The 72,089-nt window shown below is 38.2% G+C and overlaps 1 protein-coding gene and 1 long non-coding RNA gene across 2 annotated transcripts; one reads left to right on the forward strand and one right to left on the reverse strand.

Moving 5' to 3' along the window:
• Positions 1–14,711: 14,711 nt before the first annotated feature.
• On the reverse strand, positions 14,712–53,517 carry LOC126256539 (odorant receptor Or2-like). The gene is made up of 4 exons (XM_049955491.1): positions 53,364–53,517; positions 44,087–44,191; positions 24,901–25,056; positions 14,712–15,006 (listed from the first exon to the last, which is right to left on the reverse strand). Exons 2-4 carry the CDS (start codon positions 44,159–44,161, stop codon positions 14,953–14,955), a joined length of 285 nt encoding a protein of 94 aa, XP_049811448.1. The 5' UTR covers positions 44,162–44,191; positions 53,364–53,517; the 3' UTR covers positions 14,712–14,952.
• LOC126256555 (uncharacterized) lies at positions 38,343–41,863 on the forward strand. The gene is made up of 2 exons (XR_007546464.1): positions 38,343–40,457; positions 40,761–41,863. It is a non-coding gene; the product is annotated as an uncharacterized LOC126256555 (long non-coding RNA).
• Positions 53,518–72,089: the final 18,572 nt, after the last annotated feature.

Here is a 72,089-nt window from a genome sequence, read left to right on the forward strand (position 1 = left end):
CACAGCTACATGAGCTGCGTCAATAACATCATAAAGTTCATCAGCTGGAACAAAGTATTTTGTATTCCCTTCACACCTTGCAATGACTTTTTCACATGACCAATTTTCAAAACAGCAAATCATTTGTCTTCTCTTTTATAATGATGTTCTTTCTTCGACCTTCCCCATGTCCTCTACCTGTTTAACCAAATCTGCACATTCATCTACTGATAAAACATTATAATGAGAAGACTTTTAGTTTTCACTCTGTAAAAATTCCTCCGGAAATTTTTCTCTCCACAGCTTTTGATTGGCTTCACGAAGGCTCATCCATGATTAAACGCCTCACAATAATTATACCAGGATTATAATAAAATCTTTTAAATGCAACTATCAACTTAACCCACACATTCGCCGATGCAAAATATCATTCAAAAGAAAGAACTGTACGAGTGAAGAGTGTTGAGAGGTGCGAGGGGCGAACCAGAGATGATTCAGGAATTCCCCGTTCGTACAGGCAGCGACATGCATTCTAACTAGGCAAAATTAGTTCAGACTAGGACATACCAGTTTATCCTAAAGCATGTAAATTGTAACTAGGATAAACTGATTTGACCTAGGCTAAACTGTTTTATCCTATCGGTAACAGGATGAATGAGTCTGACCTAGGCGAAACCAGTTCATCCTAAAATCGTGTTTGGCAGGTAACATATATGTGGATGATGATAACCCCTTCAGCATTGAAGTGCCAAAACTGTTCACTACACAATAAGTAGGATCATAAGGATGGCTGTAGGCATTTCATTTTCTTACAAACTAAAACTGTTTGATCACAGTGTATCTAAATTATTCTGGATGAATCATAGTATCATTACTTTTGTAAAGTTACAGGTAATGCCTTCAGTCTTCATGCACACTTACATCTATCTGCATCTTTAATGACTTCACAGTTGGCCAAATTTTAAATCCTAATCAAAATTTAAACTGTATTGTACTCTTTGAATCACACCAGTCTAATATTTCTTGCTACTGTCTTACAACACCCTCCTTCCCACCACCCCCATCTTTTCCCTGCATTTTTATGTAGACAATAACATCCTTGAAACTTCCTGGCAGATTAAAACTGTGTGCCAGACCGAGACTTGCCTTTCGCAGGCAAGTGCTCTACCATCTGAGTTATCCAAGCACAACTCGTGACCCGTCCTCACAGCTTCAAGGTAGGAGACGAGGTACTGGCAGAATTGAAACTGTGTGGATGGGTCATGAGACGTGCTTGGGTAGCTGGCAAAGGTCCCTAGTTTGAGCCTCGGTCCGGCACACAATTTTAATCTGCCAGGAAGTTTCATATCAGCACACACTCTGCTGCAGAGTGAAAATCTCATTCTGGAATAACATCCTTGTTTATTAATGTGTCCAGTTGAATCAGATTTTATGTACCTTATGCTGTAGATGATATCATGATTTCAGTTTTTCATTTAATTTCTTCCTTTAAAAAAATATTTAAATATTTCCAGATTTAGAGTAAGCTGCACGTAAACAGCAAAATATAGCCTAGGCTAGAATGGCAAGTATTTGTACTGAAATAGTATAGTATCAGATATGAAAGTGGAGATATTCCTATTGAAACATTTGTGTGTGGAACAATTACAAAATAACAGCTTGAGTGAAAACACGTAGTACATAGAACATAGGCTAGAGGCTGCAAATTTTCTGCTTATTTCAAGTGGGGCACATTGTCATCCAAAGTCTATAAAGATGGAATTACACAAGCTGTAAGACAATGCATGATCAGATAACAGTATTCAATGTTGAAAGGTCCTGCATCCGACCATCTTCATTTACATTTTGCGTGATATCCCTAAATTGCTTCTGGCAAATGCCGGGATGCTTCCTTTGAAAGGGCATGGGCAGCTTCCTTCCCCATCCTTCCCTAATCCAATGGGACTGATGACCTCACTGTTTGGTCGCTGTCCTCAAATCATGCAACTAACCAGTATTATTAATACAACTTTTTAAAACTATTCTTAAAATATATTTCTCATGACAGAGCCAATGCATTTCGTGTAGTGTTTTATTTTCTATAAGTACACTAAGATGTAACGGAACAGCGTTTACTATCTTAGATACCTAACAGTCTGAATTACTGTATCAGTTTTATGCTGAGAATGTGAGTGAATAGATGTGGGTCCCAGATGAAAACTGAAATTTTGCTCCAGAATGAACGTTCCAATTCATCATGGTATTAATTAAAACATAGGCACCATTACACTTAATATTCCTAATGTGATTGCACAATTGGTTTGAAATATTTGTGCTATGATGGAGTATTAAAACTGTTTCTTGGAACACCATACACACTCTTCTTGGTACGCTAGAACTATTAATAATAATACTATAAACAAAAAAGGTAACACAACTCGGAGCAAGCAAACCATGTTGGCCAGAAGGGGGTAGTTTCATTTGCCTAGTTCAAAGATTTGTCTCCCTTGCACCCATGAGTATTTATCTTTCATTCAGGTGACTGTAGTGTTTCAAGCATAGCCGTTTCGTGTTAAGAATACATGTAGAGTGCAGTGTTGTTGTAGGGTTATTGATTTTGGGGCAGAAGGAAGACTGAGTCTCGGTGCCAGCACAAAGGTGAACTCTCCTCCATAGCTTTAATGAGACCAATAAGCTTTTAATGGTTCTGTCCCACAGACTGATCACCACCAATAGTGCCACAATCTCTCATTCTCACAAATTGCAGAAAGGCCTGCTTACATTCTGGTAATGATGAATTTATGCCCCCACATTTGCTTTACTGATGAAAAAAGTCTGTCGCGTTTCATTCATGCACACTCCTTGAAGCCAGTAACAAAAAAATCAGCACAATTGTTAATTATAAATTATAGACCATTTCATCACACAAGAAAAAAATTTCAAGATGTCAAATCCAATTTACCAAAATGTGGACCTGTTCACACAACTACTTTGAAATTTAAGAAAATCATCATACAAAGCTGCTCCCTTTTCATGTTCATGGGTTACAGTGACTGAATACCAGATGTAGCCTATAAGTGGAGATTCCACCAAACTTATCACTGAACTTTTAAAAATTGATTAGAATTGCTGCTGCTGTCAATAAATAATTGAATAAAATAGAAACAGAACCCAGTAATTCTCAAAAAAATTTGAGGTGACTATTGTACATGTTTTAACTCTTTAAGCATGAAGTCCATAACAAAATGGGGCAATGATAAGAGTGCACTAACCATGAGCCCCACCACAGGTCAGAAAATGATTGTCCCCCCCTTAGGTGATGGGGCAGTGAAGGCATTCTTTCCTACAAATGACACTCTTCACATTTGTGTGAACACCTGCATATATCTTGTAGATCATAATTGTATATTTTTCTTTTTGTGTTACATTCGGCTTGTTGTGTGCAGTCGATTGATGACAACTGTATATGTGCAGTTGTCAAGAGTATCAAAATTACTTCATACATCTAAACAATAATTGGTATATACAATTAAAAATTTGAGAGAGACCATGTCATCTCGGTTACCGGTATTAAGAGCTCTCTCAGAACTGCCATCTTACCTAATGCAGAAAATTATTGGTTCATATTCAACTAATAAGGAAATATTGTAGGCACTTGTGAGTTTGCCTCTGGATCAGAATCATTAGTTGTGTTGTCTTAGCTTGTAGGTGCTAGAGTAATACATACATGTTTGTGAAATGGTTTGAAAAGGCCTTATCTTTCAAACTCTATTACTGGAATAATTACTGAAACAGCATTCTCCAACAAAAGGAATCACATCTTAAATTGCAGGATAAGTATTTAGTGGAATCAGATCACTGGTTTACTTGGAAAATCAACACATGCAACATGATTCAGTTTGGCTGAGATGTTAATTTGCCATTCACCACTGCCGTCTTCTATTTTTATGCCCTTTTTAGTCAAGTTATGTAATAAATTTATTCACCTAGATTTAATAGCTTTCCATCTGTAGCACAACATGGCAAAAGTTTATCTTCTCCTGTTGTCTGTACTGTTAATTGTCAACATCTGACTTCCAGATAAATATTTTCAAAAAAGAAAAGATTCCCCAATACCTGAATTTAAGTTGGCATTTTATGTCCTCTTTACACTGAGGTGAAAAAAGTCGTGTGAGAGTGATATGGGCATATAAAGTTGGTGGTAGTACTGTGTACACAAAATATAAAAGTGCAGTGCATTGGTGGAGCTGTCATTTGTACTTGTGTGATTCATGTGAAAAGGTTTACGGTGAGATTCTGGCCTACCACATGAACTGATAGATTTTGAACATGAAAGGACAGTTGAAGCTAGACACCTGGGACATTCTATTTTGGAAATAATTGCAGAAACCACTGTGTGACGTAGGATGAACACATCCATTAGGACAGTGTGGGGAATTTGTGTTAATGGGCTATGGCATCAGACAACTGATGCAAATGCCTTTACTAACAGCATGTCACTGCCTGCAGCACCTCACTGCCTGCAGCACCTCTCCTGGGGTCATGATTCTATTGTTTGGACCTTAGATGAGTGGAAAACCACAGCCTGGTCAGGTGAGTCAAGATTTCATTTGTGGCAGGGTTCAGATGTGGTGCAGACCCCACGAAGCCATGGACCCGAGTTGCCAATAAGGCACTGTGCAAGCTGGTGGTGGTTCTACAATGGTATGGGCTGTGTTCACATGGGATAGGCTGGGTTCTCTGATCCAATTGTACCAATCAGTAGCTGGAAATGGTACTATTCAGCTATTTGGAGACCATTTGCAGCCATTCATGGACTTCATTTTCCATACAATGGAATTTTTGTGGATGACAATGTTTGCGATTGGTTTGAAAAACATTCTGGATAATTCGAGGGAATATCCATTGAACATTTATGCGATGTAATCGAGAGGTCAGTTGTGCACAAAATCCTGCACTGGCCAAATTTTTGCAATTGAGGATGGCTATAGAGGCAGTGTAGCTCAATATTTCTGCAGGGAACTTTCAAAAACTGGTAGAGACCATGTCATATCAAGTTGCTGCCTACATGGGGCAAAAGGAGGTCCTACACGATATCAGGAGGTATCCCATGACCTTTTTTTCACCTCAGTGCACTTCGTTCATCATCTGCAATTATGCTCCTCTAACATAAAAACTCGCTATTTCATCCAGTATAAATTGACTTACTCAGCTACATTACATTACCTTCATTTCTCTTTTACTGGTGTTCACCTTGTTAACCTATTTGCAGGACATCAGCCATTCGCTTCAAGCAATCTTCCAAGTCCATTATCGTCACTCACAGAATTATAGTGTTATCAACAAACCTTATTATCTCTTCTCCCTGAATTATAATTTCCAAATTTCCCCTTTGTTTCCATTATTTTCTGCAATATGTACACAATGAATAACATCAGAGATATGTTACATTATCTCCCCCCCCCCCCCTCCTCCCTTTTTTCAATTACAGTTTCCTTTCATATCCTTTGACTCTTACAACTGTAGTTTGTTTTCTGTACAAGCTGTACATAACCTTTCACACACTGTATTTTATTTTCAATAAATGTCACAGATTATCACAACAAAGTAAATCATTTTGGTCTCAATGAAAACTCTGAATAACTTACGATTTTTTTTTAAATTGCTATGAAAGATGTAGCAAATGCAATCCTAGCATTAAAAAACAAAAGCACTGCATGTTGGGATGGAATAGCACTAAAGTTATTAAATCATACACAATAGAATTGCAAACCCACTAGCTCCAATAATAAATCAATGTTTTGAGGGGCTGTTTTCCAGGGGTACTGAAATATGCCTACCACTTTTCAAAAAGGGATCAAGAGAGGTCATGGGAATCATCCTATCTCAATTCTCTAATTCATGTATAAAATATGTGAGAAAGTTGCTGTTGCCCAGATCAAATAGTTAGTTGCAAAATATTCTGTTATTCTAAACAAATGGTTCAAATGGCTCTGAGCACTATGCGACTTAACTTCTGAGGTTATTAGTCGCCTAGAACTTAGAACTAATTAAACCTAACTAACCTAAAGACATCACACACATCCATGCCCGATGCAGGATTCGAACCTGCGACCGTAGCGGTCGCTCGGTTCCAGACTGTTGCGCCTAGAACCGCACGGCCATATTCTAAACAACCAACTTGGTTTTCAGTAAGGGAAAACATCATGGATGCAGTGAATTATTTCACTGAGAAAATAAGTAAATCATTAGACAGAGCAATAAGGTGGCAGGAATTTTCTGCAACGTCAGAATGGCATTTCCTTCTGTAAACCGTGCATTGTTTATTTACAAACTTAAAAAGTATGGTATTGGAGCAGTGTGCTGCAATGGCTCAAAACTTTCTTCTCAAATAGAAAGCAATGAGTTAGCATTTCTTTAAATGAGGCAAATTACTATTCTACTGGCAAAAAAAAAAAAAAATAAAAATAAATAAAAACACAAACCATCAAGGTGTTTCAGAAGGTTCCCTATTAGGCCCAATCCTGTTTCTCTTGTATGTTAATAATTTACCATTGAATATCAGCTCCAAGTCAGTTCTGTTCACAGATGATACTTCTGTGTTAGCTGGAAATCAGGACACAAAAAAAATTCCCAAATCTTTGATCAGTGCCTTACAAACTTGGTTTCAGCTAAATGGACTGAATCCTGATTTACCAGATGCAATTCAAAACGAAACTGTGAAATATGAGCAGATTATGACTATTCACAATCACCAAGCTATAGAAGAAGTTATCTCAGTCAAATTCGTATGATTAGATCTGGATAAAAATTTGAGCTATTGGGCACACATTGAATATCTAGTAAACAAAACTGACCAGCTTTGCATTTTCAGTGCAAATATGATCTACTACATTTAACGCGGACATACAAAAAGTAGCATATACAAGCTACTTTGAATCCGCTATTAGATATCTTATTGTTTTTTTGGCAACTTGACATAGTGTGGATACCAAAAATACAGAAAAAAAGGGGCACCGCAAATAGTAAAGAACAATGTCATCTAATAGATGAATTTAGATCCAGTTAAAAGAAATCAATGTGAGGCACTGATACTGAAATATTATTACTCAGTGGATGAATCCATGCAGGACAAGTGAAAATTTGAGCTGGGTACAACATGTTACACATCCCATGAAATATCATTTTAGTGTTAGTGTCTATTTTACTACCCCAAACTGATATTCCCCCACATGGACTTCTACTAGTGATTCCATCCTTGGTAGGTAATTCATGCTAGTATTTTGTAACCATGATTTTTAAACTGATGATCTGGTAATATTCATAGTTGTCTGCACCACTGTCTTTCGAATTGGGATTATTAAATTATTCTTGAAACCTGAAAATATGTAGCCTGTCTCATTAGGTGGGATAGCTTTGTCATGCTTGGTTCTGCCAAAAATCTTAATAATTCTGAGAAACTGTCACCTGCTCAAGATGCCTTGTTTCAACTTAGATATTTCAGAACTATTGAAGTATTGTGCCTCCCAACTCATAATGCTCTCATTGAATTTCTTTTCTTTATATAGTGCTTTTGGATATACCTTCCATCTGTCAGCCTTTGCTCCTTCACTGTGCTTGTAGTGAAAAAATTGTGCACCATGTCAAATTCTACCAGGTGGCTTCATGTTTCATTAAGCCCCCTCCCCCAAATTCATGTTCATCTGCTATTTTTCCTTCTCTTCCTTTTCATACTATCAAAGCCGAGTCTCCCCCCCCCCCCCCAAAAAAAAAAAAAAAAAAAAAAAAAGAAATCACAATTAAAGGTTCGTCCCCCTTAACATATTTCACTGCTTTGTGTTAAAATAATCCACTACAAATTATAATAGAGCATCAAATAAAGTCCAAAAATAATTTGTATAACATTAATGTAAGCTCAAATCTCTCTAATGTATACCTTTGTGATCTTTTCGTAAGACATGCATAGGAGAAGCAATACATTGGTTGACTCGGGGAACAAGAAACTGAATTATACCTGATGTCTCTATTGGTAATCACATTAAACTGTTTGAAATAAAGTGAAAAATTTCACACACAAAATACTAAAAAAAATAATTTAATATAACATGTTTTTCATTTTGACTATAAAATATAAATTAATTTCTCCTAGCCCCATACAGATTCCTGACCTATTAGGAATAGTCCTGAAAATTTATGATGGTGAATTTTTAATAGCTACAAAAATACTTGTAAGATTATAATGACAAATGTGGGATGTATACAGTTGATATTTGATGCATGACTAATTCATCTCCCTACTGTTATCTATTGTACGCACACCACATTATTCATTATAAATCTCTATGAATTTTTAGCAGCTATGAAAATACTTCAATCACAAGTTTTCAGGACTATCTGTAATGGATTAAGAATCTATATGAGACTAGGAGAAATAGACTTTTTAGTCTGATAAAAAAACATGTATTAAAAACTGAGTTTTATTTAAGTAATTACTTCATTATTAGGCCTATTCCTGGATGAAATGTAACAGCACAGGCACATTAAAGTTTTTTTCTTCAGTTTAAGTACTCACCGGGGCTGTCTGGAAAAAAGGGTGCAGCAAAGGCATGGGGCTGTCTGGAAAAAAGGGTGCAGCAAAGGCACATGGCAACAGGACAAGGATGAGATGTACAGCACAGGTGGGGGTGAAAACGTTTTGGGATGTGTGATAGAGGAGATAACCCACAATTCTCAATGACAGTAGCAAAATGAAGACTGAAGAAGGAAGCATTCGAAAAGCAGAGTTGGGAGAGGAGATACAGAAGATAGTTATGTACAAAGAGCAGGTTAGGGATCCAAAGGGCATGGGTACTTAAGCAGCTATTGAAGTAATTGGTCTATTGTGATGGGCAGTATCTTCAGCAACAGCTCAGTGGCGGCTATTCATGGTAGTAGGTTTTTTCACGAAATTTCAATCACCTGTTATCTCCTCCAAATGCAAAAATATCCTGTAGTCACCCATGTACATTGGGAGAATTTACCACCATAAGAGACATCTGAATGCCCTGCAAATATTAAAGTGTTTGTCTTTCCTGCACACTGTTCAAGAACGATATGGTAGAAAAATACTGGTTCGATAAATCCTCTGCCAGGCACTTAAGAGTGAATTTGAGCAGTTTTATAGATGTAGGTGTAGGTGGGTGTTTACTTGTCATCTTCACATAGAATTCTGCACAGTAATTGAAGGACAGCTGGTATAATGTGGCTGCTGTCACTTATGGTTCCACCATTTATACAGTGGTAAATTAATGACTGGGCTGTGAGATAAGACGATTGTTGGATGTATGTAACAAGTGTTGCACCTGTGTCTTCCATAAGGGAATAACCAGTGTGCAGCAGGATTGCCTGCAGAGCCAGGAGAAGAGTAAACTAGGATAATGCTTAGGTTTGGCAGTAATACAGTTATTTCAATAAAGATTGTAAAATTTCAGATAAGATATCTCTCATCTGGGGCACAGTGTGAGGTGGTCTTAATTCCTTGGTGAAGGATGTTGTAGAGTTTTTCCAGATCTCACTGAAATTAGTAGTGGTCAGTGGCTGGTTTAAATACCATCCACGGCTTGATTATTCTTAAACAGCTGGGGAACAGAGGGCTTGATCTGCAAAGAGTCAGTTAAGTCACTCTCATGCAGAGCAAAAAGGACAAAAATTAAACAGGATATGGAATCATCAACAGCAAAGAGTAGTGAGAGAATTCGTGGGAAGTTTGTGACAGTCTGTTCAGAGGATAACAACTAGTAAGTCAAAGAACACACATTAATGGTTCAGATATTCTTAGTAATGAGAAAATGGTATGTTAAATAGCAAAAATGTAACAGGAAAAAGACAAGATATAACAGACTGTTGGGTCAAAAGTGGTAACTTAGGTAGCTGAACCACTGAGACTACTATCATTACTGGTATTTGTTCATTTCGTAATTTCACTATTCATTAGTTTTTATGAGCCAATGATTATCTTATCTGCAACACAGTTTCATTACTCATTTATGGGTAATTAACTGAATGAAATTCTACAACAAAGCAATATTTTTGCCTTTCATGAGAAAGGCATACTTTCAGGCTAAAAAGATACACAATTAACATGAAATGGTAAAGTTAACAGAGATTTTAATTTTGGTCTTTTATTAAAAACTGAAGCAGCAAGTAGAAGAAAATCACTTCTGTTTAAATGGTTTCAAATTAATTTCAGATCTGCAAAGAAAGGAAAGTGGAAGAATAAAAATGCATGGACAACTTATAACAAGTTTCATTTATTTGTTTAATAATTTCAGGTATTACTGTACATATCATTGTGGTTTATTGTGGTTTTTTGCAAATAAAACCTGTGAACAGCAAAGAAAAGTTTTTCCCCCCTCTCAGGGTTTTTATTGATCACATATCATGTTTCTGTTTGGGTATGTTATTGACACTTAAATGCAAATACTTATTAAGTGGGTGAATAAATAAATGGGGCAAGCACAGGTTTTATATTAGAGCAACGCCATACCTCAACACACAGTCTACAGAAAAATTTACATTTCCAGATACTGAGAGATGATCTTTTCAACATGGAAGAGAACTGTACTGTGCTTAAAAAAACACATTACATGGAAGAGAACTGTACTGTGCTTAAAAAAACACATTACAATTGTTTAGCTTTCTATGTGCTACAGATAAAGGTACAGTTGCATTTATTTTCAAGTTCCATGGATCCTTGATGCAAGTGTATTGCTACAATATGGAATGTGTCAGATTATTAAAATAATAAACATATTTAAATGGTCAAGAGACTTACAATCTGTCTCATATGTAAGCAGATACATGACTATCAAGTGTTCAAATAAGAATGTAGATTATAGAAGTAATGATGGGTACACAAACAAATTATAACACTTACATTCTAATTCATGTAAAATGCATTGTCAACAACTGATGTACAGTGCTACATAGTCATTTCTTATAGGAATGCTTAATATTAAACACAAATGGTTCAAATGGCTCTGAGCACTATGGGACTTAACATCTATGGTCATCAGTCCCCGAGTACTTAGAACTACTTAAACCCAACTAACCTAAGGACATCACACAACACCCAGCCATCACGAGGCAGAGAAAATCCCTGACCCCGCCGGGAATCGAACCCGGGAATATTAAACACATTTCACCAATTATTACACACTGTCAAACAATTCCTTTAAAGAATAGAAAGAACTACCCAAAAGATAAAGTTTTAGTTGTTTTGTGAATTTAGTCTTATCCCCAATGATTGATCAAACATGAACTGGAAGTTTATTGTATAGTTTCATGCTTGAATAATGTACTACTTTCTGTACCATGCTGAGATTTTTATATCTTTGTGAAGATTATGTTTACTTCTTGTATCATGATCATGATATTCGCCGTTTGTCCTGTAGATTGTCTGATTATTGTTCACAAAGCACATTAGTGAAAAACTGTATTGCAATAGCACGGTAAGGGTCCCCATTCATTTGAATAAGTTTCTACAAGAGCATCTAGGGTGCACTCTACCCATAATTTGATGACTCTCTTCTGTCCAATAAAGACTATTTGGTTGTGACGGGTTTCCCAAGAATATAGTGCCATACATCACAAGTGAATGGGAATATCCAAACTATGCAGCTTTGATTGTTGCCATGTCACAAACAAACAAAACTGAGTGAATTGCAAATGCTGCTGAATTTAGTTGATAGGTTGATGCTGTGAACTGACTAAATTAAAGTGTTGTTAATGTGTAATCCCATGAATTTGGAAGACTCAGCTCTCAATATTTCTTTTTCGCCACTTTTTAGTTCAGTATTTTGCAGTTTTTTTGTTTCCTATTTGAAACTGAAGGAATTGGGTACTGCTAACATTGGGAGACAGACCAGTATAAGTGAACCAATCTAGACGTTCTTTGAATATAGTGGTCGCAGAGTTCTGTAGACTGCAGTTCGGTACTTCCTCTATCATAATGGTTGTGTCATCAGAAAATAGGGTGAAATCTGCTTTTTGTGTCATACAGTATGGCAGATCACTGATAAATATTAGGAAAAGTAAGGGACCAAGCATCGTGCCCTGTGGTACTCCATATTTCCCTGTGCCACAATCGAGGCAGGAGGGTGCCACTGCAGAATTATTCAGTATTAACTTCTGCCTTCTGTCCTCTAGATATGATTCGAGCTACATCCCTACTTTACTGTGTAAGTCATAGTGCTCAGCATTTATAAGTAGAATTTTGTGATCCATGCAGTTGAATGCTTAAGACAGATCACAAGAGATTCCAACTCGTGACATTTTATTGTTTACAGATTCGAGGACATGGTTGACAAATAAGAAAATGGTGTGTTCAGTTGAAATACCCTTGTGGAATCCAAACTGATTTTTATTGAGGATTTTATATTTATTAAGATGATCCATGACTCATTTTTATACAGTGATATGTTTACGAGAATCTCTGGGTAACATAAGACATACTCAAACAACATGTTAAATGTAATTTCAATAAGTTATCAAAATAAGTAATATTTTACAATGCAAATATTTTATGTGTAATACCTATTGTTACACGCTCTAACCAATATTTGAACTGATTGAACAGTGTTAAGAGTAAGTATTTTGCAAAGGCTTTTTGAGACTTTGGGGCAATTTGTGAACTCTGCCTTAACAGTTCAGAACAGCATCACAGCCATGGATTCCAAAATACAGCAAATCTTAAAATGTCTCCTTATGTCTGACACATTGCTATATATAATCAGAAAAATCAATTCAGTTTCTCAACAGCCATCGAGCTCTCTCAATAAAATAATAATCCGTAATTAGTTTTCATTTCCTGTAAGTATATAATTTACCCATACAGCTCAGTATTTCTGCTTTTGTTTATATAATACATCAGATAGAATTGAGTTTAATGTGATCTTGTAATGTTACACTGTATATAGCAAGAGTGTATGTAATATAGGATGCATCAAAAATGGAAAAAATTCAGTATCACTCATTTCCTAAGGAGAAACTGTTTTGATTATGCTAACACCACTGATTACAAAGAACAATGTATACAAATTAAATTTAATAGGTATGCTTTAAAATACCTTTTCCACTACATAGTTTATTTGGAAAATAAGTGTCATGTAGTTTTGGGCACAGTTCTTAGTGACTGGTAGTAGAGGACTGAGGTTCTTCGAGGACTATCAGTTGGAGCACATGCTTCGTAACTCATTCTTCCTGTGTGTGTTATGGGTATGTATTCTCGAATTTCAATCGACACTGAAGACTCTAAAAGTTAATAGCTTAAAATGACCCTAGTAACATTTTTTTACTGTATGAAAACTTTTTGTTTGCTATAGGTTTCCTCCCCCTCCACACTGCTGAAAAGCTCAGAATCTGTTTGCACATTGTGGCACCTGCTTCATTATGAACAGGATGGAACTGGATTTCTTACAGACAGTATTAATATAGTTTCCATTTCAGCTCATATCCACAGTAATATTCAAGAATCTAATTATTCTATTTATTCCAGCTTTGTTTCATCCACATCTAAAACCATATGTCTTCCTCTTTGTTTCTGAAAACTGCATACACAGAAGGTTTCAGGTCATAACCATTATATTTTCCATGATCCATTGGGCTGTGATGTTTGCAGAAATACCTACGCGGTCTTCTCTCACATTGTTCCAAATTTTGGTCACTTTCATTATTGTCATCTTATTCGCTTCATAAACAGATTAAACAGCAATTGCCCTATTTCCACCCCCATGACACCCCATATTTGATGGCTATGGTTGCTGACTGGTATGTGTTCCGTATTGCTCCACACCGTTTCCTGATACCGTATGAGTATGTACACTCCTTTGGTTGTGCTCAAATGTCAATTTCCATATCTGTATTTCATGGGCAATAGTGTTGAAAGCTTTGTAGAGGTCAGATTATGAAGATTCACTATATCTGAAACCATGCTGTGGTGACAAAAGAATGTGCTTTTTTTTTTCCTGCCAAATCAACAACTAATCTATTATACATTAGCATTTTCAGAATTTTTTTGAAACCTGATATTTGTGAAACTAGTTTCTAGTTCCTGGAAAAATCCATCTTTAATAGAGCTGTTTACTAGGTCCAGCAAAGATGTGTTTATTTCTTAACTTGATGTTCCATCTCCACCAGCTAATATCCTGACCTTTAGTTTCTGTACAGCTTTTCCTCATGTCATCTTTTGTGGGCTTGGTGCACTTATTTTTTGTGTTGTTTGGACTGGACAAACATGTTAAATATTTAGTAAATAAATTGTGTAGCTTTCTATTTGCAATGCAAGTATCAAGCAGTACTACTGGCAAGGACATGTATAAAGTAGCTTACCTTAGTTATTTTGAATCCGTCAAGAGAAATTCAATCTACGCACTGAAACTACAGAAAAAAAAACCTGTTAACAGTAACCTGCCTGAAGATTTATGACATTGTCATATTATATACACCAAATCACAGTAATCATTCTGACCAATAAATACAATAAATAAACAGTTTTATGCTTGCTACTTTTTGTTTCAAATTATATGCAAATGAAAATACACATGGTTATATACGTAGCAAAGTCCAATGGGAAAAAAGGTATCGCACTACAGAAACGTTACTTACTCATTGACATCTGAGCTAATAGTTTATTTGGCAGAGTTCATTCATTATTGGGTGAGTAATAATAAATAATAAAAAAAAGACTGTCTGTTGTCAGCTGTAGTTTTATATCAGTGAAGTTGTTATGAGGTTACAGGAATCAGAAGAAAAGAAAATTTTAAGGTGACTGTTTTCTCTCTCTTTCTTTCTTCATCTATAAGGAAAACAACTACCTGTACTGAGTCCTCTTGGTAAAATGAAACAGTGAAATGAATATTGTGTTAAGAAGTGGGTATCTCTAAACATTATAGAAACCATTCAGTCCGCTAGTGCAGGCACAGGATAGTGATTACTTTTCTACAGTCAACACTAACTTCATTCATTGAGTCTGGTGAGAAGAGTAAAATATGAATATGAAATCTGCAAAACCTGAAAAGAGAACAAAGACTGTTATTGTCTTATCAAGATACTATAAAAGATTTTCAGTTTATAAGGATGAGCGTACAAGCACACCGAATCACAGTAGTCATTCTGACCAAGAAATACAATAAATAAAAAGTTTTATGCTTCCTACTTTGTGTTTCAAATTATACACAAATGAAAATACACAGGGTTATGTACGTAGCAAAGTCCAATGGGAAAAAAGGTATCGCACTACAGAAATGCGCATGGGCGCGCGCGCGCTCACACACACAGTCATTTCATTGTTGTTGAGATTAGAACCAACAACATTATGTGACTTGTCCCATAAAACAATGTGGGGAGGTTTGAGGTTTATAATTTAGCACATGACACTGTGTGACATAGCACGGTGGATTCTTTCTATCTGTTATTGTTTTCCTACTCCCGAAAATGACCAGTTTTTGTACCTTATTTCCAACACATTTACCTACTGGCATGACTTACTTACCCAAAAATCTCAAGTCCTTATTTAATTTCACACGATTTTATTATTGTTCTGTTTACAGTGATGTGATTAGTTTTCATTGTGGTATTCGTAATTTGAAAATATAATTAATTGATTTCAGTCCTACAATTTGCAACATGCAGAAACCTATGGGCTAATCGGTAAAATCCAATGTAATGATCTACACCATTCAAAATCTAAGCATTCCGATTTTCCAGTAACATATTTTAAATGACCTAAAACTAATTATTTTATGATGTAATTAAACTTGAAGTTCTGAGCCACTACTAATATTCATTGCAAACTTTACCCTAACTACTGTTAAGATTCTGAATTTTGACTACTTACTGCTGTTACTTTTTCTGTGCAGAATGACACACATTAATTAATTAATGTACCAATTAATAATTTCATGTAATGTACCCTAATTTGCATTACGACGCAAGGTGATCCACATCACTTAAGAATAATGTTGTCTGTGAATTTTTCTAAATTTCTAATCAACAACATTTTCTGTATGCCAGAATCAAATTAGTAAAAATAGTAAAATCCAACCTAGCCACTTTTCAAACCATTACATAATTTTCAAAATTATTTTTTTCCAGTGTCAGTCTTTATAAGACTATCTCAATCCCAAAATTTCCAGTGTTCTGTCAGAAAGCTCACGAGTAAGACAAGTATCAGATGTACCCACAGTGTTGACTATTGCCACTACTTTATATGTTCTGTACATGAAAATGTAAGCAGCAACATCCACAAAACTCAAGAACTGTAATAACTTTTGTGTAATTACTGTAACATAAATTAAGGAATATTTTAACTGAGCTCTTTCAAGACTGATAGGAAGTGTGGAATGTCATTGTCATCAATAAGAGTGATTGTTGGACGTAGTGATCCTCGTTATGGACTGAATTAAATGAACTACTGAAGTGTAATCCACTATAATAAATTTTTACAGGATTTTGCAGGTGTGAATGACTTTTTCAAGAAGATGCGAACTGCTTTGTAGTTTCTTACATAATGTTTTGAAAAATGGCTAGGTTGGATTTTACTATTTTTAATGAACTGCAATAGAACAATTAGCTTCGACACAGTTATTGTAGGCATTGATCTGGTTCAGTTAGCTAGTAAATTTTTTGTAGTTGACAAACTGATCACCATTATTAACAATCAAATTTCGCAAGGAATAAATGTCTGTGTTAGTACAATCTAAATTACGGTGTCATGTACATCTTTGAGCAAACACCATACCACATGTTTACATATTTTCACCTTTGCGGTGGTCGAGAATGGCGCTACTGAGTAGTCACTATCAGTGAAACTGATGTAAAGTCTGGGAATCAGGAATGTTAAACTGCACCTCTCCTCCTTGTGCCCACTAAACAGTGGTCATATAAAACTGTTCAACCATCAGCCACCTCTTAAGTCACTATTGCCCAAACATAGTTCACAAACTTCTGCTAGGGTAGTGCACTAAAAAAAGTAGAGCAATGTGTGCTAATATTCGTCTTCAGAGTGATACTATGAGGTGCGCTAAGGCAAGGAAAGTAATATGATTGCCGAACAGTGGTGGGTTGAACACAGCAGGAAAAAGTAAGAATTTATTTACCGTTTTTTTGGGGGAGTTGAGGGGGTGGGGGAGGCAGAATATGCAGAACCAGATCTGTGTAGAAGACACAGGAAATGGAGATCTGCTGTATGTAACACTGAACTGCATGGTGGAAGCAATTGTAGCATTTGTGGGGTCACTAAAGTCATTCAAAGCAGGTTACGCATGCAAACAATAATTTAATTTGAGATTTCCATTTTTAATAGAATCGGTCTTACAAATTTAAGAAACTTTAGGACCAGACAGAAAATATAGTTTTAATTAAATGATCACAAATAAATAATGAATGCAAGAAACAAGGTAAACCTGGATGCCTAGCACCACCTAAAGGAATCTAAATTCTTATGTCATAAGTTTACATGCTTAATGCATACTTCAAGAATTAAAGAGTTCAGATATTTATTTGAAATGGATGATAGATATGCAAGAACAGGCTGAGAAAAATTATTTTTGTTACTTGTTTTTAAACTTAAGTTTCATCACTATGTCTGGCCAAAGATGGTATAATTTACACTAGGATCTCACTTGGTAGCAATGAGGCCACCCTGTATTGAAAAATACTGCTACTTAGTTCTTTTTACTATAGGTGAGCATCATGTTTGGACACATTATTAAATGATTAAAGATGCAGACTAGAAAGTAACATGAATACAACAAAGGACCAAGCAAGCTCTATAAGCACACATCTCACACCCCAGCATCCATAAGTTGGTCAATGGAGGAAGTCACCTGTGTCATGTTCCCCCACTACACTGTCAAAATTGTTCAAATGGCTCTGAGCACTATGGGACTTAACATCTGTGGTCATCAGTCCCCTAGAACTTAGGAACTACTTAAACCTAACTAACCTAAGGACATCACACACATCCATGACCTAGGCAGGATTCGAACCTGCGACCGTAGCGGTCACGCGGTTCCAGACTGAAGCGCCTAGAACCACACGGCCACACCGGCCGGCTACTAAACTGTCACCACCCCTGTCTTCTACCTACAGAAGTGGTGAGGACAGAACACAGCAATTGTTTATTTCACTAATAATGGATGTGAAACCGCATTTGCTCTCATTTTCTCTACACATCATGCTTGATAGTCAAGTGGCAAATACTGAGAACCCTCCATATGTTAAGTGGTGCATTATGACCAAGGCAAGCATTTTTTTTTTTTACATTTTTCCTAGATAGAACTTACAAATAAATACTTGTAGCAGCAACTCAGTGACATAATATATTGACAAAGTTGTAAGAATTCTCTTTCTTTCAAACCACAGATGGCATGAGCTCTCTCTTTTCAGTAACCTCTATATCAGTACTGGACAGGCCACCATTGAACTTATTGACGAAGCTCATTGTATAAGAAAGTACTGAATGGTTAATAAAGATTCTTATTCTTATTCATTTACTGTGACAGTCTCTGCTGGGATACTATTCTCAAGGTGAGATTTACTTTTAGGCAAGGATTCAGGTTTAAATCCAGGACCAGCACACTGTCGTAATATCAGGAGGTTTAAAACAATATCCTTTCCAGAATTTATAGTGTTGGGCTGTTATGTTATTGTGGGAAACTGCAAGGCAGTTTAGCATTTTCAATCTGTTTAACTTAAAGAAAGAAGAGATTCTTTGTGGGCTACCTAAATCCCTCTACATTAGTGGATGTTATTTTTCCTCATTGGTACACTCAACCTGTTTGGAGTATCAGAAGCTGTGAAGTAAGGACTACTGTATTCTCACAAGGAACTAGGGAAGTGCAAGTCAGCTAAGAGTGAGCTTCAAATGCCTAAGTAGGTCTAATGCAACTGATATGTGGCAGCAGCACCATAGGTGGTATGCTGCTGACAGTTTTGCCTCAACTGTCATCCACACTACTGAAGAAGAGTGCACATTAGGTTTTATGGGATTTAATATTCTATCATTTCGTGATACAGACAGTGAATCCTAGATGTTTGTCCTCTGCGACACATATAGCTTCACAGGTGCACCCAATAGTGGTTGCTCAGAATTTACGGTAATAGAAGTTGGGGTGTGGTAATGGAATTCATCTGAGGCAGAACCTCAAATATCTCAGCAACCCTAACACAAAAGGGTGAGTTCTGTCCATCAGAGGTTGTCTACTATGACTGTTTTTCCTCAATAGTCACCCACCCTGTCAGGACCAAGAGATCAGGAATCCTGGGTTCAACAAACCAAAACCTGGCATGAGACAGTAATAACTTATTGAATCTTCTGGGCACAGCAAGCATTAGTGCTCCCCCCCTCTCCCCTCAGTTTCATTTAAGGGTACTGAGACCATTATTATAAAGAATTCCCTCTGGATTCCAGACAATGGATAACCACCTCCAAGGAGATTATTTTTGTCTCTTGTAATATTACTGTGTTGCTTCTCATCTGGAACTGATTTGCATTATTAGCCAAATAAATACAACTAAAATGTAAATACACTAGGAATTGATTGTATAAATACCAAGGTCTCCAAAACATATATGCATAATAATCTTATTGCTCACTTTCACAGAAGAAATACATTATTTCAGCTGTATTGTCCAAGATAGCCTAAGTCATTGTTTGCAGGTCACCAAGAGAGAGGTATTTCTGGGTAAATAAACTTCGAACTCATGTTTTTGTTAGACTTTTGATTGTGCTGATTTATTTTGCTTGTAATCCATACATGCACTACGAAACTTTCCATTCTTTATGCTATTCTTAAATAAAAGTTAATTGTATTAAGAGTTCACTACTTTGTAAAAGGCACAATTAATGATGAATGTTTCGCAGAACTAACGGAGGTCCACTTGTTTTACAACTAGCCACTACATTATCAAATTTCCTTGCATACCGTATTTACTCGAATCTGAGCTGCACTTTTTTCCGATTTTTGTAATCCACAAAACCGCCTGCGGCTTAGAATCGAGTGCAAAGTAAGCGGAAGTTCTGAAAAATGGTGGTAGGTGCCGCCACAATTGACTTCTGCAGTCGAATATATGTAATGCTACACAGTCATGCTTTGCATGCACAAAGATAAATACTGGCGCCAAAACCTCAGCGTCAGTAAATAAATTAAAAGAAAAAAAAGGTAGAAGACGAGCTTTTTTCTCCGCCCCGAGTTTCGACCACTTCATTTTCTGACATTATCCAATAAAGTAAACAGAAATTCCGTATGCTTTATCTTCGAATATAGCAGCCTTTCAAATATTCGTACCAACAAAAATAAATTTCTTTACACTAAAGTACCAACAATGCACAAGGCTTTAGGATTGTTGCACGAGTTGATACGCTGGTGCTCATTAAGATTTCACGTAGCGGCACCTATTGCTTCGTGGAATTTTGTGAAGTGCTTGTTGGCGTTAGTGGACCATAATGAATCGCTTTCATTATAGTGCCAAATTCAAGAGGGGAGTTATTTCTTTTGCGGAACAAAGTTCTAATCGTGCTACAGGTCTAAGATACGGGGTTGACAGCAATGTCAGGCGATGGCGACTGTAGAGAGAGAAATTATTTGGATGTTCAAGTAGCAGGAAAGCATTTAGTGGGCCAAAGTGTGGCCGATATCATGCACTAGAAGTGATTTTAAATGAATTTGTTAAGGGACAGCGTCAGAAATTCCTGCCTGAGAACGCAGAAATTTAAAAAAATTAAAGCACTTGAAATTGCTAGAGAGCAAAAAATCGAAAATTTTAAGGCTAGTCGCAGCTGGATTGATCTGTTTATGAAGCGCTGGGGTTTTTCACTCCGAACGCGAACTTCAGTTGCACAGAAGCTGCCGAAAGATTATTAAGAAAAACTTGTGGAATTTCAGCGCTTCATAATTAGGCGGCGCACAGAAAAGCAATACCTTCTATGTCCGACAGGAAATGCTGCCCAAACTCCCGTATATTTTGACATGCCCGCAAATTATACGGTTGACGCCAAAGGAAAGAAAGACATAAATGTTCTTACATCAGGGGGTGAAAAACTCGGATGTCCGTCTTTCTTGCTTGCTTGCACAGCAGATGGACATAAATTACCCCCATTAACAGTTTTCAAGCGAAAGACTTTACCGAAATCGGAAGTGTTTCCAAAACTGTAATTGGACGAGCAAACGAAACTGGGTGGTTTTCGGAGGACATGGTGCTGGAATGGATTAGGCATGTGTGGAATCGTCGTCCTGGCGCAGTGCTTGGTTTATGCAAGTGATCTCTGGCTTGCGCAGTCTGTTGGTATTAGATGCGTACGCAGGCCATACAACACCTGCAGTAAAACGAGAATTAGAGGAAAGCAAACCGAACTTGGCAGTAATTCCAGCCGGGATGACGTCAATTCTGCAACCACTTGACGTCTGTTTGAATAAACCATTTAAGAACAAGCTTAAACGCATGTACATGGACTGGCTTTCGAAAAGCGACAGCCAACTGACACCAACAGGACGTGTAAGACGCGCAAGTTTGTCGCAAGTGTGCCAATGTATTTATGATGCATGGAAGTGTGTTCCGAATCAGATTGTGCAACACGCATTTAAAAAATGTTCGATATCCAATCCACTAGATGGTACGGAGGACGATGCTCTGCATGAAGAAATGAGCAAAAAAGAATCGAGTGATAGTGATTCAGAATCATGACATATTTTAAACATTTCTTATAAGATGTATTACAAACCTAATAAAATTTTGTTTTAAATTTCAGCGTTTAATTTTTAAGTTATTTTCATTCTCATTTTATAAGTGCTGCTACTCCGCATTGCACAGGTTAGAAAAGCGTGGAGAGCTGCATCAAACCAGTCTACGGACTGAGGACAACAACACACACTGCATTTGAAGTCATCACTACAAATCTACTACGAAAATCCAACTGGCAAGACTGTTTGGTATGTATGTCAATATGGCCAACTCTACGTTCTGAATTTTATCCTACTTGTGACAACAGATTGTTGCTAATAGGAAATTTTATGAGTCGTGAATCACATACAGCATTCTCTTCACCATAAGAATAATACGAATGTAAACATTATGCCATCTATTCTTTTGTGTTTGCTGCTATCTCATTTAAATCCTATCTGCCTAATAAACCAAAAATGGTCCAAATGGCTCTGAGCACTATGGGGCTTTACTTCTGACGTCATCAGTCCCCCCCGAACTTAGAACTACTTAAACCTAACTAACCTAAGGACATCATACACATGCATGCCCAGGGCAGGATTCGAACCTGCGACCGTAGCGGTCGCGCGGTTCCATACTGAAGCGCCTAGAGCCGCTCGGCCACCCCAGCCGGCGCCTAATAAACTACGAAACTAGAGTGAGAAAACAGCAAACGCTGAAGAATATACATGTCATGTTTATATTCGTATTATTCTTATGCTGATTAGTGATACCGTCAGAAATGAAGCACGGCAACTGACTAGATTTTTAAGTCTAAGACGACTCTAATTTTTGTGCAGAACGTAATGTACTAAAGAGGCGTCTGCAAAGATTTTCAAACGGTGAAAAATTTGCGCTAAACTCTCGTTCAGAACATCTATCATACGCAGTATATTATTTGGTTCCTGTTGATCATTATCAAAGAAAGCATCAGTGTAAGCAACAAGAAATAGCAGCCTCTTGCCTGTGTTTCGCTAATGAGACAATTTCTCTCTTTCTTTATATTGTAAGCGGCGGTAGCGCGCACAAAAGCAAGCCATGCCGCGAGCGGAGACAGGTCGTAAACACTCGTTATCAGAATGCGACAAACAATGCATGACACAGTACAATAATGCATTTTCAGCTTAGAGTAACATAAACACCTATAACAAAGAGAACGGCACTTATCAGATCAAAGCAATCGATTCAAACCAGACGAAGCACGTGAAAAAGGAAGGGTGCCCGTATAAATACAGACGGAGCAACTGACGCATAGCAATGGCTACCTGGTAAAGCTTAACTGCTAAGCTTACGACTCGAACCAAACTACTGTAGCTGTATCTTCATCCATTCGACCTAAATTGTGTCTCATGTTACAATGGACCAACTTTGTTTCGATTTGGAGGTGCAGTCTAAAACTTTTCTCTCCCCTTGAATTTCGTGTCTCAAATTTCAAGTGCGGCTTAGATTCGGGAATTTTTTTTCCCTTGCTTTCGAGTCTCGTTTTTCAGGTGCGGCTTAGATTCGTGTAAATACGGTATATATTCAACTTTTAGCAGCTTCTGACAGCAGTGTAACATGTATTTGAATTATTGGACACAAGTAAAAGAAGTTTGCATAAATAAATAAAACAATAATAATAAAATTAAAAAATAGCTTCATTACGTTCTTCTTTGAACTTATCCAGTATAAGTGAAATTTAAAACTTTCCTGGTGTACAGACTGTTCCTAAAATTTTCAGGCAAACTACAGGATGTCAGTAACTTAGTGACACAATGTTTCAACACAGTCTTCTGGCCATCTTCAGTTATATACTGGCTACCATACACTGAGCTGCCCCATTTAAAACCATGGTGGCACACGCATGGTGTATCCAATCACCACTGCGCATGCGTTACTCGAGCACGTGCCCTTCTGCTGCTAGTCTGTGCACTCATAAGAGCACCCTCCACAGGGCATAGACTTCCAGAAGACATGCATGTGCTCATGCAACATATGCACAGCAGCATCTGGGAACACCATGCATGTGGCAAAAGGGTTTTAAATAGGGGAGCTCAATGTACTGTAGTAAGTATGTACCTGAAGGTAGCTAGAACACTCTGTGCTGAAATACTGGGGCACACCACAATTATATGGAACATATGCAGCCATCATGTGCAATTGCTCTGCCATTTCTGGAGATATTTGCAATTTCGTTTTTGTAACTGGTAGCTGGAGTCAGCCCAAATGAATAAAGCTCATCATGTCCTTTATAGAATGGTCATTATCGATAGGTGACTGATGACCATAGATGTTAAGTCCCATAGTGCTTTGAACCATTTTTGAACCATTGTTGATAGAAAGGGTCTGTTTCCCGTTATAAACATAATGATTTTGAAAGCAGAATTACATCTCATTTGATACAGAGATCCCAGATTGATCTAGTGTGATATTTGTTTCATTGGTATAAATTAACAGGGCCAGTAAACCATGAAGAATATCCAGCACTCCAGGAGCGACTGAGCAGCAGCACTGCTGCCAGGCAGTAGCAGTCACCATGGCCTGGTTATTCTTTGTGTTTTACTGTCCCTGTTAACACATTTCAATGAAAGAAATATCACACTATTCTAATTTTGAACCACTTTAATGAATGAGCACATAAAATTACTTTTTTTTTCTTAACGGGAACAAAGGGGTGCTTTCCTAAGACAATAGGCCTCACATGGGGGATGCAGTGAGCAATATTTGTTTGGGTTGACTCCAGCTACACGTTGCAAAAACAAAACTGCAAATATCTGCCGAAGCACCAGGGAAAATATGTGTGATGACTCTTAGGAGAGACACTCCATATACTGCACAATCTGTGACACTATTTTCTTACATTATGTCCTCTCACAACATTTTAGTGAACTCAAAAACAGTCAACAGATGAACAGAATTTTCTGTGATTTGTCATAAACATCAGAATTATGCTATACACAAATCAGAGTTCTATGCTTCAGGCAAAATATATTTTCAGCATTAATTCATGTAATGTGGTTTATAACTCCCCTTCTACTGTCATTACTAACAGATAGTAAGTTCATAATTCACATACCTCTCCAAGAGACACAACGCCAAACATTTAGCTTAGCGTCACAACAAATGACACCTGACAATGAGATTAGTAACATGGAAATTCACTATCCATACTGTACAGATATTAAGTGACTTTATTTACTGAATTAAAAAGTTAATTACACTTACTGAAGCGAAGTTTTCCATAGTAAGATCTGCAAATTTTCCAAATGTTATTTTTGGTGGGCGGGTACAGCGAGCCATAATTATGCTTACTGATATTCCATACTCTTTGGAAACATAATACCACTGAGACTCATAAGCCGCCTTTCCAACATTGATACCCTGTTGGTATGTCGAGAATTTTTACACGTGAATTTTGGAAATGAAATTCGGTACCAATTATCAGATTTATGATACCCAAAAAAACTAAGCTAATTAAAAGAAAATGAAAGAGACAGTTTAACAGTGATGGCTATTTAGAATATAGAATTAATAATAAATCAGCTTAATGCTATACATGTACAGGGGGAACAATTTCCAACAACAAAATTTCAAAGGCTATTCAGAAATGTTATCAGAGTAGTTTGATACCGGGGCCCATTGGTCTCTGATGGCTCACTAAAGAGTAACTGCATTATTTTTATTTTATTATCTACATTTATCTTTGTATGTGTTGTTGTTGTTGTTGTTGTTGGAGGTGGTGGTGGTGGTGGTGGTGGTGGTGGTGGTGGTGGTTGTGGTGGTTTTCAGTCCCACAGCTGGTTTGATGCAGCTCTCCAAGCTAGTCTACTTTCTGAAAGGCTCCTCATCTCTGCATAGCTACTGCAACCTGTATACATTTGAACCAGTTTACTGTACCCCAAGACATGGTCTCCCTTTACGGTTTTTACTCACCCACACTTCCTTTTATTATCATACTGACAATTGCTCAATGGCTTGGTATGAGTCCTGTCAATCCATCCTTTCTGTTAGTCAAGTTGTACCACAAATTACTGTTTTCCCAAGTTCAATTCAGTATCCATTCATTATTTATCTGATCTAACCATATACCCTTGTGTATTTTTCTGTAGCACCACCATTTTGAAAGCTTCTAAGCTCTTCTAGTCTGAACCATTTACGGCAACATTTTGGCTCTGTACAAGGCTACTGTAATGTATCCTTCATCAGGCAGCAGTGAGCAAATATGAAAACAATAAAGTTACATGAAACTGTTCAATAGTACGCAGTGCATAAATTATAGGATTGCCATTACAAAGACACATCACAAATGGAGTAGCACGACGTATTGGATTTACCTCCAGACATCTGAAAATATTAATTATCTCATTGAGTACTGAAGTGAATTTCTGTAAGAAAAATGAAATTGCTATCATTTACTAATTGGTGAGTGTATCAGGGGTGCCAATGAATGTACTACTGTCCAATAAGCAGATTGACAGTGAGAAGTTTTATTTTAATTTCCACCTTAAATAGTGGGAGCAAAACTGAACTGGTCTTAATATTTGAAGATGAAGGTTCTATTCAGAATACAATGCTCAAACAGCAAGATGCAATCCACAATCGGTCTCATTGCTTTCAAACAATGTATGTTGCCCTTCCTGACACACCGTCTCTAAAACACAAAATACACAGCATAAAAACATATGTGAGGAATGTATAGGTGACTACATTAATGGTACACGGGATACGTCAAGTTATTATTCAGAATAAGATAGAGTACAACATTTTCCAATTACTTATACTTATGTGTGCTTTGTGCGACCAGTCAAACGAGAGTGAGTAACGGAGAGGAGCTTCTTCTCTCAACCAACTTTCTACTGTTTTAGAACTGACAATTTTTTCATATACTGATACCTTGCCTTTTTACTATTACTGAATCATCTATTCTCTGTTTATCTTATGCTTGGACGAGTGTACAGTTTATTATGACAGTATGGATAAATAAAAACAAAAACTGACAATATTTTATTTCTTACACTTGACTGCACTCTGTACAAATACCTGCAGAAAAAACTTCATGACACAAAAAATATATTTGACACCAATAAATTTCTCTTTTTCACACATGCCTCTGTTGCTAGTGCCAGTCCACATTTTACATCCTCACTACTTCAACTGTCATCAGTTATTTTGCTGCCCAAATAACTAAACTCACTGACTGCTTTTAACGTCTCATTTCCTAAAATCTAATTCTGTCAACGCACATGATTTAATTCAACTAAATTCCCCTATCCTTGTTCTACTTTTGATGATGTTTATCTTACAACCTCTTTTCAGGACACTATCCATTTAACTGCTCTTGCAAGTCTTTTACTGCCTCTGACAGCATTACAGAGTCTTCAGCAAAGTTTTTTTTCTCACTGAGCTTCAATTCTCTTTTAAAATTCCTCCCTGGTTTCCTTAAATGCTTCTCCAGTGTACAGACTGGATAACACTGGAGAGAGGCTACAACCTTGTCTCACCTGCTGCTCAATTATTGCTTCCATTTCACACCCTTAGACCCCTATATCTGCTATCTGGATTCTGTTAAAGTTGTATTTTAACCCTCCTACAGTCAGAATTTCAGAATATGTTTCCATTAACATTGTCAAAAGTTTTCTTTATTCACAAATGCTGAAAATATACGTTCACCTTTCTTTAAACTATCTTCTAAGATAAATCGCAGGCTCAGTATGACCTCGTGTATTCTACATTTCTTTTGAACCCGAATCAATCTTCCTCAAGATCAGATCTTCCTGAAGTCTATGGATATTTCGTCTGTCTCACAAATCTTGCATGACAGGTGGAATAGTTTTGTAATGACTGGCTCTCCCATGAACCTCAGTTACTCTGTAGGAACATCATCTATTCCAAGGGCCTCGTTTTAATTTCAGTCTTTCAGTGCTCTGTCAAATTCTTCTTGCAGCATAACATCAGCCATTTCATTACTTAATCAATCAATCAATTAATCAGGTTCTGTAGATCACATCAAGAAGGAGAATCTCCAGCGAGGTGGTACTAATCAAGGTATTCATGGCAAAGAAAAAATGCCACACTTGAAGGTCAGCAAGCGATTTTTCATCGAGATTCAACACAAAAGTTTATCTAGTAAAATCAGATTGAAAACACGTTTGAAAATGAGGACCCGGCAACACTGTCACGTCATGCAGCACATCAGAATGTGTATCACATCACACTACCGTACCGGCCATCGTAGCTCACTGAGTAGACTGCTGGAACATCAAACTTACATCCACCATGGAGATTTGGTTGAAATCTTTGTCAGATTCCTTTTTTTATTTTTTGGACATATATTCCCTACTTATTGTCAATTGCAAGCAAGATACCATTTTGTCACATGACAATAGCCCATCACATAACATCAGGATTCATTACACTGTATGCACATGTCCATTAACCACCCAGTGCACAAACATAACTGGTCAAGTCAAGTTCATGGAGGTTGGCTTCCCAATAGAGTACAAAAACGACGAATATGTTGTTAGCTTTTGGTGCTTGGAGCATCCAATAACCAAGCTGTTGCTGTTGCTTGTGTATATACTGGACAGAACCCTCAAAAAGGTGCCATCCTGAAGAGAATATATTTCACCACCTGGTAATCTTCATCCACAAGTAAAGGACAGGGGTCATCCATGGACTAAAAGAGGACATGATTCTTGAAAGTGTTCACCAGTCACCTCTGTGAAGTACCTGTGATACTGCAAGGCAGTTCCAGATATCTCGAAGACTGGTTGTTGAAGGATTTCACGGCGAGGAACTACATCCATATCATTACACATTAACCCAACACAAGTGGCCAAAAGACCTCATTAAATGAGTAGAGTTTTGTGAATGCGTTTGGACCAAATGGAAAAGAACAAACTTTATAAACAACGTGATATGGATTGACACACTTAGCTTTACTCATGAAGATGTTTTCAACCACCACAACAGCCAATATTGGTCGAGAAACAACCCACATGTCACCCTACCAGGCATACTTTGGCATAAACCTGTGGGTCGGGAATTTTGAACATCTTCTCTAAAGTGAATGCTGCTTGTACATGTATGTATTGGCTCTGTGAAGATAAGCATGGATATCAAATATACAGAACGGAATTATTGCATGCAGCATAATGTGCAATCTAGTGTAGTGTACCTAATGTGTTTTTTTAACCTCACTGAACACAGATGATGTTACTGTACCCAGTGTTATTGTCTGTTGGCTTTGTGTCATGGACATAACAGAATGGTCGTTTATGCCTGTAACCTGGTTTTTCTAGATACACTTTTGTCTTGATTTGGGGTCTGGAATCACATGCGGATCACAAAGTACGACATCTTTTCTTCACCCTGTGTATTGACATAAGACAAAATAATGGCATACATTGCAGTAATAGAAAACTATTGCTATACTGCATAACACTACTTATGATTATGACAGCTACATTTAATCAAGTAAGTTAGAGAGAACTGCTACTTTGGAAAAAAAACTGCTGCCTCCTGAGTTCTTCTATACAACTGCTATTTATCTGATATTGTTGGCTTAATATTACTTGATTACAATGGTATTTGTCCAAGAAAATGAATCCCATTCACCCTCCAACAGCACATTGTTACTTGTTATTCAGGTTTACAATAAACACTATTTCAATCCCTTTGCAGAACATTTCAATCCCTGAGTCTAGGTATTCAGATAATTTGTAGAAAGACTGGTTAATGAGATATGTTTTGAATTTTCTTTTTAACTGGTAGGAATTCTTCATTTATTACTTTTTGTTATACAGGAGCTTGTTGAATGTCTTCCCACCAGTGTATATAACTCCATTCTGAATCCTAGATAAGAAGGCAGTCTACATGAAAATTATTTTTGTGTCTTTTAATGTGCAAATCACAGCCCAGATGAAACTGATTTATATTACCAGCAATGAAAAGCATTAAGGAATAGATCTATGGGAAGTGAGTGTAAGAATCCTTAAATACTCTTAAAAAAGTTTCTGCAAGATATATAATTACCTGCTTTACACAATATTTTTACTGCTCACTTCTTCTGAATAAACACTATTTATTTTAGGTGCACTGCCATAGAATGTAATTCAACAGGACAAAGATTGAAAATATGCAAAATAAGCCAACACTTTTTTCTGTATGTCAACACAGTGAGAAATTCTTCGAAGAACATGACACAGTAAACTCAGCATCTTGGTAGTTTATCTGCGTTGACTCTATTTTAACTTGTTATCCAGTTGGCACCGAGGAATTTTTTACACTATGGATCATTCAGCAAATGACCATTGATGGCTACTTCTGGTGCTAATAGGTCATTACTACTGGTCTGAAATTGCATAATACTGTATTTCTTAGTCTTTGTGAGATTAATATTTCACCTCTTAGCTGTGAACCATTTATAGGCGACTTCAGCTTTCATCTGAGCTCTCTCTGCTAAAGTTGAGTTTCGATCCTCACTCAGTACACTTGTGCCATCAGAAAACATTACAACTTCATCTTTATTTGCTTCCTCTTTTTCTTTCTATAACATTGTCTTCAAATCTGTTTCCCTTGTATAGACTGTACTTTCACCTTTTAGCCTTCCAGTCTGTGCTTGGTATGGGCTTACCACATGAGCTCTTCATATTCATACACACACTTCTCTTTCCTCCAACAGCCTCTTTAACTTTCCTACAGATGGCATCTACTTCCCGTATGTTTCTGCAATTTTGTGTTTACTGTTCAGCCATTCCTAATTTTTTAGATGCCTGTATTCCCAATTGCCTGCTTCATTTACTGCAATTTTATATTTTCTGTTTTTTTTTTTTTCAATTAAATTCAATATCACTTGTATTAACCACAGATTTCCACTGGATCTTGTCTTTCTTCTAATTTGATCCTCTACTGTCTTAACTACTTCACCTCTCAATCTTATCCAGTTGTCTTCTATTCCCTTCCTGTTACAGTCACTTGTTGCCTAATGCTATTTTTGAAACGCTTCACAATCTCTGGTTCTTTCACAATAATAAGCAATGGGTAACTAAAGGCACAAAAATTTCCAGTGAGAGAAACAGATTTCTGCAGTACTGTTGTAAGAAATATAGAGTAAACCAAGAATTAGCAGATTATTCAAAAGCCTACAAAAGAATCTATGGTAGAGTAGTCAAAGAGGCAAAAATTATGGGGAATGACAATTTGATAAGAAACTCATCTAACACAATGAGATCCACATGGAGAGTTATAAAGAAAGAAAATTGAAGTTCAGCTCCAAAGAAAAAGAATGTATCATTAACAACAGAAGGCTCAAAAGTCACAGACCCAAATTCACTTGTGGAAAAATTCAGTGAATACTTCACTTCACTAGCCGAAGACCTCATTCATGTACACTGTCAAGGACCAGTCCCAAGTTTCTCCAGCAAGTCAGTAATCTCGACTGCTTCTATGTATGTTTATGAAACAAACCCCAATGAAATTACAAGTAAAATTAAATCATTAAGCAATAAAATGTCAAGTGGTCTTGATGAAGTACCTGATTTCACATTAAAAGCATGTGCTCACCACATCGCAAACAGCTTGGCAAAAATTTTCAACCTCTCTTTAAAAACTGGTGTATTTCCAGATATTTTTAAAATAGCAAAAGTTTCACCACTGCTAAAAAAAAAGGTTCTTCTGAAAAAATATCAAACTACCGACCCGTGTCACAGTTAAGTTCCATCTCAAAAATTCTAGAAAAACTCTTCTATGACAGGCTTTTAAGTTTCATAAATAAATATGCACCTCTTACAGTACAACAACATGGTTTTAGAAAGTCTAAATCTACAAAGACAGCAATTTTTGAATTCTTAGACTGCATTTTAAAATCCCTTGATCAACATAAATTATCTGCAGGTATTTTTCTAGATCTATCAAAAGCCTTTGATGTCCTGGACCATAACATTCTGCCCGAAAAATTTGAAAGACGAGGAGTAAGAGGTGTAGCACATAGCTGGTTGTGTTCATACCTAAAAAACTGCAGGCAGAAAGTTGTTGTTGTTGTGGTCTTCAGTCCTGAGACTGGTTTGATGCAGCTCTCCATGCTACTCTATCCTGTGCAAGCTTCTTCATCTCCCAGTACCTACTGCAACCTACATCCTTCTGAATCTGCTTAGTGTATTGATCTCTTGGTCTCCCTCTACGATTTTTACCTTCCACGCTGCCCTCCAATGCTAAATTTGTGATCCCTTGATGCCTCAAAACATGTCCTACCAACCGATCCCTTCTTATAGTCAAGTTGTGCCACAAACTTCTCTTCTCCCCAATCCTATTCAATACCTCCTCATTAGTTACGTGATCTACCCACCTTATCTTCAGCATTCTTCTGTAGCACCACATTTTGAAGGCTTCTATTCTCTTCTTGTCCAAACTGGTTATCGTCCATGTTTCACTTCCATACATGGCTACACTCCATACAAATACTTTCAGAAACGACTTCCTGAGACTTAAATCTATACTCGATGTTAACAAATTTCTCTTCTTCAGAAACGATTTCTTTGCCATTGCCAGTCTACATTTTATATCCTCTCTACTTCGACCATCATCAGTTATTTTACTCCCTAAATAGCAAAACTCCTTTACTACTTTAAGTGTCTCATTTCCTAATCTAATCCCCTCAGCATCACCCGATTTAATTTGACTACATTCCATTACCCTCGTTTTGCTTTTGTTGATGTTCATCTTATATCCTCCTTTCAAGACACTGTCCATTCCGATCAACTGCTCTTCCAAGTCCTTTGCTGTCTCTGACAGAATTACAATGTCATCGGCGAACCTCAACGTTTTTACTTCTTCTCCATGAATTTTAATACCTACTCTGAATTTTTCTTTTGTTTCCTTTACTGCTTGCACAATATACAGATTGAATAACATCGGGGAGAGGCTACAACCCTGTCTCACTCCTTTCCCAACCACTGCTTCCCTTTCATTCCCCTCGACTCTTATAACTGCCATCTGGTTTCTGTACAAATTGTAAATAGCCTTTCGCTCCCTGTATTTTACCCCTGCCACCTTCAGAATTTGAAAGAGAGTATTCCAGTTAACGTTGTCAAAAGCTTTCTCTAAGTCTACAAATGCTAGAAACGTAGGTTTGCCTTTTCTTAATCTTTCTTCTATGATAAGTCGTAAGGTTAGTATTGCCTCACGTGTTCCAACATTTCTACGGAATCCGAACTGATCTTCCCCGAGGTCCGCTTCTACCAGTTTTTCCATTCGTCTGTAAAGAATTCGCATTAGTATTTTGCAGCTGTGACTTATTAAACTGATAGTTCGGTAATTTTCACATCTGTCAACACCTGCTTTCTTTGGTATTGGAATTATTATATTCTTCTTGAAGTCTGTGGGTATTTCGCCTGTCTCGTACATCTTGCTCACCAGATGGTAGAGTTTTGTCATGACTGGCTCTCCCAAGGCCATTAGTAGTTCTAATAGAATGTTGTCTATTCCGGGGGCCTTGTTTCGACTCAGGTCTTTCAGTGCTCTGTCAAACTCTTCACGCAGTATCTTATCTCCCATTTCATCTTCATCTACATCCTCTTTCATTTCCATAATACTGTCCTCAAGTACATCGCCCTTGTATAAACCCTCTATATACTCCTTCCACCTTTCTGCCTTCCCTTCTTTGCTTAGAACTGGGTTGCCATCTGAGCTCTTGATATTCATACAAGTGGTTCTCTTCTCTCCAAAGGTCTCTTTAATTTTCCTGTAGGCAGTATCTATCTTACCCCTAGTGAGATAAGCCTCTACATCCTTACATTTGTCCTCTAGCCATCCCTGCTTAGCCATTTTGCACTTTCTGTCGATCTCATTTTTGAGACGTTTGTATTCCCTTTTGCCTGCTTCATTTACTGCATTTTTATATTTTCTCCTTTCATCAATTAAATTCAATATTTCTTCTGTTACCCAAGGATTTCTATTAGCCCTCGTCTTTTTACCTACTTGATCCTCTGCTGCCTTCACTACTTCATCCCTCAGGGCTACCCATTCTTCTTCTACTGTATTTCTTTCCCCCATTCCTGTCAATTGTTCCCTTATGCTCTCCCTGAAACTCTCTACAACCTCTGGTTCTTTCAGTTTATCCAGGTCCCATCTCCTTAAATTCCCACCTTTTTGCAGTTTCTTCAGTTTCAATCTGCAGTTCATAACCAATAGATTGTGGTCAGAATCCACATCTGCCCCTGGAAATGTCTTACAATTTAAAACCTGGTTCCTAAATCTCTGTCTTACCATTATATAATCTATCTGATACCTATTAGTATCTCCAGGATTCTTCCAGGTATACAACCTCCTTTTATGATTCTTGAACCAAGTGTTAGCTATGATTAAGTTTTGCTCTGTGCAAAATTCTACAAGGCGGCTTCCTCTTTCATTTCTTCCCCCCAATCCATATTCACCTACTATGTTTCCTTCTCTCCCTTTTCCTACTGACGAATTCCAGTCACCCATGACTATTAATTTTTGTCTCCCTTCACTACCTGAATAATTTCTTTTCTTTTATCTCGTCATACATTTCATCAATTTCTTCATCATCTGCAGAGCTAGTTGGCATATAAACTTGTACTACTGTAGTAGGCATGGGCTTTGTGTCTTACTGTAGTAGGCATGGGCTTTGTGTCTATCTTGGCCACAATAATGCGTTCACTATGCTGTTTGTAGTAGCTAACCCGCACTCCTATTTTTTTATTCATTATTAAACCTACTCCTGCATTACCCCTATTTGATTTTGTATTTATAAACCTGTAATCACCTGACCAAAAGTCTTGTTCCTCCTGCCACCGAACTTCACTAATTCCCACTATATCTAACTTTAACCTATCCATTTCCCTTTTTAAATTTTCTAACCTACCTGCCCGATTAAGGGATCTGACATTCCACGCTCCGATCCGTAGAATGCCAGTTTTCTTTCTCCTGATAACGACGTCCTCTTGAGTAGTCCCCGCCCGGAGATCCGAATGAGGGACTATTTTACCTCCGGAATATTTTACCCAAGAGGACGCCATCATCATTTAATCATACAGTAAAGCTGCATGTCCTCGGGAAAAATTACGGCTGTAGTTTCCCCTTGCTTTCAGCCGTTCGCAGTACCAGCACAGCAAGGCCGTTTTGGTTAATGTTACAAGGCCAGATCAGTCAATCATCCAGACTGTTGCCCCTGCAACTACTGAAAAGGCTGCTGCCCCTCTTCAGGAACCACATGTTTGTCTGGCCTCTCAACAGATACCCCTCCGTTGTGGTTGCACCTACGGTACGGCCATCTGTATCGCTGAGGCACGCAAGCCTCCCCACCAACGGCAAGGTCCATGGTTCATGGGGGAAGAGGCAGAAAGTATCACTTCAGTATGAATTCAACAAAATTAATAAAACAAGAAACAACTCCTTTCTTTCTAGTGAATTACCAATAAAATATGGTGTACCGCAGGGCTCAATCTTACGTCCACTACTCTTCTTTAATTACCAATAAAATATGGTGTACCGCAGGGCTCAATCTTACGTCCACTACTCTTCTTGATTTATGTGGACGACTTAGTTGAATATATGAGTCCCACAAAAACTATCCTGTTTGCCGATAACACCAGCATATTGCTCACTGGATCCAATCCAGAAACTTTGCAGTCCACAGCAGAAAGTTCTATGAAAAGACTTCCTGAGTGGTTCACAAAAAACAAACTCATTATAAATACTGAAAAAACAGTGTGTGTCAATTTTCATTTAATTCCTCCAACTAATCAAATGTCCATTCAAGCACAATTAAAAAATGATCCCCTAGAAAATGTGTGTGTCACAAAATTTTTGGGTCTATGGGTTCAGCAAGACTTAGTGGGACACACATATAAATAACTTGTCTAGAAAACTATCATCTGTGTGCTATGGCCTAAGAATCTTAAAGGCTACAACAAGCAAAACAACAGTACTGCAGGCATACAATGCACAGTTCCACTCACTAGTCCGATATGGGACCGTTTTCTGGGCATACTCAACTCACAGTGTAAAGGTTTTTAGAATGCAAAAAAGAGTTCTAAGAATAATTTGTGGCCTTAAAAAGATGGAGTCCTGTAAATCCCATTTTGCTGAACTTGGTGTTCTAAATGTTCCAAGTTTATTGATTTATGGAACTATCTTGTTCACTAGGGACTACCTCCTGAATACAAGCAAACTGCCACAGAACAAAAATGTACACAATTATAGTACCAGAGGGAAATCAAATATACATAAAAAAATATCCACAGAACAACCACCTATCAGAGGAGCATAATTAACATTTGTGTAATACTACACAATAAGATACCAGAGGAAATAAAAAATGCTACTCATCCAATATTTAAAGCTAAACTAAAGGCATTTCTAATAAAGCACTGTTTCTATTATGTCAGAGAATTTCTGAATATGTAACAAAATTAATTGTAATAGGTACGTATTTTTAATCTGCCTACTATTTTGCTAATACTATATATTATTGTAACTTATCTTTGACCTGTCCAATATCAATTGTACAATTTGTGCTGTATGATAAAACTGGACCAATAAAAAATCAAATCAAAATTTCCCACCTTTCTGCAGTTTCTTCCATTTTAATCTGCAGTTCATGAATTATGAGTGGATTTTTGCATATTTGCATGTTAGTGAATGTCAACACACGTAGAATTACTATTATATTTAACTAATTTGTGGATGTTTATGCATATATTTTACTTTTTAAGGGGAGCCGGAGGTGGTCAAATCCAAAAAATTACGATTTTTTTTTTTTTGCTACCGAAAATTAATTGGAACATTCCTCTTTAATGTAAACTTTGAATTATTGTTCTACTCGCCCTAGATGTGGAGTTATTACCATTTTCCCCCACGCCTGCAGAGGAAATGGGTGGCCGCGGAATGCATCTAACACCCTCTCGTGACTTCTTGGCGAACTGCTTGGGATTTTCTCGGCCTGTTACGCATACAGCGCATTATGTTACGCATACAGCAAGTGTGCAAGGGTTGGCTACATTGTTTTCTGTGACAAATGAAGCGCTAAGAGCGCGGAACATCGTCTCTTTGCTGTTTACTGTTTCGCATTAGTTCAGTGTTGCGCCTGTTGTTGGTAGTATTATACTTCTTGTGTAAAGCGTTGTTCTGGTTACGATGCCACGTATTAGTAACCGTGTATATAAGAAGAGGAAGAACGTAGGGAAAAGAAAATTAACACTAATACCAAGTTGCGATACTACAATTATTGAAACAGTGCCTTCTTCTGCTAAGCAACGCATGGCCGGCCATAGCCCTGTGACATCTTCTAGCAAGAAGCTGACTGGTGGAAGTAACAGATTTCGTGAATATGTTAGTGACAGTGACGATATTAACGAAGTACTGAATATTGGATTATTATCTTCTGTGCTGAAAGAAAGTGTTTGTGCAAAATGTGTTCAAGTGTAAGAGTAGGACTAGAGATAACAAAGCACTTTGGTTTAGCTTGTGAGATGAAGATAATCTGTGCATGTTGCAAGTATCAAGTGACTTTCTACAATTCACATGCTAGTCTCTTTGGTGAAAATGGACGATCTAGAGTGTTTGATGTGAATGTTCGACTTGTGTATGGTCTTCAATCCATTGGAAAAGGGTCTGCTGCTGGTAAACTGTTTTGTGGTATTATGAACTTGCCATCGCCTCCAAGCAAATTTGGGTACTACTGTGAACTGGTAGGATCCTCTATTGAAGATGTGGCTTTGAAAACCATGAAGGAGACAGTGGAGGAATCTGTAGAAATGAACGGTGGTTCTAGGGAATTGGTAGTGGCATTAGATGGTTGACGCAGAATCCTAATGAGAGCGTAAACAATTTGATTTGGAAAGTGATTCCTAAAAGGGTGTTTGTAAGCATAAAAACACTGCACTTTGGCACTTATGATGCAATGTATAGATGCAATAGCAACCTACAACCAAGGGAACAGTGTGAAGTGAACCTACAACCAAGGGAACAGTGTGAAGTTCTGAAGGCATTAGGATTTACAGCTGGGGTGAACACTGTACGAGCACTAAGAAATATTGACAGAGAAAGGATAAGAGGAGCAGAAAGAAGAGAAAGGCATTGAAGTATGATGGAACAACAGGCCAGAAAAGAAGACAAAAGAGGAAGCTTTTGGAGGATGAAGAAGAAGACCCTGATAATCCATCCTATAGAGCAGGAATGTATTGAGAAACTTTGATAGCCATTTCCTTTAAATTAGAATTTTTCGAATATAAGGAACATTTTCTCAAAATCCACTCAAGCTAGAGAGATGAAATTTTTATACAGCACTCCTAGTGGTCAAACTTACATTGTAACACAGCCATTTGGCAATATGTTCAGTAGTTTCATTTCAGTTTAATTATAAAGCAATTATTTGTAAAAAAAAAAAATTGGGCCATTAATAAAAAAAATAATTGGGAGGAAACTAGAAAAGATACTCCAAAATCCCTCTGTCATAACTGCAATACTAAACCACTCTATATGTAAAAAAAAATTCAAATTTTTCTCTTGGTAGTTTATTCATAAATGTTCCTCAAACTTAGTGATTTTAACATGGGCAGCATAGGCACCTCCGGCTCCCCTTAAGCAAAGATTCTTGAAGTACAAATATTTCACCATGAGACTTTAAGAAGAAGAAGAAGAAGAAGAAGAAGAAGAGACAGACCTGAGCAAATTCCTCTTTTATTGCTCTCTTTGTGTAAAAGGATTGTTATCAATCACGTTTATAAATCCATAAAGGGTGCCAAAAAATGAGAATATAGCTATCAACAATGAGCGGTTCCTGGTATACAGGGTGTTGAAAAAGTCCCTTTACAACTTCAAAATTTTATTACAAAGGCAGTTATTGAAATATTTTAACAAAATTTCTTTTATTGTAATCACTGGTTACTATGCTTCTGATACTCTGTTGATGGAAGGAACTGAACCTCTATAAAATGGCAACTCCTCAAGAGAAGGCACAATGTGTGTCTTGGTTTATTGAGACAAAATCGGATGTTCAGATTCAATGAAACTTCAGAGCAAAGTATGGAAGAGATCCTCCATCGACCCCTTCAATCCATGTAGGGCACAAAATATTTGTGGAGACAGAGACAGTGTTGGATAAAGGGAGGAGCAGGCGACCAAGAACATTCCAGGAAAACATCGATGGGGTTTTAAATGTCTTTACTCGTTCACCTACGAAGTCCATCCACACTGCTGCCAGACAGTTGCAACTACCATGTTCAACTGTGCATAGGGTACTCCACAAGAACTTACGGTTGTATGCTTACAAAGTGCAACTGTTACAGACACTTGAGCCAAATGACAAGCCAAAATGGACAGAGTTTGCACTGAACATGCTGGAACGCCTTTCGAAGGGTGAAGCATTCCTCAAGCAAGTTTGTTTCAGTGACAAGTCAACTTTTCATGTTTCTGGGGCATTAAACAGATACAGAATATGTGGATCTGAACAACCCCAAGTGACTAGGGAGCTTCACCGGGATAGTCCAAAATTGAAAGTGTGGTGTGGAATCATGTGCAACCAAATAATTGGTCCATTTTTCTTCAACAAGTCAACAATTACTCCAGATGTTTACTTCAACCTTCTGACCGAATATGTAGCACCACAACTGATTGACTTACAACCAACTATCATTTTCCAGCACGATGGTGCACCACCACATTGGGTACTGCATGTTCGTCGGTCCCTCAATGAAACATTTCCAGGCAGATGGACTGGGAGGGATGGGTCAATTCCTTGGCCACCATGTTCATCATACATCACTCCCTTGGACTTTTCTTTATAGGGGTATGTAAAAGATATCATGTATCAAACACAGATACAGGACATTGCTGACTTGAAGCAAAGGATTCGTAATGCTACTGCCACCATTGATGATGCTATGCTACAGCGAGCATGGCAAGAAATCGAGTACCGTCTTGATGTGCTTCGTGCAACTAAAGGTGCCCATATAGAGAGGTCTATTAAACACTGTCAAAAAAACTTTTATAAACACTGGTTACAATAAAAAAAACATTGTTAAAATATTTAAACAACTGCCGTTTTGAAGTTGTAAAGGGACTTTATGGGCACCCTGTATTACGAAAAAAATATGACACTCTATAGCCTCACATAAACTAAATGGCATTCAGTGATTGTGAGACAAATCTTTAAAGATCAAGGCAGCCATCACATCATAAAACTCAATATGGTTTGTATTATGTTACACAGAAAACAACCTGCTGCAATAACAACATATCCAAGAATTAAAAAGGATAATTTTCAGTTAACTTTTACATTTGTAACTAATGTGCTGTTTCTGAAGTGTGAGCATGAGAAGACAGAATATCACAATGTCGAAGGAGAAGAGCAGTAAAACTTATTTTCTTCAACAGTGGATTTATACTACTCTAACAACAGATGAAAATGTAGTACTGTGCCAAGTGTTTGAAAAACATGTACATTTTGTTTTTATATTTTCAGAATAAGTTAGTGGGTATTGTTTTTATTTCACTAAAAATAAACTTACATCATTTTTTTACCACTGTTATAGGTGACCTATGACAAAAAATTCCAGATTACACAACATTTACAAACAAGTCACTGAAATGCTGTTAATAAAAATGTCCCCAAGACCCAAACTACCTTACCAGCAGCATTTTATTTTAACAGGGGTGGAAATCAAAGCAATGATAATTTTTCGAAAGACATCTGCACCAAGCAAAAAGTTCATGATGAATCAACAATGAGGAAAAACTACCATGGCAAAGTTTACGAAGAGGTAAGTTTAAATTTTTATTCAATGAAATTAGTTTATGTCCTCCCCCCCCCCCCCAAATCACAATATTTTGAGCAGGATAAAAACTTGCAAATTATTTAAAACTTTTAAATGTATTATACAAAAATATTTTGAAATGGAAACATAAAATTATATGTGGCCTGTAGTGCCATGGAGTTTGGTTTGGTTTAGTTTATGATCAAGAAACATAATTTTTATAAATTTTTAAACTTATTTTCCCAAAAGTGAGACCCCTAAATTACACCGCTGATCTATATTAATTTTCAATAAAATTATTCTTTTCAGGTAATACAAGAAATCAACAGTGACTCAAACTTTTGGTGATCTGTAGATGAAACAACAGACTCATGTGGGAGATGTACTGCCTGCATCATCTTGTGAAAAATGACGGAATATGAACCAGAATTAACCTATCACATTGCCTCCAGAGTACTGGAAGAAAGAAACAGTTCAACGATAGCTAGGGTTGTTTGTGATGCATTATGCATTTTGTGTCCTGCTACAGAAAGCGAGGAAAAATTCTTGGTAATATTTACAGCAGCACACATGAGAAAGCTGCTAAAGCTTTGCAGGTATTTTATCCTGGTACTTCACAGGACTTGTTTCACACAATGTCTTCATTGGCTGGCATAGGAAATTCGAGCAAATTTTCTAGAAGAAAAAGCCTTAACTTTTTTGTGAAAAAAAGTTTTTGTGAAGGTGCCAGCAAGAGTGAAATTATTTACTGATATGGTGCAAGATACTCATTGACCCCCAGAGCCAATCATCACAAGCTGGAGAACATGCACTGAAGTAGCTCTGTATTATAGTGATCATTTAGAAGCAGTGAAAAAGCGCTCAACATGATGAACAAAAATGAAGCAGCAAGTATCCCTGCTGCAGTTAATGCTTCCAATGAGAAGGGTCTCCAGAGTCAGTCAGTGCTTATTAGGACCTGTTGTCATCTGCAATCACACGTTTGGAAGAAAAAGGAATGCCTCTATCTTCTGCCCTCCAGGTATATGAAACAGTTGTTACTGGATATGTATGAGGAGACATAGGAAATTGCCTTTGTAGCAAAATTGAGGAAATTGAAGCACAGAATACAGGTTTAATGTTTCTTTGGGATGTGAATAAAGTGCTACAAGGAGACTCTGAAAAACAACTTCATGCTTATTCTCTAAGTGACATAAGCTCTTTTGGTTCTGCCCTGTGACTTTGTGTGAAGTAGAGAGATCTTTCTCTTCATATAAAAGCTTTTAAGTGGCAGAAAAAAGTCATTTCTTCCACAAAACTGTGAAAAATATTTGTTTATTGTAATAAAAACAGCTATGCTAAAATAGACTGAGAGAATAATTAATTTTGTTAATGACTGAGTTTAAGAATAAATTTACAGTTTGATTACTTCATTCAGAGTAATAAATGCGAGAAAGTTGAAATAATGTATTTTATTTTTAATGCATATTTTAAGGCTGGTAAGCATATGTATGAGATTTTTTAGTGCTTTGATACATGCATATATTCATACTCTATAGTGCACATAAATCAGAACTCTAATGATCATTGACATCTTCCAATGTAGATCTTTGAGGTCTAAAATCTGTTTTTGAACTCTCAGTCTTATGATTATGTAATCTATTTGAATCCTTCTGCTGCCTGCAGATTTCTTCCACATACATAGCAGTAGTGCCTGTCCCAAGATCCAAATGGAGGACTATTTTCCCACTGGAATATTTTACACAGAGAAACACCATCATCATTAAACCATACAGTGTAGCTGCCTGTCCTCGAGGAAAATAGCAGTTGTAGTTTCCCCTGGTTTCCATTGTTCACAGTACCAGCACAGCAAAGTCGCATTGACTAATGGTATGAAACATACTTTTGTCTGGTCTCTCCACCGATAACCATCTGATGCGGTTGTACCTATGATGTGGCTATCTTTATCGTAGAGACCTGCAAGGCACCCCACCTTGGCAAGGTCCATTGTTCATAGATATCTGTATTGCACTGAAACTATCAGATCAACAGTGCAAATGTTGACAATATGCACTGTGAGTCCTGTTTGTTTCCAAACTTGCTTAGGTCACTGAAGATAATTGTTGTTGACAACAGCAACACAAACATAACTATTCATCCTCAAACCTGCATTAAATAATGCTTGGTTCTGTCTCAGGTTTCTTTCTCCAGCAGTGTTCTTTCTACTTTCCAATGGTACACAGATTTGGTATAGATTTATTGGTAAAGAGATGCAAAACCTGCAGATGCAAAGGTGTTGTAATGTGGCTGCCATCACTGTGGCAACAGCTCGCTTAAGCGCCATCATGCCAATCTTCAGACACATTCAATGAACCCATATACGAGGTGCATATTGGCCAAAGCTTTATCAGTAAACCTATCCATATTGCAGTGTCGTTGTTGTTGTTGTTGTTGTATATGGATCCCGCTCCAGCTACTGCCGGGTCTGGGTGCTGACGAGTCCTCTCCATTTGGCTCGGTTCTCCCACCACATTTCCTCCTCCACTTGCTGCCAGGTCACACCTCCCTTTCCAAAGATATTCTCACTCCCATTTTCCACCATGTTCTTGGGTGCCCTCTAGGTCTTTTTTCATCCATCTTTAGTTATACCATAATTTTGGGAAGTCTCTGCCCACGCATCCTCTTAACCTGCCCGTACCATGTTAATCTCTTTTTTTTTTCAATTTCTTCTCTCATACTTTCTTGTTTAAGGTCCTTTCTAATATCTACATTCCTTACTCTGTCCATTCCTGTTTTTCCCTTAACTCCTCTGAGAAATTTCATTTCCCCTGCTTGCAGTCTGTTCCAGTCCCTTTCTGCATTGTCCATGTTTCTCCTCCACAGGTAACAATAGGGAAGTAATAACTCTTATACATAAGGAGATTTGTTTTTTCTGAAACTTCTACATTCCAAATCAGGTGCTTTATTGTTTGGTAGAAATTGCCTCCCTTCTGTAACCTCCTATTAATTTCATTGGTTATTCTTCCATCACTAGATATTTCACTACCTAAATAAGTGAAACTGTCTACCACTTTAAGGAGTTCTCTATTCAAAGTAATATCTCCGTTGATCCCTTTGTCTCTTCCAAATACCGTTACTTCACTTTTATCTTTATTTATTTTTAATCCATATTGCTGTGTATCTCTGTTAAACATATAACTAATGCTGCTACAAAAACAAATGAAAAACAGAGCTAGATAATACTGAATGCAGACTTGAGAGCAAAGAGTAAAGTTGGCACTACTATTGTTAACAGCAAGTGCTGTGAGAAAATGGAGCAGTTTTGTTTGCAAACAAGACACACAGCACATACCATGAATATTTGCACTACTGTGCATATGTTTCAGTACACTATGTGTACAAAGATAAATGTTGGTAAGAAATCAAACGAAATTCCGTTACTGTACAATAAGCCACTGGAGACGGGATGTCCAATATACCAAAATATTCAGAAATATGCCTGAACAAATTCCAGAATTTTGTCAGTGGAGTCTGTGATCATTCTACACATGCTTTCACCCTCTGTCAGAAGTGATGAATAAAAGAGTCAATAATTTTTGTGACACAGACTAATTGTTTATTTAAAAATTAGTAATTTTATATTTTTGGTTACTTACTTCATCTATCACTCTATTTGCAAAGTAACAAAACATTCCCATTTCAAATATGGCTGCACCTAACAATTCCATCATATTAAGAAATCTTGCAAGTTGTTGTTCTTTCTGGAAAACAAAATTGTGTAGTACAATATTAGTGATTTCTAAAGATTATGAGCACATTAATTGCAAATATGGACTGTTCATAGTAACAACATAAGAGAGAGTGTAGAAACAAAGCTGAAAGACACACAAGGAATATAGGAGCAGAACAACCCTCTTCTAACTAGTCTTTTCAGTTGTTCGTGTGTGAAACAGAAGTAAAACTGGACATTTAACACAGTATGCTAGTTGCTTCATTCACTTTTCCATTCACTGCCTTGAACTGCTCAAAGTACAGAAATTTCTTGACTGCTTTCATGACTTCATTGTCAGTTTGCACTGTTTCCTATTTGATGTTTTGAATGTACATTATGTAAGTATTATTGTAGTTGGTTTTCAAACAAACTTTCAAATGTTCTTACATTTGTAATATTTTCCAGAACTAAAGACAAATAGCAAAATGAAGGAAATTCAAATAGTTTCCTCCTCCTCTTTGCCACAGTTTAGTGATCTGGATACTTTCTCTAAGGCTGCAAGGAGTACTTTTGATCATATGGTAACTCCCGGTCTGAATTCTCTTTCAACTCTGAACTTCACACTACACTTCTAAAGTGTAATAGAAGCTATAACAGACATTATAATATTCTTAAGTATATTCACACAGGTTAAATCAATATTAGTATAAATTATCAATGACATGGGAAGTCTTGATTGTTACTCACCATACAGAGGAGGCATAGAGTCACAGACAACCACAATGAAAAGCAACACTAGAAATATTTCAGTTTTGGTGTGTGTGTGTGTGTGTGTGTGTGTGTGTGTGTGTGTGTGTGTGTGTGTGTGTGTGTAGGGGTTGGGGGGCACAATATCCACATTCACTCTCGTTGTTATAAATAAGTATTAACAAGGATATTAACAAGGACAGTAAGACACAAAGAATAACCAGCACTCAGGCAGCAACTGAGCAGTGATAGCAGACAGCACAGGCCAGGGCAGTGGCATTACTACTGGAGTACTGGTCATTCATCTTCTTTTACCATCCCTTTTAATACATACTGATAAAACAAATGTCGCACTAGACTAACTGGGGACCACTCTACCGAATGGGAATGTAAAATTTTGCTTGAAAAAAATTTTGTTTGCAACGGGACACAAACCAACGCTTTCCATCCACACTGGAAGTCAAATGAAAAATGTGATGAGCAGTATTCGTTTGGGCTGACACCATCTACACGTAGCAAAAACGAAATTCCACATATCCACTGAAACACTATACAAAATGCGCCCGACTCTTAAGAGAGACACCAATTTTTAAATAAAATCTCATAATCTATATTTCCAGTTGCAAAATATGACTCCATATCTTAGTTACAATCAAGGGACTCAACAGGATCCAATACAAATGTTCAGACAATGTTAATATCCATAAGATAACCAATATTTATGGATCATCTTATAGAGAACAAATGTGGATGGACTTTTTACCAACCTGAATGTTTGGTGAGGCGAAGTCTTCTACACTCTGAACTAAATGTATTAGAGTGACACATGAATTGACTGACTGCCAAATTACAAAATGGTTCAAATGGCTCTGAGCACTATGGGACTCAACCTCTGAGGTCATTAGTCCCCTAGAACTTAGAACTAGTTAAACCTAACTAACCTACGGACATCACAAACATCCATGCCCGAGGCAGGATTCGAACCTGCGACCGTAGCGGTCTTGCGGTTCCAGACTGCAGCGCCTTTAACCGCACGGCCACTTCGGCCGGCTGCCAAATTACAGTATTGACTGGAAGTACGAGGGCTGCGCCAACACACAATTGGAACATGAACTGTTCATATTGATCTTAGGCACAAAGATTCAGGTCTGGAATGAAAATACTGTGACTACAGCTCTGCTGAAGTTTAGCACTTTTTATGTATCTCAACCAGTTCTTCAGGCCCTAGCAGGCTCATGTATCATTGGCAGGATTGTTGGAAGTCCTGCTACCACAAGCAAGTTCCTCAGACATTGGTATTCTGGTTTGGATGAACTGAGGGAGCTGACTAATGAAACTCAGGCAGTTGGGCCATGAAGAATGTGCTTAGCTAATTCATGGCCCTGCCTTCATACACAAAATTTAGCTAAAAAGACAATAATATGGACTTTAGAAACCAAGTTCTTTTTACTACTTTTTTTATATTGGCTTAATAAAAGAATAGATGATGATGATGATGATGATGATGATGACGATGATTGGTTTGTGGGGTGCTCAACTGCACAGTCACCAGCACCTGTACACAATCCCAATCTGTACACAGTCCACTCCAGCCACTCTCATGAATGGTGATGGAATGAAGATGGCAACACAAACACCCAATCCCCAGGCAGAGAAAATCCCCAACCCAGCCGAGAATCGAACCCAGGACACCATGATCCAGAAGTAGCAATGCTAGCCACTAGACCACGAGCTGTGGATTAAAAGAATAGAAACACCCAGATCTGGTATGAGATTGTAATGAGCAGCCACTGCTAGCAAATGGTGCTAAACTTTGACATATCTTGGCTCACAGCCATCTCAATCCAGATGTGAGTACTTTTTAATCTGGTAAGTTGTGATTCCATGAGTCCTTATGCTGATGGTGTGCCAGCAGATACATCAAGTTAAGATAGTCACATGGCAGTCAGTCAGTCTTCAAGTCTAGATGATTGTAGACAACAGCTCACCACACTGTCTGCAGTGGAGTTCATCCACATTTCGTAGCCATAAAGAAATCCACAATGGTGGACTAACCACTGCATGACATGAAAGTCTGAACTGGTTGTTGGTATCTTCCCTAGTTGGTTCCTTTAATCCTCATTAAGGTATAATTAAAAGCTCTCCTCCCAGTCATCTTTTTTCTGTACCAGATTTACTAAGATGGGTTTTGGAGGTAAACGTAATATGATTCTCCAGGGCAAGTGTCATGTTAACATCATGAAGAAAGGTGAATGAATATATAGCAGCAGAGTGTATGTGTGTCCCAGCATCTCCTCCCAACCTCCTGGGTGGATTTCAGCCAAATTTGGTGCACATACAGCTTACTCAAAAAAATAAGAATTGTGGGGGCCTTAGAACCCCATAGCTCCAATAAGAGCAGATGTATGGGCAAAAATGTGTTCCCCCTCCCTCCAAAACCCTTAGCATGTAGGCAGCTCTGCACAACAGGCATGTTGTGTGGGGATGGCATCAGACAGCTTTATCAACCTCCTTTGCAGAGCAACCCTGCAAGAGCTACACTTGTAGATGGGCACGGTTAAGCAGAGGGACAGAGGAGGAAATTGATAGTGAGAAAGGGGGAGCATGAGTGGTTAGAGTAGTAGGGCAGAGACAAGTGGGAGGGGGAGGAGGAGATGGACAGAAAGACGAGGAGGAGGAGGGGGGGGGGGAGCATATGCGTGCAATGTAAGTTTTGAATGCATATGTGGGCAAAGCCGCAGGAAAAAGGCTAGTATCTAAGTTAAAGACACTAGAAATTGCAGCTCAGTGAACCTGACATTAATCAGGCAGCAAAAATGCTGAAGTTGTAGTTTACAGTACACAGCTGGAACAAAGGAGTGCATTAAGCTGACACATTTGACTCTTGATCTACTTTGTTGGCAACAGTCAATTATGAGTGCAGAACACATTTTGCAGTTACATACGGTTTTTCTAGGAGTGAACTCATGATTATGTTAATTATGACTATAGGAGCCTCAGCAATAAATATCTGAACATCTTTGGTAACACTTTGGAGACCAGCCACTTAGAAGAAATGGGGCCTAGGAAACCGGTAGTTTATGCCTTATTTAAAGCATTGCTGGCACTTATGTAACTGATGTATCATCAAGAGTAACACATAATAAAAAGGAACAACCTCCAAGGTTTACTTTTCATGCTTACTTTTGTTCTTTGATGTGTTACAAATTTTAAATAATGATGACAGAAAATATGATTATTCTCCCATGAAAAAAATGCAAGATGAGTTATTGAGCAATTTCCTCCTCTTGAACTTCCCAGATTTCTTGCTCACTCAACAAATCTGACATATTTGTAGCAGAATTACAGCAAACTGTGAAATATAACGAGTATATGCATGGGAACATAACTGTGATTGTAGTGGCTCAGCCATTCAAGATAGCAGCTGTTACGTTCACTAATAGTTCTTTCAAAATAATTATAGAAATTGACAACAGAAGGCAGCTCCAGTCAAGAGACAGATAGTGAGATGTCTGCACATGAAATGAGTCCAGTTTTGGAGCGATAAATCGTTCACGTGCCGAGAAACCAGCGGCCCGACATTTATTCGAGTGCAGTCTTTTTAACACAAAGTTGTGGCCCAAGCTATGCTTGGGCTTCATCTCCAAAATGTTAAATAATTCTCTTATACAAAGATGGATAAATATTTAAAAATCAAACTTTTATAACACAAAATGTTCATTAATACATCATTTATCATTTCCAACCTCATTTACATACAATCACAAGACACATTCAATTTCAACGATAAAAAACCTTACAGTTGTTGGTACAATCTTTGCTTTAAAATGTGATGTTAAAGTGTATATACAAAAAAGTAAAACCAAAGCTAAAATAATAGGTCACAACAATGTGGCTGGTCGATTGCTTACTGAATAAATAGATGAGACGGCCACCATGAAAATATCTAATAGGGGAAATGTCACATACTATATACCACAGGATCTGACCAGATAAAGTAAAGAGCAAATCAACTGGCATATTTCATCATTTCAATCTGCACATACCTATGTCCTACTTTCGAAACTGCTTAAAAGCTCTTCTGCATATCTCGCTGCAGTGGTACTTCTGGAAAAAGGCTATGGCAGAGAAATATCAAAGTCAAGGTCTAGGGGATGTGTCCAGAATGAATAATTTGGCCAGCGTTGGAGAATATACTGTGATAAAACTTCCTTACAGATTGAAACCACGCGCCAGTCTGAATCTCAAACCTGGATCCTTACCTTTTACATGCAGTGGTCTTATTGACTGAACTCTCTATCCATCACTTCATGTCAACCTAACCAGCGTGATGAACTGGTACAGACAGAATGCAGCTTTGAAGTGAACTGAGTGGAGTGGATAACTCAGTTGGTAAGCAAATTGCTAGCAAAAGACTAGATTCATGACTCAAGTTCTGGTACAACATATATAATTCGTATGTCAAGAAGTTTTATAACATCTCATGCTCCATTGTAGAGTGAAAGATACTGTCAAGAAACAGTCCCTATGCTACAGTAAGTCATTTTGTCCTGTCAAATGGGGTCACTAAAAAAAATGTTAATCTGGCACTAAGATAAAGTTTGTTGTTATTATTATACTGGTACATATTGATACACTTTACAAAAATGCATGCATGTGAGGTATGTTCCATGTCACCTCCTAAACCACTTAACAAATTTTAACCAAATTTGGTACACATATCACTTACAGGCGAGAAAGAAGAGTTCTAAGATAAGAACTACCTGCCTATTGAAGGAGTGGGGTAGGGATGAAAATGCAGTGTAGCCCACGATGCACAAATACTCGGAATTTACTCATACAGTATTTAAGAATTAGAGCGCTCAGTCTCCTCCAATAAAGTTAACACACAATTCCAAACCTTTACAAAACTTTTTCACACTGACACCCCTGTGGAAAGATGAAAGGAATAAAGTTTATTGCATATTACATTTTCGTTGTTCATGCATCAGTCACAATTTAATTTATTGCCGCTTTGCTATTAACTCTATTAATGACACATTTTGCAGACAGTATTCACATACTTCACTGAATGTACCTGCAAAATTATACATTGTACAACACACAGTTCAGGAAATGGGATGTCATAAACACTGAGCTGCATGGAAACGAAACTGCACTAAGTATCTATACCTGGTGTAGCAGAAATAAATTGTATACAAAAACCTTTCTTGTGAATCAGTATGTGTATTAGTGAAAACCATATCAAAATTCCTACTAGTTCCTCAGATTAACCTTGACATACAGACAGAAAAACACAGCAGAGGGCTTTAATTTATAACTCATATAGGTGACTCTAGGCTCCATATGCAGGATGAGAAGAAAGTAACTCCCTGCTGAGAGCTGCTGGACTTTTAATTGTCAAGTCAACCTTTGATTAAACAAAACCTTTTGTTTCAGTGGTGCTAAATGTATCTCATGCTGCATTATTTACTTAACAATGACTATTGCAAAAGCAGCTAAAAGGTGTCCTAATAACAAAGTGTGACAGTCCATAAAAGAGGTACCAAGAATGTGTCAAACATGTGGCATGCTCATCGGTAGAGCAAAAGGCCTCTGAAACCCACATCTTAAATCAAACTATGTATCAAGGACAACAGTGCAGCCACCACTCAACACCAAGGACAGAAAATTTGTGGAGGTCCTGCTAGTAATGTCCATATAGCTTCAAATGCTGTGTGTGTCAAAACAGTTACTTACCCTGACGCTATATATACTTTGGAGCAAAGCATCTACATCTACATCTACATCTATACTCCGCAAGCCACCCAACGGTGTGTGGCAGAGGGCACTTTACATGCCACTGTCATTATCTCCCTTTCCTGTTCCAGTGGCATATGGTTCGCGGGAAGAACGACTGCCGGAAAGACTCCGTGTGTGCTTGAATCTCTCTAATTTTACATTCGTGATCTCCTCGGGAGGTATAAGTAGGGGGAAGCAATATATTCGATACCTCATCCAGAAGCGCACCCTCTCGAAACCTGGACAGCAAGTTACACCGCGATGCAGAGCACCTCTCTTGCAGAATCTGCCACTTGAGTTTGCTAAACATCTCCATAATGCTTACCAAATAACCCTGTGACGAAATGCACTGCTCTTCTTTGGATCTTCTCTATCTCCTCTGTCAACCTGACCTGGTACAGATCCCACACTGATGAGCAATACTCAAGTAGTTTTGTAAGCCACCTCCTTTGTTAATGGACTACATTTTCTAAGGACTCTCCCAATGAATCTCAACCTGGCACCCGCCTTACCAACAATTAATTTTATATGATCATTCCACTTCAAATCGTTCCGCACGCATACTCCCAGATATTTTACAGAAGTAACTGCTACCAGTGTTTGTTCCACTATCATATAATCATACAATAAAGGATCCTTCTTTCTATGTATTCGCAATACATTACATTTGTCTATGTTAAGGGTCAGTTGCCACTCCCTGCACCAAGTGCCTATCCGCTGCAGATCTTCCTGCATTTCGCTGCAATTTTCTAATGCTACAACTTCTATGTATACTACAGCATCATCCACGAAAAGCTGCATGGAACTTCCGGCACTATCTACTAGGTCACCCTGTGTTTCATTGGTGTTTACAGGCACAGTAAGTAATCAGATGACCAAGCGAATACATTTAATTTTATAAACTTGTGTGCCATATCTCTTTGTAAGCGAAAATCCCTATATTCCTATATATTTGACCAGAATTTGAAGACCATGCTTACCCAACTCACCTTCTGTGATTTAAGTAAGGCCTTTGACTGTATTGACCATTTTGTTTTTCTCTCTAAATTGAAGAACTACGGAATTTATGGCAAAAGTTTAAAGCTAGAGGAATCATACCTTAATGAAAAGCAAGCAGGTTGAGAAGTTTGCAAGTTCTGGATGTCACCCATCTAACCAACCTGAAGTTTAATATGGAGTGTCAAAGGGATAAACATTAGGACCTTTTCTATTCTTTGGATCACAGGGATAAAAAGTAGAATCTCTTCTGTTCTTTGTACTGGTAAATGACTTACCACAAAAACACATATGTTTACAGATGATACCATTTTTGTTTCTGTAAAACTGTATTGTAGGAATGGGAACTTAGAAAAATATCTAACCTAACCTAACCTAACCTAACCTAACCTAACCTAACGAGTTTGTTGACAAAGTTCAGCATCTTGGTGTAATGTAAGTGGACTGCCATTAAATGAACGAGAGACCCAGAATATATTTTCAGCCAACCAAAAAATTAGAGAAACAAAAAATATAAATGTAGTTCAGAAGAAGGCAATCAGAGTAATAGTAATGGGTAGACAACTTAACACAGTGAACACTTTTGTTACTTAAATATGTCTTAAGAGTAATTAATTTATATATTTCTGAAAGTATTAACACATACTTGCTGAACTATCAAACATAATTGTAATGAGTAAAAGAGACAAGTATATCAGAACCTGTACATCTCTACTCACAGTGCAAAACACATTAGAAAAAGTGAACAATAATCTTGTTTAGACAGCGACCAAAGTGTATAACTAATTCTCAAGGTACACCCAATGTACAGATTGTCCAAGGAAGAGCAAATCCATTTTACTCATTAGAATAATTTCTGCTTTGTCAACACAAGTATGCGTTTTTAGTAACATATTTATGTAGAATTACCCATTAAGAAATGTTGACACTGTAGGTTAAGTGCAATGACAAATTGTATTGTATGTATTTATGGCAAATATAGCTTATAAAATAAATAACAGGAATGTAAATATAGAGTATGATTTGGGGGAGGGGGGGAGGCTGTATATTGAGAGGCATGTGCACCCCCCTAAGAAGGTAGAAAGTACTTGCCAGAGAAACAGGGCTAGCACACAGTAACACACTGCACATCTATTTTATTTTATTTTATTTTTTTAAGTGCAACAACTTCCAGTGCAATGAGCAATTTCTGTTAACTACTCCCATAAATGTTAAGCTTCTCATTGCTCCTATAGTGCATTAACTTAATATCAAAATTAGTCCACAAAAAATTGGGGTTGAGAAGCACAGGATTAAACACAAGCACAAAAATGGTCAGGATGTCATAAGGAATGACAGCAGAAATGTCAGGCCATAATATGTAGGATATCCAAGAATACCCACAATTTATTTCCCAGTAAGTGCTTGGACCAACTGAGAGTATATATAGCTTGTAGCTTGTCTTGTAATAAAATGTCCTGAGATGAATAAAACATTGGAAGGGGTATAGGTAACCACTAACTTTGTAGTCAAGGTACTGAGTGAAAGAAAGGTGCCTAAAGAATGTGAATCTGTAGCAAAGTTATCCAAAAATTGCCTCTCTCTCTCTCTCTCTCTCTCTCTCTCTGTGCGCGCGCAATACATGATCATGTGCAAGTGAATATGCCACTTTTAAGTAAATTAAATCTTTATTTAAAAAATTATAACACCTGACTCACCAAAATCACTGTGAGTTGGAAACCCGTGAGACAGAAGAGTGTAGCACTGCATAAAAACTGTGTTAAAAACACAGCATTTACAATAGCCTCTACACCATCAATGTACCTATTTAGCAAATAAAAATGCGTTTAGTTATTGTGCTTAGACAAGCAAATGTAGACGATGGATGCCAATCTAATTACAACAGAAAAGAAATAAATGAAATACCTTCTTTCTTGTGTTGTCCCATACTTCACTGACACACAGAATATTAAACTCTTGTATCTGATATCTATTATAAACACTATAAAAAGCAAAACTTCTATCACAATTTTTGTAGCTCTGTCCCAAATTTTTTCAAAGGTAATCTTGGACACCTATTTGATTCGGATTTAGCAATTATTAAATGATTTATCCAGAATTAGATACATATTACATTTGTATTTGTAGATTTTGTTATCAGTTTTAGTTAAGCTGGTGAAAAGTTTGACAAAGGGGTTCTACGTTTATCAAAGAGATCAGCATAATGTACAAAGCTGGTTTCTACCACCACACGTCATCTTTGCATGCAAAATTATATCAGACTGTATTTGTTTGCTACATAGTGTCACACTAGATTGCATTAGTTACGTTTAATTATTTTTCTTAATAATGAGGATCTGTCGGCAGGCCAGCCTGGATGCTGTTGTTGGGTGATTTCGCACTTCCCCCTAAGTGAATACTGGGCTGGTACCCAATTCCTGCCTCTCTTACATGATTCGCAAACATTTAGAAAATTTTCATTCACTTTGACGTAACTAACAGCACACACAGACAGTTGGGGTACAAACATTCAACCCCTGGCCGTAACAGGGTAGCAATGGGAAGGGCGACTAGTCACCCTTAAATTAACCATGCCAAATCCTTTAATAACTGTGCTTACCGTTCACCAGTGTGGGACAAAGACACAAGAAACAAGGAGAAGAAGTTGTTTTCCTTCATCAATAATATTACTTCCCAAAAAGAATGAGTGTCCAGAATTTGGTCTAGAAAATATAATCTATCTTACCTACAAGTACAGCTGAAGGTATCATCCCTACTACATAAAAAAATAGGCATATTCCCGTCAAGCATTCACTACCTAGGTAGACATTTTTGTAGGTCCTGTACTTCTTTACCACATTTTCAACAATATTATGAGAAGGAAAGTTGCTATTCAGCATATAGCAGAGATGCTGAGTCGCAAATAGGCACAACAAAAACACTCTCACAATTAAAGCTTTCGGCCATTAAAGTCTTTATCATCAACAATAGACACACATACGAACACACACACACTCACGCAAACGCAACTCACACACACAACTGCAGTCTCAGGCAACTGAAACCACACTGCGAGCAGCAGCATGATGGGAGTGGCGACTGGGTGGGGATAAGGAAGAGGCTGGAGCGGGGAAGGGGAGGGTTAGTATGGTGGGGGTGGTGGACAGTGAAGTGCTGCAGGTTAGACAGAGGGCAGGGGAGAGGTGGGGAAGGGGGGGGGGGGAGGAAGTAGCAGAAAAGGAGAGAGATACAAAGACTGGGTTTGGTGGTGGAATGACGGCTGTGTAGTGCTGAAATGGGAACAGGGAAGGGGCTGGATGGGTGAGGACAGTGACTAACGAAGGCTGAGGCCAGGAGGATTACAGGAATGTAGGCTGTATTGCAAGGAAAGTTCCCACCTGCGCAGTTCAGAAAAGCTGGTGTTGGTTGGAAGGATCCATATGGCACAGGCTGTGAAGCAGTCATTGAAATGAAGGATATCATGTTTGGCAGCATGTTCAGCAACAGGGTGGTCCACTTGTTTCTTGGCCACAGTTTATCAGTGGCCATTCATGTGGACAGACAGCTTGTTGGTTGTCATGCCTACAGAGAATGCAGCACAGTGGTTGCAGCTCAGATTGTAGACCACATGACTGGTTTCATAGGCAGCCCTGCCTTTGATAGGATAGGTGATGTTGGTGACCGGACTCAAGTAGGTGGTGGTGGGAGGATGGGACAGGTCTTTCATCTAGGTCTATTACAGGGGTATGAGCCATGAAGTAAAGGATTTGGAGCAGGGGTTGTGTAAGGATGGACGAGTACACTGCACAGGTTCAGTGGATGGCAGAATACCACTGTGGGAGGGGTGGGAAGGATAGTGGGCAGGGCATTTCTCATTTCAGGGCACTGCGAGACTAATCAAAACCCTGGCAGAGAATGTAATTCATTTGTTCCAGTCCTGGGTGGTGCTGAGTTACGAGGGGAATGCTCCTCTACGGCCGGACGGTGGGATTTTGGGAGGTGGTGGGAGGCTGGAAAGATAAGGCACGGGAGATTTGTTTTTGTACAAAGTTGGGAGGATAATTATCATCAGTGAAGGCTTCAGTGAGACCCTCAGTATATTTTGAGAGGGACTGCTCGTCACTGCAGATGTCATGACTGTGGGTGGCTAGGCTGTACGGAAGGGACTCCTTGTGGTGTAGCCATCTTCGAGGTGGAGGTCAACATATATGAAGGCAGCTTGTTGGGTTGAGTAGGACCAGGTGAAGCAAATGGGGGAGAAGTTGCTGAGGTTCTGGAGGAATGTGGATAGGGTCTCCTCACCTTTGATCCAGATAGCAAAGATGTCATCAATGAATCTGAACCAGGTGAGGGGTTTAGGATTCTGGGTTTTTAGGAAGGTTTCAACCTTATAATCTTACCTGCGGACAAATGCTTCACCACTGTTGTCTTGAACTGCAACAAAAACCGTGGCTGCTCCAGAGGAGACAGGGTGCAGAGAGGAGAAAAGGGCCATATGTGAGGAAAATACCATTACGGAGAATTTGGACAATGCACTGATTGCTTAAGAGGACCAGCTATGCTCCCAGCAATGACGGACTTTGGGACAAGCTGCTAGATGGTGTCTTCCAGTTCTTTGAGAGTCTACAACAACTTATAATCATGTGTTAATGCAAATCTGAATACATCGGCAATCTCAGGTAAATGAGGCACAACCAATGACACAATAATTACAGCAAATAAACAATTTCACAACGAACCTCTGAATTAACAACTTTTAAACACTTTACATGATTTCAACAAATGACATCTCAGATGATAGCATTGCACAATAGCTATCATCCCAGAAAGCCACATCTATATTGATACACTCCTGGAAATTGAAATAAGAACACCGTGAATTCATTGTCCCAGGAAGGGGAAACTTTATTGACACATTCCTGGGGTCAGATACATCACATGATCACACTGACAGAACCACAGGCACATAGACACAGGCAACAGAGCATGCACAATGTCGGCACTAGTACAGTGTATATCCACCTTTCGCAGCAATGCAGGCTGCTATTCTCCCATGGAGACGATCGTAGAGATGCTGGATGTAGTCCTGTGGAACGGCTTGCCATGCCATTTCCACCTGGCGCCTCAGTTGGACCAGCGTTCGTGCTGGACGTGCAGACCGCGTGAGACGACGCTTCATCCAGTCCCAAACATGCTCAATGGGGGACAGATCCGGAGATCTTGCTGGCCAGGGTAGTTGACTTACACATTCTAGAGCACGGTGGGTGGCACGGGATACATGCGGACGTGCATTGTCCTGTTGGAACAGCAAGTTCCCTTGCCGGTCTAGGAATGGTAGAACGATGGGTTCGATGACGGTTTGGATGTACCGTGCACTATTCAGTGTCCCCTCGACGATCACCAGTGGTGTACGGCCAGTGTAGGAGATCGCTCCCCACACCATGATGCCAGGTGTTGGCCCTGTGTGCCTCGGTCGTATGCAGTCCTGATTGTGGCGCTCACCTGCACGGCGCCAAACACGCATACGACCATCATTGGCACCAAGGCAGAAGCGACTCTCATCGCTGAAGACGACACGTCTCCATTCGTCCCTCCATTCACGCCTGTCGCGACACCACTGGAGGCGGGCTGCACGATGTTGGGGCGTGAGCGGAAGACGGCCTAACGGTGTGCGGGACCGTAGCCCAGCTTCATGGAGACGGTTGCGAATGGTCCTCGCCGATACCCCAGGAGCAACAGTGTCCCTAATTTGCTGGGAAGTGGCGGTGCGGTCCCCTACGGCACTGCGTAGGATCCTACGGTCTTGGCGTGCATCCGTGCGTCGCTGCGGTCCGGTCCCAGGTCGACGGGCACGTGCACCTTCCGCCGACCACTGGCGACAACATCGATGTACTGTGGAGACCTCACGCCCCACGTGTTGAGCAATTCGGCGGTACGTCCACCCGGCCTCCCGCATGCCCACTATACGCCCTCGCTCAAAGTCCGTCAGCTGCACATACGGTTCACGTCCACGCTGTCGCGGCATGCTACCAGTGTTAAAGACTGCGATGGAGCTCCGTATGCCACGGCAAACTGGCTGACACTGACGGCGGCGGTGCACAAATGCTGCGCAGCTAGCACCATTCGACGGCCAACATCGCGGTTCCAGGTGTGTCCGCTGTGCCGTGCGTGTGATCATTTCTTGTACAGCCCTCTCGCAGTGTCCGGAGCAAGTATGGTGGGTCTGACACACCGGTGTCAATGTGTTCTTTTTTCCATTTCCAGGAGTGTATTATACACTGACTTGTGATATCTTTTATCTCTTTTTATTAAGCAAATGTCTGTCAAACCACCATATGCTCCACAATTACACTGCAAATAACATTGCATCAGTACCTCATATTTTGTCATACTTGTGTTTTTATTTAGTTAACAGTTTACTGTTTTGCTAATAACTTTATTTAAATGTTGATCAGAAGTGCAATTAAAAAACTATGCTAATTTAAAAGTAGTCAATCACATGTGTTAGTGGACACCACTATTGAAAAGAGAACCAAGATGCTTCTGTCAAGAAGGCACACACAATTGTTTCAACAAAATTTGATGACAATAAGCTGTCATGTATCATGAGCACAGTTGCACAAGAATGCTGGCTTATTTACTTATGAACTAACTATTACTTATATTTATTGTAAATGATCTGCATGTAACCAAATGTTTATGATATTTCTTTATTTAAATATTGTTATAATAGTTAAGAAATGCTCAAGTAGAATCAAATGGTGTCTACCAAATGTAAAACGATGTGCTTTTGGTAGGGATAGCCTTAAGCCAATAGAAAACAAGACAGCAGCAGAACACTACAGGAGTCAATTAGGGACTGGGACTTTAGAAACGAAGAGCTAAAGGGAGCAATTCTGGACACTTTGTATTGAGTGCTGGAAGAAAGCAGATGCACCTATGGTAAAATGCTTCAGTCATATAGGTGTCTGACTCTAGGCAGTGAACGCCTGCTGCAATACTCTAACTTTTGGCAGGACTCTAACTCACAAGAGATTTGAATGTGCTCCAGAGTAGGACTCTAATTATTTCCAATTGATTTACAGAACTGAGAATAGACAGAGTATGAGTTACTATTCTTTGTATGGCATGTGTTAATTTGTAGATCACCCATTTTGAAATCTGAACTGTTTTGAGCTAATGAATATTTCATGTATTGTGATCAAGAAATTGACTTAGTTTTTGTGCGTCTCTGATAATGATTTAGTTTGGGGATTTTGTTGCCATTCTTGTAATGCTCTCCATGTAACTTCACTGCATTTGATAAGGATATTTTCTACCTGTATTTTAACTGAATGTTGTAGCACCACTTCCTGTTTATTTGAGACATCCTTTCTTGAATAAACATTATTCAGCATAATTCTCTGTTGTCTACATCAATTACAGATGTTAGAATAAAACCTTTGCTATTAAATTATTCATTTATCTTTTATTTTGTATTTGTGTGTATTTTACTAATTTGCAATTCTGGCCAATGCCTAAACTAGTTGACTCCAGGATCACAGCCACAGGTTATTTATTATTTGCAGTGAATTAGCTGTGTGGCGTGAAAGAAGAACTGTGCAGCTCAACCCTGTGACTACATTAAGACATTATTTTTAAACAGAGCCATGCATAGCCTAAGTAAGGCCCAGGTAAAGACAAAACTGGTTCGCTCATATGGGATGCTGTTTAGAAGAGCAAGTACAGCAGCAGTAACTGTTAGGTCCCTTAACACCTTTTAGCCAAAACTGTTTGAATTGTCTCATTATTAGCAGATAAGAAAGAGTCTCTGCCCCAGATATTGCATACACCAAAGCAGTTTACACAAACTTGAAAGGATAAATACTTCTTTTTCATATTTTTCATGTTGTCTGCTCCTTGAAATATGGAGGTACATTACCCAGGTTCTCATACTACAAGCATCTTGAAGGACTTGGCACACATGTGCTACTTTACTTAAATAATTCTACCTTATCTTATTCTGTATCAACACTTTTTTTTCTAAATTTCCCTTTCCCATTTAATGTGTAACTGTACAGTGCTCTTACAGATAAATTAATTGAATGCAGTTGCTTTTGGTGCTACAACCAACCAATCTTGGTAAGATATTGCACTTCCAGTTCCAAAATAGTGGCCCAGAGGCACTGCACTGTTTTGTCCAGAAAGGTACTATCAAACAGTATTACCAATTGTTTTAGAGTTCTAACCATTTCTTCTGTTATTTTATGAACAAAGGAAGGGAAGTTAGAGTTCAATATCTTGTTCACCAGTGGGGATTTAAATCCTACTCATCTTGAATACATGTCCACTGTCTGTGAACTCTTGGTAATGAGAAACATATCTTGTAAAACTAAATATGCACACTTATGTTCATTTGAATTTTCACAAAAATACGAATGTGCTCACTCTATAGAGTGCGAAAATTCATTAACATTTCACTCAAATATCCCTTTGTTTGAGAGGAACCCATTTTGACATTTTGTGCTGTCAGTGAAATGACAGCCCATCAAATTACAGACCCATATTCCTGGGTAATGCCTAATTCAAGAGGAGTGTTGTAGGTTATTCATAGTCTGAATACCAAAGAATGTACCAAACATAATATGTATGTGCCTTCTGACTACCATGAAAAGAATGGGATAGTGGGATAATCTTTTGTGATCAGATACCAAAGGAAAAATACACATGCTTTGCAATGTGCAGCATAAATGCAGTATGCACAGACCTCTCAGTAATTTAACAATAAAATAATAATAATAATAATATACAACTTCTAGAAATAATGCAGATTCAGGACACTTTAGAGAATATTCTTCTGAAAATGTTAGATTACAAATTATAAACTCATGAGTTGTGTTTAATGATGAATTTTAACAGTACAAGGAAAAGATACATTGCTACTCACCTTGAAGATGACATGAGTTGCAGAAAGGCACATTGTTCATTGCACCTGTTTGCAACTCAAATGCCATCTTTATGGTGAATAGCAGTCTATCTTTTCCCTAGGTTATTGATATTCCACCCAGGAGTTTCAATTGTTTAACAATGAAGGTTCGCAGGAGAGCTTCTGTAAAGTTTGGAAGGTAGGAGACAAGATACTGGCAGAAGTAAAGCTGTGAGGACCGGGCGTGAGTCGTGCTTTGGTAGCTCAGATGGTAGAGCACTTGCCCGTGAAAGGCAAAGGTCTCGAGTTCGAGTCTCGGTCGGGCACACAGTTTTAATCTGCCAGGAAGTTTCATATCAGCGCACACTCCGCTGCAGAGTGAAAATCTCATTCTGGAAACATCCCCCAGGCTGTGGCTAAGCCATGTCTCCGCAGTATCCTTTCTTTCAGGAGTGCTAGTTCTGCAAGGTTCGCAGGAGAGCTTCTGTAAAGTTTGGAAGGTACGAGACGAGATACTGGCAGAAGTAAAGCTGTGAGGACCGGGCGTGAGTCATGCTTCGGTAGCTCAGATGGTAGAGCACTTGTCCAGGTTTCACATGAAATCCCTAATGATACCTGTGACACGGGCCCTAGCATTACTGTGCATGATAAGGAATTCAGGGCTACCAATATATGAAGCAGTTGCCACTTGGTCCAACAGGATGTACTGCATGGCAGTAAGGTGATGGTGGAAAATGATAATATATATTCGGCTGTAACATAGTGCCTCCCCACATCATCACAGAACCCTGGACAAATCTGTTGATTTCCTAGACAACATTTGGCAGGTACTGTTCACCATGGCACCTCCAAACATAAATATGGCCATCACCTTTTGCCAGAGCAAATCTGGACTCTATGAATAACACATTTCACCTGTGATGAAGTTGCCAGATGACAGGGGAACAGAAGAACTGAAGGTGAGTTGTGAGATGTTTTCATATCAAGTGGAGTATTCATACAGGTTGTCTGGGTCATACGGTCATTTCTCTTTATCTGCTCCTCTGCTCCTTACAGTCTGGTCACACACAACAGCTGTAGTGGCCTTTCTGAGATTGTCTTGCAGTGCTCTGGCAGTAGCCATACAATGCGACAATGCAGAGATGGGCAGATTTCTGTCTTCACATGGCATTATAAATCATTAGCGACATTGTCCAACTTGTCTCCCTGCCATGAGTACACAACCTATGGATGACTCAAAAAGAGACATTGGCATCTGCAGCAACATGACAAAGTCCATCTTCATTGGATCAAACAGACTGACCTTGAAACTTGCATTGCATAAAGATTTCAGATTGCATGTGCCTGATTGAATAACACACCCACACGTGACAACAGCCGTCCGTATACCTTTCTAGAGAACACTGGGATACCATTACTCACTGCCTTCTGCAGGGTCACCTGATACTGTGATGCATAACACAGCCAATAGAAATGGCAAACGACTTTAGTTGCCATTTACATTGAAAGTAGAAATCTCAAGCTAAGCAATGAGAGCACAGGTACCATCTGTATCAAAACAGATTTAACATTTAGGATGTTGATACATGTGTTCCCCTTATTCTTTTGAGCTGTGTTTAATCGTAAGTACACCCAATTTTGGAAACAGGTTTTGACATGATTCTACAAATAATTCCAACAGCAATTTTTCTGCAGTGTTACTACTGTACTTAGGTTAGTTTGTGTTGTTGCACCCCATGTTTCTATCATGTAGTTTAAAGTTTGTGAGAATAATGAATGATAAGCAGATTTTAGCAGATACATATCCTTACAATACTTGGTAATCATATGAAGCTGTTTTAGACAGCATACAGGCTACGAAAGGCAGTGCTGGCTGGCCTGTTTGGACTCTAATATAACTGAAACAGATCTCATCCAAAAATGGCTACTTACCCTGAAAAGCACAAATTAACTAAATATACAAAACTATTCCCTATATTTTATTGTCTTCAGTAACCTTCACATCCTCACTATATGGTTTATATCTGGGCCCTTTACAAATTTTCTTTATTTTCATTGACCATTCATGTAGTATTCGCTATTTTCCTTTTCAGTGTGGCTTCTTTCCTATTCAAACACTACATATTACATTTCCTTTCACCACATCAGGTCACTAAAATCCAAATCAGCTTTCATAGATAGTGCATTGCTTGTCCACTTATTGATAAAAGGTAGTTACCTGATCCCGTTAAAGACTAAATACATATCTCTTAGCATGTTCTTGGAAGCTTCACAAAGCCAGCAGCAATCTCTATTCCACAGACCCATCTATTGTTTTTCCTCTAATCTCATCAGGGGCCACTCATTCTTGGCCAGAAATTTCAGTATATACTTTTATTCTGTGTATTTTTTAGTATTATATCAAACAGTTTGAGTATGACATGATTCAGGAATAGTACGAGTGACAGAGACCAGGTAATCAGGCCCAGTTTCTACTGTTCTGTTGTAGAAGCACTACCAGCAGTCAGATCTGGCCTTACTGCTACCCCTCTCTCAACCTCCCCCCCCCCCCCTCCTCCTCCCTCAGTGCACCCTTCCACAGTGACAAACCTGTTTTCCTTTCCCACCCAATGCCCAGGGTCAATGCCAGGTGGTCTGTACACTGTCCACACCTTCAGATATGGAAAGTGGAGTCATAGTGATGTGACCAAGCTGTTTCCCTCTCTAAAACTAAACCCTTGCTGCACCATAGCTTAGGGCCAACTCCGGTCAACTGGACAGACCAGTTCACACATAACGCCCTTCATCCACACCTCAGTACATCCTGCTATCTCTCCTCCTCCTTGCCCACCTGTCCACACATCTACACAATGTTTGGGGCCAGCCAACTTGGGCTCATAGCCAGAGTCATACCGAGGTCATCCTGCATACCTGGCAGAACTGGCAAACTGCCTGCCCTCCCCAGAAAAAGTACCTTTCCGCATTTTTTTCTACACAGATATAAGAAATTTTGTAGTTTGTAAGTAGTTTTAATGAAAATGAAGCATTATTGAAAAATATTACTTAAATGAGCTACACAGATGAAAAACATTACACACAACAAATTAAAAGTATCATTGTTATAAATAAATTACCGACTGTACAAACTTTCACAGCAAATTGAAAGTAAAGCAAAATCTATAACTTAGTGTTTATGGCAGCTACTTTACATTGATTTTATCATAATGAATAATAAAAAGACATATTTTATTTGCTCCTATTAAATTATTAACACTGTATAAATCATTAATAGAAAATAAAAGAAAAATACTGTAAATAAGTGTTGAGAACACATTCCTTTAGAAGAATTGTTTTCTTATTATAATTTTACTTCCCACTTCCTTGCTTTGAGTGCAACAAAGTCATTGATATTGTCATTGAAGGCAAATTTAGCAGCTATATCATATTCTGTCTATAAAAGAGCTGAATATGGCCGTCTGCTTCTTCTACACTCAACCTTGTGTAATTTTTTTTTTACCATTTTTAATTTGCTGAAACTGCAATGAAATTGTCATAAGTATCCCAAATGCTGTTTTGATGTTTGGACAAGCCATATTTGGAGAGCGGAATTCAAAATATCTATACAGGAATCTGTGTCAGTGCTCTTCACCATCTCTTTCTATTGGAATTTGAGAGCAATTATTTTGTTCACTAGCTTTGCTCTATCAATATATCTTTTATATTTGGCACCAAAATCTGCTGCATATTTTTCAGAACGAGATATAGAGCTCTGATTTAATGCTTCCTTGACAGGAAATTAACATGAGATGAAATGTTGTGTTACATTATGTGATATTTCCATTTCACTTATTATCCTACCAAATATGAAACAGTCTAGCCTGAAAAGTTTCACTCCATCCTCATCTAACAGAAACTGGCTAAAATAGGAAGCTTTTGGTTAAATAGCAGGTTATTTGCTTCAAGACATGGCTACCAACCTTTCAGACCCTGCAATATTGTATTGAAGTAGCAACAAAACCTCCACTGTCAAACATGATCTGGCTGTGTAGGTAGCAGCTGCATGAACCAAGTGCACTTTTGACATATAACCCACATGACACATATTTGGTAGTAGTCATTTCTTTGTGTACTACTTGGATGAAGTGACACTGGGACAACAGCATGCATTTTCAGTCTCGTGCCAAGGGAAAGGCTTCTTCTCACAGGTCAGGAAAATCACTTGCTTCTCCTGTTAATTCTTAAGAGGGATAGGATGTCAAATGGGCCGACTTGGGAGCAGGAGAGGCACCACAGGACATTTTAATTTCCACTGTCTATACTTTTACAAATAAATTCATAAAACTTTGTCAGCATGACCAGGAAGGATTCAGAATTCCCACTCATAGCAGTGGAAGTTCAAAAACATAACGAAGTAATTTTTTTTACATGTGAAATTTCATCATTTTTTTCACTTACAAATGGCAGCATTTGTTGCTATAGGTACACTTTTCTTCATAATTGAGAGAGATGGTTCGATGAATTTTGCACAGCATACAAACAATACTTAAAGGTGTATGAAACTCTAGAATTTTCCAAATCTATTAAAAACTGTGGTAAAAATTGAGGTAATTAACTACAAAATTTGTGTTTTTTCTAAACATGAAGTTTAAAATATAACAGATCCTTCATTTTTTCATAAATTAAATAAATTCTAGAGTTTTATACACCTGTAAGTATGGTATGTATGCTGTGCAAAATTCATCGAAGAATCTCTCTAACTTATGAAGAAAAGTGTACCTATGGCAACAAATGCAGCCATTAGTAAGTGAAAAAATGATGAAATTTCACACGTAAAATAAAATTATTTTGTTATGTTTTGCGAACTTCCACTGCAATGAGTGTGAATCCTGAATCCTTCCTGGTGATGCTGACAAAGTTTTATGAATTTATTTGTAAAAGTATAGACACTGGAAATTAAAATGTCCTGTGATGCCTCTCCTGCTCCAAGTCGGCCCGTTTGATGTCCTAACCCCCTTAAATCATCTTCCTCACTTTTTTATTTAAAAAATAATGTCAGCTTTGTAACCCCCCTTGTGGCTCTACCCCTGGCAGGTGTCTATCTCTCCATGGCCTCAGTACGTCCCTGCCCATATCCCCATTGCTTTCCATATTCTGATTTTAAAATGAATATAGCAGACTGCTTGCTAAAAACGCTCTTTCATTCATTAAGTAAGGAAGAGAAGCTATGAATCAAATGATTAGGTGCAGATCAACCAACTACAATATCTCTCTCTCTCTCTCTCTCTCTCTCTCTCACACACACACACACACACACACACACAATGTTGAGGTCACTTGTGTATATACTTTATTATCAGCTATTATGAAAAGAGTAGTTGCTGCTCGCCACATAGTGAATATGCTGAGTCGCAGATAGGTGCAACAAATAGACTGCTGGAAAGTGAGCTTTCAGCCAACAAGGCCTTTGTTGAAAATGGTCAACAGCCCCTCCCTCCCCCCCCCCCCCCACACACACACACACGCACAATGACCACAGACTGGCAGCTGAAATCTGTGTTTGCGTGAGTGTGTGTGTATATGTTGTCTATTTTCGACAAAGGCCTTGTTGGCCATTAGTTCACTTTCCAACAGTCTTTTCGTAGTGCCTATCTGCGACTCAACATCTCTGCTATATGGTGAGTAACAACTACCCTTTTCATACCATTGTTACATTCCATCCTCAATTTTCCATTGTTTTATTATTAGCCATAGTATTTTGTGGATTAGGCCCGTATTTATAAGCAGATAATTACTATATTTACTATTTTTCTAGGGAATTTTTTAAAGAAGTATGACAAATAAAATTTATATAACAAAGACTTCAGAACAATTCTGTTATAAAGTTTACTTACTTTTTATCTCAGGTGCTCCAACGAAAATGTGCATCAGCTGCCACTGCATCTCATTATCTACTAGTAAACTAAGGAACATTTTAGCTCAACATCATTTATAGTTTGTTCCCTATATTCCTTCATTCATCATATACAACTTTCTAAACATATTTAAGAGATATTTCAAAATGTGAATGCCTTTAAAAGCATACACTTAGGCAATCCTGTCATTGATGCAGCACGAACAACAACATGAAATAAAATTAAGTGACTCTTGAGCATATGATACTCAAAATTTCTTCGTTGACACCAAAGACAGAAAAAAATTTACCAGGCCAGAACAATGAATTCAACATGTAGTATACAAAGTACTGGCCAATACTGAAAGAAATAACAAAAACAACATGGAAACATTTAATTTAAATAAGAGAAACAATTGATATACTATGGGACGCTATGACACAATGTGCAATAAAATAAAAAATGAAGAAAGTTTACTTACTTAAGTATCTTCTCATGATGATTCACAAGCTCTCCAACATTCTGCCGAATTTTGTTGTCTAGTTCATTGGCATGTGTATGGTTCAATGGGCTGTCACAATTCCCATTGGGGGTAAAAGAATTTAAAACACTATACATTTTATGTGCCGGAGATAAACTACTATGGCCTATATTTTCCTCAATGATGTAATGCTCCTCAAGCATCGTATCGAAAGTAACACTATTTTTTTCATTTGAGTGTACATTCTGAGCTGATATTATTACTATATTTCTCAGGGAATTCTGAAGAATTTTCAACTGAGCACATGAATGGTTTACCAATGAAAAATATATAGTATCAAAAGCAGGTATTTCTGCAATCAGAACAAAACCCATGAACATATGATATATATAAAGTGGTACTGTAACAACTGTACCATAATCATTAAATGGGGTCCAAGTCCTGTATGGAAGTTTCCATTCAATTTCTTTTGTTGAATTTGTTGTGTAATAATGGAACAGACCATCAGCCAAAGGCAAAATCATGAATCCACATAGGGTAGTGAAACAAAGTGTGGTCCAAAGGATGGTTAATTTTTTCACTTCCTGCACATAACTTTTAATAATGGAATTGTGCATTGCATCATTCTGCCGAATAGGTACAGAGAAATTATTTTCAACCATATTCATCAACTTCTTCAAATCCTTCTCATGATAAATCAATCTAAAATATTTATGACTGGTAGCAAGGTAAATAACAAATGTATTTACAGCATCAGTTGTGGAAAGCATGTCACCCCAGTTGTGATATATTTCAATGCATGACAGAGCAAAAAAGAACAAATATGCAGGCACTAGGATAAAAACAGAAAATGATATGTTTCTCTTTGAGCCATCTGGAGTCCAAATTTTGAAGAAATGCATGAGATTGATGATAGCACCAAAATACTCTCCTTCATTTCTTTTAGACATATTGATTTAGTAAGGTTTTTGTATATGGTTTGTGACATCAATTCAAGCTCCTACTGTAGCAGACATATCGCCTGACCTCTAAGCAGGGTCAAAGCTTATAACTTGACCAGAGTTATTAAATATGCAACAACTTTAAGTATTCATGGCACAGCAACCCATAATGCTGTGTGATTATTTGGTGAGCAGTGACCAGTTCTGAATTCAAATTACAAGTCACATGCAACAGCGCTGAAACTTTTCCAGTTGCCGCACTGCTCAATCACAGGAGGCACCAATAATGGTTCCTTATGGCAGAATAACTGCACAAATCAGACACTGTGACTTTTGTATAGGGCAACTTAATGTTCCTCAGTCACTTAGATTGTGTGTAATTTGTCTACTGGGAATAAATGAAGAAGCCGGTCAGACACTGCTACATATGATATTAACAAGTTAATGTACTGTCATAATAAATCACAGTAATTTTTGTAGTTATGGTTTTAAAGTTATTCTTATGAATGGAACAGAAGTTGATACAGCTTGTCTCTTTAATGGGAACTGAGTTACAGGCTATGTCACCTTTAATGGAGAATTCACTGTTGCCTGCTCCAAAGAGAAGAGTATAAAAAATATAAAAAAGTTGAAAGATTAGTTAATTTACGCAATACAGGGTGTCCATAATTACAGTTCCAGTTTCAGAATGTTGTAGAAAGAGAACCGATGCTCAGAATGATGGTAGATTTGAACCCTGTGAGCATTAGAATATGCACACCAAGAAACATGCACCACACATGGCTGTTCCTCAGTTTGCATTTGAGGTGCCCAACATTATAGTCTCCAGGAAGGATCATGTGCTCATGGTAAAGCTCTTTTATAAAGTAGTGACTATGCACATGTAGTCCTGCAGTAGTTTCAGACACTCAAGGTATGAAGAAAGGCATTGGTCCAAGGATTTGGAGAAAATGATTACAAAATTCAAAAAGTAAAGTACCGGGTGATCAAAAAGTCAGTATAAATTTGAAAACAGAATAAATAATGTAGATCGAGAGGTACGAATTGACACACATGCTTGGAATGACATAGGGTTTTATTAGAACAAAAAAAAAAAAAAAAAAAAATACAAAAGTTCACAAAATGTCCGACAGATGGCACTTCATCTCATCAGAATGGCAATAATTAGCATAACAAAGTAAGACAAAGCAAAGATGATGTTCTTTACACGAAATGCTCAATATGTCCACCATCATTCCTCAAGAATAGCTGTAGTCGAGGAATAATCTTGTGAACAGCACTGTAAAGCATGTCCGAAGTTATGGTGAGGCATTGGCGTCGGATGTTGTCTTTCAGCATCCCTAGAGATGTCGGTCGATCACGATACACTTGCAACTTCAGGTAACCCCAAAGCCAATAATCGCACGGACTGAGGTCTGGGGACCTTGGGAGGCCAAGCATGACGAAAGTGGCGGCTGAGCACACGATCATCACCAAACGACACGCGCAACAGATCTTTCACGCGTCTAGCAGTACTTCTTCTTCTTCTTTTTCTTTTGTTTTTTTTCCTAATAAAACCCCATGTAATTTCAAGCATGTGTGTCAATTTTTACTTCTCTATCTACATTATTCCGTCGTTTATTAAGTTTTCAAATTTATACTGACTTTTTGATCACCCGGTACTTTTGAAGTGCATAGTGGCAAAGTGTGAAAAGCATCTCATCCAGTACCTGTCGAAGATGTGGCCACAGCATTGCCGGGGCAGTCAAGTAATGATGTGCAAATGTGCAGTGCATGGGAAATTGCCCAAATTTTGGGCCTGCCTGCGAGGACTGTGCATAAAACCCTACCAAACATCCCGCATTGCTATCCATATCGATACAGAATCACCCATGTTCAGGAGTTGCTTCCTGCTGGACTGCCAGCAAGATAAACATTTATTCTGGAATTTCTTGTTCGCATGAAAGCCAAGAATGAACGCCCATGGTATGTTCAGTAGACAGACAAAGCCAAATTCCATCTCCAAATACATGTCAATATGCAGAACTGCATAATATGGGCAATGGAAAATCCACTCGCACATCAATCGGTATCCCTTCATTCTGCTAAGGCGACTGTGTGGTACGGGGTGACATCATCATTTATTGTGGGGCCCAAAATTTTTGAGGACACGACTCTTGTGCATCCTGTAACCTTACCATCACTTTTTCACACCATCATTCCAACACTTCAACAGTGTGAATGTGTGGGTAGGATCATTTTTATGCAGGATGGAACTCCTCCACACATTGCACAGCCAGTGAAGTGGCTGCTACATAGACATTTCAGAAATAAAAGAATTCTCAGCTATCATTTCCCAACAACCAGCCGTCCAGATCACCTGATCTTAATCTGTGTGACTTCTGGCTGTGGGGTTATCTCAAAGTTGTTGTGTTTAATGCTCCAATTACAAACATAGCTGAATTGAAGGCACATACTGAGCAATGCATTCTGAACATGACCCTCAAGACACTCAGCTCTGTAGTGGAACAAGCTGTTTCTCAGTTTCAACTTGGGGCAGAAAACAGTGGCCTCATTTTGTACATGTCCTCTGCCAGTCACGTGACCATTTAAAACTGATGTCATTTTGCTCTTTATGTGGTTTCTGGCCTCGGGACAATTAAAAACCTGTTTTTCCCATCCAATGCGGTACGACCTTGCCATGGTGGATGGGCTTCCCTTACTAACAGTGCCACAACTGTTGCCTGCCGAACTTGGGCAGTTATGCACATTGAACAGCATGGATGGTGTAATGTACAACTCAAGCCATAGCTCTCATAATGTGATTCATCTCCATTAACATTAACACACTACTGGTAAAATTTTCATTACACTTTTTTTGTTCTGTGTTGTTTCCCCCTGCATCAATAATATGCTATTCAAATCTGACATTCTTTTGAGTAGTGGTTCTCTTACAGGATTTTGAAAACAGAACTTTAATTATGGACATCCTGTACATTAATGAAAAATGATGTCGTCACACTTTAAGAGAAAGCAATGTTTTACAAACCTGACCTCCAAAACCGTGAAAACATAATTGTAGCAAAGTTTTAGATAATCTGATAAGGAATGTAGCTGAACCAAAAAGCAATAATATTACAATAATGTAGTATGTTGTTAATAAGGATGTGAACCATTATCTTTGGGGGGGCTATACTGTGGTTTTTGAATTTTGTAGGAGGGAAACGGGATTGAGGAAAGGGCAGCCATGCATCAGTCAGCCCCTTACATGTGCTTCACAAAATATATTACAAGGCTGATGTCTCTGCTGACAGCTTACCCTTAACATATTGTTTTTCCAGAGTGCTGTTTGTTAATACATGCTCTCTCTGCATTGTGTAGTATAATTCATTCACTCATCCAATTCAACAGGGTTTCTTCCATAATAAAACCATCGCAGACAGGGAATCAAATAAGAATACATTAAGAAAGAGAGGTTGCTGTTACAAACAAAGACTGTAAACTTCATGAAAAATTACCTAGTGCTAATGTGCAACATAATGCTCTGATTACACTTGCTAAAATTAATAGGAAATCCACTGCTTTTCATTCATTCCTATTGTTCTGTAAATCGTATCATCAAGGAGACACGTTTTTAGAATAATTTTCTTCTTTGTTCTTTTCTGCTTCATCTGATAAGACAAACCAATGTGTCATTGCTATATCCTTAAATTCAGATGGCCCTGCACGAAGCAGCCAAAGCATATACAGGGAATATGCCTAGGGTTACCTTTTAAGATTACCGATGACCACTGTTTGCAGGACTGCTCTGAACTATGTACTCATAATACTCTCTTACATGATGTTTGCCAACAAGTACACACACCACTGGTTTCCTCACGTGCAAACTATCTTTCTATGATCACCTACAAACCAGTATCATGAACGTTGGGCACACAATGATATGTCCACTCTACACAAATTGTCTAATGTGATGTGGCTCTTCCTTTGGACACTCAAATCAAGGTAATGGTTACCAGTGTCAAATTACTGGAATTAAATATAAATCTGGAAGTATTTTCCACTGAATGTATTCTTGTATTGCAAGCAAATAAGTACATGACAGTGATAACTTTAGTGTCAGCCAGTCTCTACCCTGCTTCTGATCTTTTAATGGCACAACATTTCATTACAACCATTTTAACTACACAACTATCTTAAGTAGCTGTTTAATACCCAAGTTCTGGAACAGTGTCATGTATGCTGTCTCATCCAGTCAGAATGAGTAT

The sequence above is a fragment of the Schistocerca nitens genome, chromosome 1, assembly GCF_023898315.1.
Source record: "Schistocerca nitens isolate TAMUIC-IGC-003100 chromosome 1, iqSchNite1.1, whole genome shotgun sequence".
Classification (NCBI taxonomy): domain Eukaryota; kingdom Metazoa; phylum Arthropoda; class Insecta; order Orthoptera; family Acrididae; genus Schistocerca; species Schistocerca nitens.

Excerpts from the sequence above, each read along its gene's own strand:
- LOC126256539 (XM_049955491.1), bottom strand. The coding sequence starts at position 44,161 with ATGATGGAATTGTTAGGTGCAGCCATATTTGAAATGGGAATGTTTTGT. Across the intron at positions 25,057-44,086 it reads CAAATAGAGTGATAGATGAA|GGTATCAATGTTGGAAAGGC; the intron begins GTAAGTAACCAA and ends ACATACCAACAG. Across the intron at positions 15,007-24,900 it reads CTATGGAAAACTTCGCTTCA|GTTTTGCAGATTTCATATTC; the intron begins GTAAGTGTAATT and ends TTCTCTTTTCAG.